At 34.2% G+C, this 72,089-nt stretch overlaps 1 protein-coding gene and 1 pseudogene across 5 annotated transcripts; one reads left to right on the forward strand and one right to left on the reverse strand.

The window, feature by feature from the left end:
- The first annotated feature begins 9,802 nt into the window (after window positions 1–9,802).
- Window positions 9,803–12,703, forward strand: LOC148266440 (small ribosomal subunit protein uS4y pseudogene; annotated as a pseudogene).
- Window positions 12,704–13,232: 529 nt separating this feature from the next.
- Window positions 13,233–31,142, reverse strand: LOC110812587 (methyl jasmonate esterase 1-like). 5 transcript variants are annotated; one of them, XM_088218034.1, is made up of 5 exons: window positions 30,551–31,142; window positions 23,301–30,361; window positions 14,669–15,054; window positions 14,027–14,158; window positions 13,233–13,673 (listed from the first exon to the last, which is right to left on the reverse strand). In XM_088218034.1, exons 2-5 carry the CDS (start codon window positions 23,365–23,367, stop codon window positions 13,389–13,391), a joined length of 870 nt encoding a protein of 289 aa, XP_088074160.1. In that variant the 5' UTR covers window positions 23,368–30,361; window positions 30,551–31,142; the 3' UTR covers window positions 13,233–13,388. The 5 variants fall into 5 exon arrangements, with proteins under 5 accessions (XP_088074160.1, XP_088074161.1, XP_021895097.1 ...); XM_088218035.1 differs by having other exon boundaries at window positions 23,301–23,354; window positions 27,079–30,711; XM_022039405.2 differs by having other exon boundaries at window positions 13,233–13,605; window positions 23,301–30,711.
- Window positions 31,143–72,089: the final 40,947 nt, after the last annotated feature.

Below are 72,089 nucleotides of genomic sequence, written 5' to 3' on the forward strand. Positions count from 1 at the left end.
CGGCCAAAAACAGCCAACCCGAGGCGACTCGCCGCCGCCAGCGGCGGCGCCGTCGCCGGAGCACGGCAGAGCCGCCGTGCCGGAGTTGCAATTTGGTCCGAAAGGGGCCCTGAGCCTAATTTGGATTTTTTTTGGAACACGTGCAGGTACTGTTAGTGTGTTTCAGTTCCCCGGGAAAAATTCAGGGAAAATTAGGGACGGCCTGCAGGCGCACTGTGAATCGTATTCGGATCCCGAAAATAAGTAAGGACCCGTCACCCTATTTCCTATCACGGTATTAAAGTTCAAAATGATAAAACGGTATTTCTTGAATTAACGCATGTGTGAAATTGCTTAAGGTTGCTAATGGAGCCCGAGTCTAGTGTGATTGATGATTTACTGTTATTTGGCCTGTTTTACAGCTTTAAATGCATTATGGGGTTTGATGTGTTCATTTTATAGTTTCGAGTGCATATATTACTGTTTTATTAATTATGGGTTGAATGACTGAAGAACTGATAATGTATGTTGTCTGTTCGGCATGAATTACGATTTGCTTGTTTAAATGTGAATTGATGATGCTTATTGAGGAAAAGGGAAATGAAACATTTTGTAGACTGATAATTGTATGATGGGGTCAGCCTGACTAGATATCCTGGGAGATGGTGGACGGACCGGGTCCGTAGGGAACCCTACCGGGATTGTGGTCTCACATGCCGGACGGGGTATGGAGATCTTATGGTTTTGGCACCCATATCGGACGGGGTATGGGGACGGCCCGTTTCACCCTCATACCGGACGGGGTATTGAGGTTTATGGTTTTGGCGCCCATACCGGACGGGGTATGGGGACGGCCCGTTTCACCCTCATACCGGACGGGGTATTGAGGTTCATGGTTTTGGCGCCCATACCGGACGGGGTATGGGGACGGCCCTGGAAACTGATTATGAATGTTAAAGGTTAACGGGTAGCGGAACCCCTATGGACCCCCACGGATACTAGTAGGCTGGTAAATGAGAAAAAGATATGTTGTACAATGATTGAATTACAAGAGGCGTGATAAGTGTTATGTTTTACAGCTTATATTATTCCATGATTATGATAATGTTATTATTTTTCTTATATTGTTTTCATAAATTCCACCGAGGTAAGTGGATGGTAAAGGTTTTCATGTTAATAAACGAGTTTATTGTAAATTATGCTCCATTGGTCTTTTTGTGTTTTTCTACCCACCTTTACCTCCGTGACGGTGAGATATCGTGATGTTCTTACTGGGCTAGTGTAGCTCACTCCTTATTTAACCATTTCAGATCAGGAAGACATGGTTCCCGAGCCCGTTCCGCAGGAGGACGACGAAGGGGATGCCTAGAGACTCTGTAGTCATACTCATAGTTTTATTTTCGAGTTTCTCTCTTAGTTAGTTTAATCTTTTATATTTTAAGTACGTTTTTGGTTTTTCGTGTAAGGGATGTTAACTGAAATTTTAATCTCGCTTCCGCATTTGATATATTTAAATACTCATTTCATTTTAATATTTCCGGGGCCGTTACAAAAACGCTCTAAACTCAATTATGAAATATTTGATTACAACTCTTGATGTCCACAAAGAAGAGTTCCTTTGGTATTTGTAGCCAAAGAAATTAATAATAAGTTACAATATAATAACTACAATTGTAACTCCCACAATAACTAGGCTAATTATGTGATAATTACAATTATAACTCCAACAATAACTAGACTAATTATAGGCATGTAATTGTTATGTAACTCCTTGTAACTCCAATCTTTTTAACCAACACCACTAATTGTTTGTGGCACCATATAGTTATGGGCTCATTCTTGTAATAACACTAAGACAAGACTTAAGTCCTAAATGAGTTACATTTGACTATATGGGCTTAATTAACTCAAACTAAAATAAAATAATTCAAAATACTTAAAACCACTCAACTAATCCAGCCCATACACAAAGCTTATTCACCCATTACCAATAAGACTGAAACAAGCCCAAATTATCCCAAATCACTTAAACCAAATTAAAGTTACGAATTTGGGTTATTTAAAAAGCTCATATTTGAACTTTTCACAATTGGCTAGCCCATCATCCATATGTTTTTGAGTGAAAACTTGGAGTAACTCTTTAAGCTTCTTTGTCTTTGATCTTATTACTTGTTTGTTGAAACATTTCAGGTTTGGAACTCTATTTGTGTTTACATCATTTGAAATTTGCTGCAAGTCACCTTTTTATACTTTTTGAGTATCTTGAGTGTTTTTAGTTTTTTTTGCATCATTCCCCCTCCCCTCAAAAGGATTCGTCCTCGAATCAATTCCTGCATTAATTTTAAAATGGGATAAATCAGATATGTTAACCGTAGTCGAAACACTATACTCACCTGGTAGGTCCACTCTGTAGGCATTTTCATTGATTTTGGCTATGATTTGAAATGGACCATCTCCACGAGCATCCAACTTAGATTTTCATTTTGATGGAAATCGTTCCTTGCGCATATGAACCCACACCCAATCTCTGGGTTCAAATGAAATCTTGCGCCTTCCTTTATTGACATGAGATGCTACTTGTTCATTTTTCTTTTCAATGTTTTGCCTTGCTTTTTCATGAATTGTTTTAACCATTTTTGCTTTCTTACGTCCATCCAAATTAGAAATGTCACTTATAGGGATAGGCAACAAATCAAGTGGATTTAAGGGATTAAAACTATACACAATTTCAAAAGGAGAAAATCCAGTAGAAGAATGTATACTCCAATTATAAGCAAATTCAACAAATGGTAGTATATCTTCCCAAGTTTTAACATTCCTTCCAATTAAGGCACGTAATAATGTACCAAGTGTTCTATTTACTACTTCAGTTTAACCATCCATTTGTGTATGTGAAGTAGTAGAAAATAAAAGTTTGGTCCCAAGTTTGGACCACAAAACTCGTCAAAAGTGGCTTAAAAACTTAACATCCCTATCGGACATAATGGTTTTAGGAATGCCATGCATTCTAACAACTTTGCAGAAAAATAAATTCGCTATGTGTATGGCATCATTTGTTTTGTGACATGATATAAAGTGTGTCATTTTGAAAAAATGATCAACAATAACAAATATTGAGTCTCGGCCTTTTCTAGTCCTAAGCAAACCCAACAAAAAGTCCTTAGAAATATCAACCCAAAGATGTGTGAGAATGGGCAATGGTATATATAATCCATATGGTTGAACTCTAAACTTAGCTTGCTTACATGAGATGCACTACGCACAAATTTTCTCAACATATTTACGCATATTAGGCCAAAAGAAATGTTCATGTAAAATGCTCAAAGTTTTATCAATCCCAAAATGTCCCATTAATCCACCACTATATGTTTCACGAACAAGCAACTCCCTAATAGAACTATTAGGCACACATAATTTTTTCTTTTTAAATAGAAAATCGTCATGCCTATAAAAGTCTTGAAATGCTGCATGTTCACAAGCCATATAAACATTTGAAAAATTACTATCATGCACATACAATTCTTGAAAATGCTCAAATCCCAACAACTTTGTAGAAATAGTAGAGATAAGACTGTACCTTCTTGGAGAGATTTTTAAAATATTGACACTCAAATGACGTAAACACAAATAGAGTTCCAAACCTGAAAAGTTTCAGCGGACCAGTAACATAATCAAAGGCAAAAAAGTTTAAAGAGTTGCTCCAAGTTTTCACTCAAAAACATGTGGATGATGGGCTGGCCAATTGTAGAAAGTTCAAATATGAGCTTTTTGAACAACCTAAATTCGTAACTTTAATTAGGTTTAAGTGATTTGAGATAATATGGGCTTGTTTGAGTCTTTTTGGTAATGGGTGAATAAGTCTTATATATGGGCTGGATTAGTTGAGTTGTTTGTTTTTTCTTTTAATGATGCGGAATCCCAAGACCTTTGCTTGAACCTTAGAACTCTTCAATCAGTTTAGAACAGAATTTAGATCACAAGTAAAAAGGAATCAAATTTGTTCAATCACCCAAATGGTAGAAATTAAATAGAACCCAAGAAAGATAAATGATATCCCTTGAACCCAATCCAAACAAGCACCAAGAACAATTGAAATAGAAAATCAAAATTGAAATACAAGTGATAACAATTGTATTCCAAATCAACATCTTGTGCATAAAGTAAAAAGAAAGTCAAAACGCTCTCAACTCAATTCTGAAATATTTGATTACAACTCCTGATCCCCAAACAAACCACTTATATTTTTTCATGATTTCAGTTAGATGGGTAGCAACAGTACTAAAATCTTTTACAAATCTCTTATAGAAACTTGCCAAACCATGAAAACTACGCACCTCACTTACACTTTTAAGTGTCGGCCACTCTTGAATAGCCTTTACTTTTTCACTATCTTCCTCGATTCCTTTTAAATTTTAAATGTATTGGAATGTACCTCTCTATGGTCGAATGCACCTCTCTTTCTTTTTTGCCTCCGATGAGGCCCTTCTCGTTCCCGTTCGATGTAATTTTTACACCACCATGACCACCGTCCTTTCCTCTACAGGTTGACCAGAGCAAAACACCAAATCGCAACTCGCGCCGGAGGAGTCACCGCACCCGAGAGCTCCGCCGCCGGTAAGTCTCAGTTTTTTGAGTTTTTTCGGCCCACCGAGGGCCTTACGTGTGTTTTATCACAGGAACCAATGCAAGTTTGGCCGAATTCGGCCGAAAACGACCAGAAACTGCCAACCCGAGGCAGATTGTCGCTGTAAGCGGCGGCGCCGTCGATGGAGCACGGCGGAGCTATCGTGCCAGAATTTCAAAATTGGTCGAGGAGGCCCTGGGTTTGATTTGGAGTTTTTTGGGGACATGTGCAGGTACTGGAAGTGTGTTTCAGTTCCCGGAAAAAAAATCAGGGAATCTAGGGACTGCCCGTAGGCACAGTGAAAAAAACTAATTTTAGACTTCGAATCAAGTAAGGATCTCTCACCCTATTTCCTATCACAGTATTAAAGTCTAATAAATGATAAAACGGTATTTTATGAATTCATGGATGTGTATAATTAATTAAAGTTGCTAGTGGAGCTCGAATCTGATATGTTTTTTGGTTAGTTCCTGTTTGATTTATTTTACAGTCTAAATGCAGTGTAGTATCTGATTTGTTTATTCTGTGATTTCGTATGCATGATTCACTGTTTAATTTATTATGATTTGATTATTGTGAATCCGATGTTATGTTTGCCTGGTTTGGTGTTCGTTACTAGTTTACGTATTCATGTTTGATTAGGTAATTGAGACTAAGAACAAATAGGAATGGGATTGAGTTGATAAATGGATAGGTTAACAGCCTCACTAGACATCATGGGAGATGGTGTACGGACCGAGTCCATAGGGGACCTTACCGGGAACGTTGTCTCTCATACTAGACGGGGTATGGAGACTTTAAATGTTTTGGCGCTCATATCGGACGGGGTATGGTGATGACCCGCTTCACCCTCATACTGGATGGGGTACTGAGGTTTATTATTTTGGCGCCCATACCAAACGGGGTATGGGAACGGTCTTGGAATTAAGTTGTTAAAATGAATGGTTCACGTGTGACATGAACCCCTATGGATCCCCATGGATACTGGTAGGTTGGTGAAAGAGGAAATTTATTGCTTGATGATTGAAATATTAAAAGTATGACATGTGTTATATTACAGAGTGCGTATGATTTCATGATATTATAATGTTGTTGTTTTCATGAATCTCACAGAGGTAAGTGGACAGTAAAAGGTTTTATTATTGATAAATGAATTTGTTATAAATTATGCTTCATTGGTCTTTTTGTTTTCTATCAACCTTTACTTCTGTGACAGTGAGATAGTGTGACATCTTTACTGGGATAGTGTAGCTCATTCCTTACTTAACCATTTCAGATCATGAGAACTTGGTTTCCGAGCCTGTTCCGCAGGAAGACGGTGAGTAAAATGCCTAAAGATTTTATAGTTTTCCTTATAGTATTCATTTTTAATATTTACTTTAGTTAGCTTATGCTTTCATATGTTTGATACGTTTTGGTTATTGTGTAAGGTATGTTAATCATAATATTTCATTTCGCTTCCGCACTTAGAATTTTATATATACGTTTCCTTTTAATTTCAGGGGCCGTTACATACGTATATAACATTCTATAATTATGTCAACATATATATGTTGTCATATGCACCAAGTTTATAAATTATATAACATAAACTATGTATGACAATTTCTCTATATTTATTTACACCCTTTAGTCAATTGTGGAGCTAAAATTTCATTTGTAAATTCTGGACCTATAAAAAGAATATCAATAGGGAAATCTATTAATGTATTCACATTTTTCTTAATATACATTTACATTAAGGTGCATGTATGCATTAAATTGGCACATGAAATTTAATGTGCATGTAAATAAAATTGTGTGGTTTACCATATGGATATATCTTTTCTTTTTTCTATATATATCTAAACTCTTTATTTTATTATGAACAAGATATATCAAGAAAAGTTAAATTTCTATTAATATTGTCTCCTTAAATTATTTATTAAAATAAATATTGACCCGAAAATACGATACTTTTTATGATGAAAAGCAACATGGTATTTTTATTATAAAAAGTAATGTGATTTTTTTAAGGCTAGAAAACAATTTTATTGTGTAAAACATATTTATTTATGAAATGTTAAAGGACAATAATATGAAACAAGAAATGCAAGCAGACAATAAGTCTACCCTCCATTTTTCCCTCCGGTAAAAAAAAAAATAATATATATATATATATATATATATATATATATATTCCACTCACATGAAATGAATGCTAAAGATAATTTATACCTAAAAAATAAAATAATAATTAACGTTTAAAATAATTTACAACTAAAAAAATAAAATATTATTAAGGCCGGCCATGAAGCCAGATCTTAATAATTAAAAAGGCGACAAGATCAACATAGCAATAATTGTACTGTGATTTTTATAATTTATATTGAGTCCCAGAAGCTTATATAATTTTTTATATTTTATTGTGAGGTTAAAAAAACCCAAGCAAAAATTCTGAATATCTTCCAATCATTTCAGTCAAAAGACAAAGCTATATATAATGCTCCGACTAATCTTGTCTGAGTATGCTATAGTTTCTTTCTTGAACCACATCCTCAAATGTCATGTTATTGGGATAGGGTGTTCTCTCTATGGTGATTGATGATATTTATGGGGACTTCATATGTAACGATCCTAAAAATTCAAAAGGAAATATATAATAATTTAAGTGCGGAAGTGAAATAAAAAATTAAAATTTACATCTCTTACATAATAATTTAAAAGTACTAAACAAACATTACGGAATGAATTCTCTGAAAGAAACACGAGAAATAAAAAAAGCAAAGAAAAATAGAAAGTATCTAGCATCTACTCGCAATCTTCTTGCGGATTGGACTTGAAAATCAAGTCCTCTTGATCTGAAATGGTTAAATAAGGAATGAGTTACAATAATCCAATAAGGATATCACACTATATCACCATCACATAAACAAAGGTTGGTAGAAAATCAAAACAACCAATGGATTAGTAGATTTAAACCAATACATTTATTTAAAATAAAACCATTTACCCTTTTACTTACTATTGGAAAATTTATGAAAACAAATTATAGAAGCAATAATATCATACAGATCATAATTTCATGCAAAATTAACCATCACAGTACATATTATAAATCCATATCCATTAACAATAGACGAACTCGTAACCGTTTTTTGTTTCACTAGCCTACTGGTATTCATAGGGATCCATAGAGGTGTCCCCACTACACGTGAACGCCTTTCTCTTAACAGTCTTAATTACATAGCCATTCCCATACCCTGTTCGATACGAGTGCCAAGACATTAAACCTCAATATCCCGTCCGGTATGAGACAACGTTCACGGTAGGGTTCTCTATGAACCCGGTCTGTCCACCATCTCCCAAAATATCTAGTGAGGCTGTCATCTTATCTATTTATCAGATCACACCCATTTCCTATTTTTTCTTAGTCTCCATTACCAAATCAAACATAAATACATAAACAAGTAAACATGCATCTGACAATACAATCATATCTTAGATTTCCAAAATCAAACAGTGGTCAAGTAAGGCAGTAATACATGCATTTAAACCATACAATATATAATCCAGATACCATCATGCTTTTAGACTGTAAAATAAATCAACAGAAATCGATAGAAAATAATGTCCGATTTGGGCTCCATTAGCAATATGTAATTAATCAAGCACTTCCATTTAATTTGTACAAAAGAACGTATTATTATTTATTTGAACTTCAATTCTATAATAGGAAATAGGGTGAGGGGTCCTTACTTGATTCGACATCGAAAACTAAGTGGTTACTGTGCCTACAAGCGGTCCCTAGGTTCCTTGAGTTTTTCTTCGGGAACTGAAATGCACTTATGGTACTTACAAATGTCCTAAATAAATCCAAAAATCAGTTCCAGGGCTTACTCGGCCAATTTAGAAAATCTGGCACGGCGGCTCCGCCGTGCTCCAGCGACGGCACCGCCGTCCGCGGCGGTGATCCACCTCAGATTGGCTGTTTTCGACCGTTTTCAGTCGAATTCAGCCAAATTTGCATCGGTTCATGCGAGAAAGCACACTTAGGGCCCTCGGTGGACCAAAAAACGTAGAAAACCGAAACTCACCGGCGGTGAGGCTCTCCGGTGCGGCGGCTCCTCTGGCTCACGTTGCGGTTCGGTGTTTTGCTCTGGTTAACCTGTAGAAAAGGAAACGGTGATCACAACGATGGAAAAATCACATCGAACGGGAATCGGGAAGGGCCTCATCGGAGGCATTTTTTGAAATACCCCGCGGCGGGGCCGCAGAGCTTCAGCGGCGTTTTTCGCCCAATTGGTCGATTCTTTCACTCTGATTTGTCTATGGGTGGGTTTGAAATTGAATTTCGTGTAAGAGAGGAAATTTTACCTCGTTTGGCGGTCGGAAATTGCTCCGTTGCGGCGGGGGGTTGCGGCGGTCGGCTCCCCGGCGGCTGGGCTGTCTTCTCCGGCGAGGGGCTCTGGCGGCTAGGGTTAGGGTTTGGGTGTGGATGAGATTATTTATACCCTTTCGCTTTTGATCTGGGTCATCCATTGCTTTTGATCTGAACCGTCCGATTACGATTAAATAGGGAGTGAATCTGGGTTGTCCGTGCGCGATTCAATCTGGACCGTCCGTGCGCGCGGAAACGGATCTTAGCCATTCGATCGCGCGCACATGGATCGCCTACGTGGTTCCCCCCTGCGTGGCCTCCTGCGTCAGCATCTCTACCACTTGGCGCGTCCTGGTTGGTTGGGGCTGCTGACTGGGCATCTGACGTGGCGTAATTTTTTTAAATTGTATTTTGACTCCATTTTCTGATTTTTCTTTCAAAAATACCCTTTCAACCCAAATTTTTACCCATTTTTCCCAAAATTGTTTTCAAATTAATCCTTAACAAATTTTACCATTTTTTTCTTCATTAAATTAAAATATATTAAATTAAAACAAAATAAATAAATATATTAAAAAACAAAAATAAAATTAAAAAATATTATTGGGTGTTACATCGTAATTATTTGTACTTTAATTTATAATATTTTTTATTATAATTCAGAAACTAAGCATTTCTATTTGTTTTAAAAACATTAACTTCGTTAAATTTAAATTAAAAAATAGAAAGAATAAGATAAGTTAAAGCTTATGTGTTATGGTAAAAAAGAAAACCAATGAAAATTTTTGTAAAAAAAATCAAATTTGTAATTCTTACCTTCTTCAACCTCATTAGCTAAGATGTTTAAGAAGCTCCCAAGTCCTTTTAGAAAAGAGCGTTTGGATACTAAGTTAGAGCTAGTAAAAAAGTATGTGTTGCATTGCAGACGAGGATTGTGGAGGTTTCATTATACTCTCAGTTGCATATGCAACATTGTGAAGGAGTTGCTCACCTTGTATGAGAAGAATCAGCACAAGAATTTTGAAGGTGAGGCTCTTCTATAGAGGATTAACTATTATGCACTTTTAGATAAAATCCAAAACAAACTTGATTATGCCTTGATATTAACTGTAGAGAACTTCTTTGAACATCATTTTATAGACCCTTTCTCAAGTCGGGTACGACAAAACCCATTAATCATGTCAGAGTGCTTATTAAGGAGAAGCACATCAAGGTCAGGAGACATGTTGCGATAATCCCCTCTTTCATGGTAAGGTTTGATTCATAAAGAGATATTGATTTCTTATTCGTAAGCCCCTTTCACGGTGGTCTTGGAAGAGGAAAAAGAAAGAACATAAGAGCTATTGCTAAGAAGAATAATGGTATTAATACCAAATCTTTGCCTTTGACATTAGGGATTTTCTTAGAGGTGAACACGCTAATGATGATGTGTATACTAATTTTAGTAATTGCATATAATAAATTACTAACACGAGGTTTGATAATTAAAATTATTATTGTCGATTTGAAAAGTACAAATTTGAATTTCACTTAAAATTAGTAGTACTAATATTTAAGAGTATTTTGAGTTGACATTGACCTACCTATAATATTTAACTCAATAAGGCCATGAGCATACCTAATCATCACTTAATTGTATCCATATATAGGGATAAGTGATTAATCAAATATACACCAATTTTACATTATATAATGAAGAGGTACATGCGACAATTTCATGCACTTCAATCCACATTTTTATCCACATTGCCTCTAAAATTTCATTTGTAAATCCTGAATACCAAAAGAATGTCAGTGAAGGAATGCAATGTTGACCTAGAAAGTCCTATGTTTGGGTCGTGGTTACAAATATATTCAATTATATAAAAGAAATAACTCTAGCCTGTAATTATTAACATAAAATCATTTTTAAGGTACTCGGCCATGGAAGCCAACCTTAATAATTGAGAAAGGAACAAAATCAAATTAAATATGTATATAGAATCAACAATAGGTAGGCGAAGGGCACCTCTGTGGCTATAAATATAGCAATTTATTTGAATATTATAAATTATATTTATCCAAATAGTTTATAGTCTGCAGTTTTAAAATGACAAAGTTTTTTCTTTTATATTTTACCATTGTTATCTTAATTTTTTTTTTTTTTTTTTTTTTTTTTGGGTATTGTTAAATTAAATTTAACTCAAATAGATTATATTCAACATTTATCCGCCACATAATCGAACAGTAAAATTCCAACTGAAATTACTTTTCTAAGTAAGAATTATTAATGGGTCAAGTAGGTACCAGTTTATTTTTATAAGTTGGAGATTGGAGATTGGAGATTGGACTTTTCATATTTTCAATTACTCTGTATCTCTTTTATTATAATTCATTAATTAAAAAGAGTTCAAAAAATTAAGAATTATCAATGAAAAACAAAAAATAAATAAATATATTACAATAAGTTTGATAATAAAATTGAAAAAAATATATATATAAAGTAATAGTAAGACTAAGAATAATAAAAAAAAATTAAACAAATCACCCAAGACTACGCCCACTGTGCCTTATATTAAATTCATTAATATATATTTACTAGGTATTTAATATGATATATTATTAATTTAATGATTGTGATATTATGATTAATATCGACAGAATTGCTTTAGAAATGAATAACTACAGTGGACCAATAGGAAATTAGGAGAAAACTTTTATTAAGTTTCATGGATACTATAATAGTCAACAAGACCTCAATTTGGTCATTCATAGATTTATTTAAATAATATTTCAGTTCAGAGATATATATTTGACTGACATCGTAAGGAAAATACTTCAACATTATATGACCAGCCAATGGAGGCATTAGAAATCAGATTTGAAGTGTAAGAGTTATGATCCATCGAAAACTATTTTGGATGACTAATTTTTCAATTTTAAAATATAAATTACTAATTTCTTCATAAGGGCATGAAATTAGAGAATAAATGGCTTCACAAGAATTATCAAGATGAAAAATAATAATGGAGCAATTCATAATCATGAAAAATTTTACCGAGCACAGTAAAATTTGAAAAGACACAATTTTAATGAATATATTGTAAGTAATTATTAATTTTTAAGAGAGTTATGTTAGTTTTATAATATTTTATGTATGCAAAGATGAAATAAAATTTATATAAATATAGCTTGAAATGTAGTAGATGATGATAAAGTTTGCATTTTATAGTTTATTTATTTGTAATTTTTGACATGCAAAAAATTTTTGATGGCCAAAGATGAATGAATTTAGCTTTTGTAAATTTTAATTATTTTAACTTGGGGTGTGGATAATTAGTTCAACTCAATCTTGAGGTGAAGAGCAAGTTTTTAAACTAAGTACATATTTAAATAGGTAATAAGATAAATATTAAATTTAGTTTTTGAAATTTTAATTATTTCTTGGCAAGCCAAAGACCAAGCAACAATTAGTAGGTCCTCCACCGAGAGTAAGCACAAAGTAAGTCCTAACACTAATGCTGAGGTTGTATAGATTCAATCACCACTAAACGAATTTGCCATTTTTCTAACATTGACTTTGGTTTTATAATGTGACCATGTTACCACTGTCTATCTTATCGCAAATCCAATATTTCATACCAGGACTAAGCATGTGAAGATTGAAGTACTACTTTAAGTAGCTTTCCTCAAATGAGTCCAATCTTAATTTATTCCTTTGGTTGATCAAATTGCAGATACCTTCACAAAGGCATTATTAAGAAAGAATTTTAAAAAATTTAGGGGCCCAAAATATAAGCCTCGAAAGCTTAGAGTTCATGCATCTAAAATGACATGAGGAGAGTCTTGATGCTTCAAACGGTGTCATGGTCCTCAAATTGAAAATGTGTGCTGCACACTTGTCTCTAGTTTTCGAAGCCTAATTTAGTTTTATTTCTAGCAATTAAAACTGATATAAAAATCTAGCTTCACCAAAACAATGTGTCCTACTCATTCCAACTTTTTATTTTGTTTAAATTAATTTTTCTTATTTGAATTAAATATTGAATATGTGTTACAATTAAATTCTAAAATTGTGCACTATAAGCATATATTTTTGTTGTTAAATGAGACAATAAAAGAAACTTTAATATTTAACACTTTTGTAAATAACACAAAAATTGACTAATCACCATTAGTAAAGTAGTTGATAGTTCCAATTCTCTTATAGAGAATTTGGATTCAGATAGTAAGCTTTATTTGATAAATAACAATATAAAGATAAAAACATTGTAGTCATTAAGAAAAGAGTTCACTAATTCCACTCTTTATTTAATTGTCTTTATATTTTACATAAAAATCCATAAATCTTCAAATAAACACCTTCAATATATCATGCATGAAACAAACATTCTTGAATTTTTTCTTTTTTCTTCCAACTTAATATCTTCAAGAGAATGCAATACATTAAGAATACTTATCTGAAATATGTTTGAGACAAGAACATAGTTCTTCAGGTTTAGAAAACATAACCATGTGATCAGAGCCAATGATCGACATTACTTCATCCATTGGATTTTTCTCAATCATCCACCTTTGAAAGTCTTCTTTTAGCACCTTATCGTTTTCACAAATGATGTGAACTCTGTGAACTGATCCAAATTTCTTCTTTGTGACTACTGCACTGCTTGTAAGTATTGGATCAAAAAACAGACGCGAAGGTCTCATCAATGTTGTTGCCAGCAACAAGTACTACCTCGGTCAAGATAACAAGAATCAACTAACTAGTAAGTTAAAAATTAATTAAAATATATCTAATTTTTGGGAAAAAAAAAAAGCTCACTTGTAGAAGTTATTACCCCTTTATCAACTTAAACCTAAACATAATAGTGTATACTCACCTTAGTAATAATGTCATGTGTCACTAGTTGAATTAAAGGTATTTAGCTCCTTAGTCCAAGGGCTTCTACTACTAAGGGCACCTTTTAGGCGGTATAACATGTAAGGATAATGTGTAATCTTTTCTATACTTATATCCAAGTAAAGAGTTATATTTTAAATTTTAAAAAAACTTGAAATAATAAAACTTTGTCAAATAATATTACCTCTGGAGGGGAGTGCTGGTAGAGCTTAGAAGATAAGAAATTGGGCCCAAATAGCATGCTTGTAGGAGGCTTATTGTTCCCATCATCAAACATGTATTGTATGTCCATATGATCATCCACTCTTCGAAAGCACTGCAAGCTCATGGTTATAGTTTCTTTTTTAAGAAAAATAGAAGAAACCACTCTAGTAAAAAGTTAAAAAATTGTTTTTGTTCCCTTATTTTAAATCATTACAAATTGTGTTTCGAGTTCAACAAAACAACTTAGGACTATTTATATGTCCAAAAAAGCTTTTAGAGTTTTAAGAATTAACAATCATATCATAAAACGTTTAATATGAAATTGAATATGAATTATTCAAATGAAAGTTATACCAAAAGATTTATTATATATTTATCCCTTACTGTAAAACTAGAACATTTTGTCGTTATTCAAGAAGTTTCTTTTTCTCTACCAATGAACTTATTTACAAGATTTTATATTATTCACTCACTCTAAAATTATGCTATAACATAAAGGATGATAAAAAGATTTTAATCCATTTACTCTAATTCACTTAAAGATCACAACAAACATAATTATATGGTGAAAAGATTTTAATCCATCTATGCTCCAAAGAGAGAGAGAGAGAGGGATCAATACCTCTTCCATTATTGTAGTTAAGCTTAGGTCAAAACTAGGTATTATAGCATTGACAAAGACAGCAACAGAGATTTTGTATGAGAACATTTCCATGGCAGCTGATATGCAAACCCCACCAGTACTATGACCAACAAGAACCACCTTCTCTTCTGGTAAAATTGAGGCCATGAACTGCATCAACGGGTCGATGTAGTCGGAAATAGTATGAATCTCATGCAGTTGCTTTGGGTGAACTCCAGAACCAGCCATGTCTAGGGTTGTAACTTTGTAGCCTGCTTCTTTTAATAGGCTCGCCACCTTATACCAACACCATGCTCCATGACATGGTCCATGAACCAACACAAAGTGTCTGTCATTTTTCTCCATCTTTTGTCTTTCCTCCAACTCTACTTGTAACAACAAAAGATATGTCACCTTGTGCAGCCTGAATTTATATAAAAAATAAAATTGAAGCTTACGTATGTACTTACGTACGTATATATCTATAATTATGTGCAAACATGTATATGTTGTCATATGCATTAAGTACATAAATATAACAATTTTTCTATATTTTATTTACACCCTTTTGTCAATGTTGGAGCAAAAATTTCATTTGTAAATTACGTATATCTTCTAATCATTTCAGTCAAAAGACAAAGTTGGGATTTTTATAATTTATATTGAGTCCCAAAAGCTTCTATAATTTAATTTATCGTTTAACCCTGAAATTAAAGTCAAAGCAAAATTAATTATCATTTAAGTTTTTGTCTCCCTAAATTAATACACAACAACTCTAGCCTCAACTAATAATGAAATTGTTAAAAATAGTATATAATTATTAATATAAAATCATTGTTAATGTACTCGGCCACGACCTTAATAATTGACAAAATCAAATTAAATATGTATAGAATCATCGATAACTTGGGAAGTACGCATTTATTGTGGCTATAGATATAGTAACTAACTTATTTGAATATTATAAATTATAATTATCCAGAAATTCATGTGAGTCAATGATCTCCAAATGAGAAATTTTTTTTTTCTTTATATTTTATTGTTATCTTAAATTAAATTATATTCAAACATTTATCAGCTACATAGTTGAACAGTGAAATTCCAACAATAATTATTGTGATGTATATTTAAGTCAGAAGACAAGGTGACGATTGCCTCTTCAATTTGTGTCAATAAATTCAATCTACAGTAACAAGTTTAGTTTTCCAATTAAGAATTATTAATGGGTCAAGTAGGTACGAATTTATTTTTACAAGTTGGAGACTGGAGATTGGACTTTTCATTTATTAAATTATTTTTTTTATTAGATTTAAATTAAAAAGATTTCAAAACAAATTAAGAATTATTAATGAAATACAAAAAATATATATATATTGTAATAAATTTAATAATAAGAATATAAATTAAACAATAATATATGCCACTGGCCTATATTAAATTCATAAGATATATTTACTTGTTATTAAATATGATACATATTAATTTAAAGATTTTGATATTATGATTTAGATAAACATTCGATACAAGGAGAAAACTTAATATTGAATGTATTAGATTTATCTGAAGGTGATCAAATTATTGTAGAACTGAATAACTACAATGGACCAATAGGGACTTTGGAGAAAACTTTATAAAGTTTCATAGGGAACAATATTCAAAAGATCTTAGTTTGTGCATATCAATGAAAGATTGCATGGACATCTGGGATGAAGCCACGTCCCCTGAAGATGTCGTTTGAAAGGTCAAGATCTGCTCCCCAAAAGCAAAGCCGCACACTTTGAATGGTCGTGATCGTTCGTGGCAGAGATCGGACACTCTATGTTCATACGTGGAAAAAGTTGAGATACGCACTACGGACGTTTGTGATCTTCTGTGACAGAGATTGAACAGTCCAAATGTGTGCACGAAAAAGTAGAGAGGCGAGGATCCTCGACCTAGATTGCGTGCGGGTTAGATCCAACAACTAGAATTTAAAACGCATGTGAATTGTCGATTTTACCTCTAAGATTAAATGAATCCGACGGCTAGAAAACATTGCATGGGAATGGACAGCCCATATAAAATTTTCCTCATTTTGCTTCTGTATACAAACGAGCCTTCTTCTTCCTTCGGCCATGAAGAGTGGCCGTGAGAGAGTGAAGAGAGCTTAGTCGAGGGAGATGGAGTGTGTGGGCTGTGGAAAACCTTTCCCACAAGGAAACATGCGAGAGACTGAATTGGTTGCCACCATGATTGTGGGTGGCATGCCTAAGATCAAAAGAGACCAGGAAAACCCAAGTAACTTGGGAAACCCGAAGAACTCCGTAGGGTCACTGTGTAACCTGATCACCCAAATTTGGTAAGGTTTTTCTTCATTCTTCAATGATGATTTCTAAATTTGTTAAATCATCACCAATAGAAGTTAACAATAGTTTGCAGGACTCATAAACTCCTCTCAAGCACGTCAAACCGAGATGAACAACCTCAACCCAATCACCCTCCGATATGTTCAAACCCGAGACTTCTAGGGTGCTTTAAATCCGTTTCTTGTTCTGTTTTAATTAATTAATTCGTCCTAGAAGTAGCTCATGCATAGTAGAATGCTTAGGTAACTTAAATAAAAAAAAGACAACCTATGCATGCAAGGAAATTGTATGAAAATCTTGGGTTCATCACTCACACGAGAAGGCTTGGTGTTGTGCAGGTTTTGTTTAAGTTTTTGGGACGATTTTTGGAGTCTAAATCGGAATCCTTTCACTCAAGAATATGTAAGTATACGTACTAACTAACTCAAAGCCTTCATATCATGTTCTCTTAAAGCTTTTTAATTGCATTTTATGAAATTATATGGGTTTGAACAAGTGAAGAAAACCTAGATTGAAAAATCAATTTTGTGCACTAGCCAAGCAGTTAGAACTGCAGAGATAGGTATAGAAAATAGAATTTTTGTATTTTCTACATTTTTCATACCCATTTTGCTTGCTGAATTGTTTGTGATTGTTTGTTTACATTGTTAAAATTCTGGATACATGAAATTAATTTGTAAACTAAAACAAATGGAAAATTAAAGTAAGTTATTAGATAAGAAAATAATTTTTTGAGCATGAAATTAATTTGTAGATTTAAGAGGAATTTGTTGATAATTAATTGGTATTTCAGTTAGAATCAAAATTAAATTAAGTAGTAAAATGATCACTAAAACAATTTTAAACAAATAGGAAAAATCTTAAGAATAGGAATAATTTGAATAAAATAAGTAATGCATTTAAATAATAATAATAATAATAAAAATAATTAGCCTGGAGGGTATGAGAATGATCATTTTGACTCCTGGAACCTTAACCTAATGCATGTAATTTTAAAAACAACCACCTTGTTAACCCCTCCCTCTACTTGAATGTACAACAAAAAATATGGCATGCAAAAATAAGGACTAAGAAACAAAAATTAGAAAAAAAAAGGCGTTACACACCCAATAAGTTGATCCAAACTCCTCAACTCAATAACACTTCAGAAAGCTCCCTAGTTTCGAAGAACTTGAAGAAGAACAATGAGCACTAACCTAATTAAAGAAAAGCTCAAAGCTTTAATTTATTAATTTTTAAAGTTGTGTGTACAAACTAAGAGTTTAAGCCTTTATATAGGCTTTATTTATTAATTCTAATCGGAATAGGATTGAAAATTCCTATCCAACTCTAGGAATTAATTTAATTATAAAACAAATACATAATGTAACACTCAAAATTCTTCTTTTATTTTATTTTAATTTTATTGGAATTTTGTCTCATTTTGTTTTATTTTAAAAATTAATTTATAAGGTTTTAATTTAATTAAATTAAATTTAATAGAAATAAAAATAATAATAATAATAAAATGGGGTAAAATTATTTTTGGGATTTAATTGAAATTGATTTTGGAAAAAAGGAATGAAAAATTGAATTATGGGGATATTTTTGAAAAGAAAATCGAAAACTGGGGGTCAAAACGCAATTTAAAAAAATAGTGCCACGTCAGCAGCCCGGTCAGCAGTCCCGACCAACCAGAACACGTCGCGTGGCAGGGACATTGATGCAGGAAGCCACGCGGGACGGAGACACGTGGACAATCTGCGTGCGCGCGATCGGACGGCCCAGATCCGTTCCTGCGCGCACAAACGGCCCAGATCAAAAGCACGCATGGACGACTCAGATCGCATCGCGATGGACGACCCAGATTTATTTCTAATTTAATCGCGATCGGATGGTCCAGATTAAATCATGATAGACGGCTCAAATTAAAAGGGGAAGGTTATAAATAATCGCATCCACACCCAACCCCAAACCCTAGCCGCCAGAACCCTCGCCGGAGAAGACGACTCAGCCACCAGAGGAACCGGCCGCCGCCACCCGCTGCCGCATTGGAGGATTTTTCGGCCGCCAAACGAGGTAAAATTTCTCCCCTTGGCTTGTTTTTCGATGTTGAACCTCTCTGTGGCCAAATCGGAGCCAAACCACCGGCCAATTGGCCAGAAAACACCGCCGAAGTCCAGCGGCACCGCCGCGGATTTTTTCAGTTTTTACCTCCGATGAGACTCTTTCCGGTTCTCGTTCGATGTAATTTTTATACCACTATGACCACCGTCCTTAACTCTACAGGTTGACCAAAGTAAAATAACAAATTGCAACTCGCACCGGAGGAGCCACCGCACCCGAGAGCTTCGCCGCCAGTAAGTCTCAATTTTCTGGAATTTTTTGGCCCACCGAGGGCCCTAGGGGTGTTTTATCATAGGAACCAATGCAAGTTTGGCAGAATTCGGCCGAAAACGGCCAACCCGAGGAGGATCGCTGTCGTGGGTGGCGGCGGCAGCGCTGGAGCACGGCGAAGCCGCCGTACCGGAATTTCGAAATTGGCCAAAAAGGCCCTAAGTCTGTTTCAGTTTCTGAAAAAAAATTCAAGGAATCTAGGGACTGCCCGTAGGCGCAGTGAGAACCCGATTTCAGACTCCGAAACAAGAAGGATCCCTCACCCTATTTCCTATAACGGCATTAAAACTTAATAAATGATAAAACAGTATTTTATGAATTAATAGATATGTATAATTAATTAAGACTGCTAATGGAGCCCGAATCTGATGTATTTTTGGGTCAGGTGTTGTTTAATTTATTTTGCAGTTTTGAATGCAGTATGGTACCTGATGTGTTTATTTTATAGTTTCGTATGCATGAATCACGATTTCATTTATTATGGTTTGAATTATTATGAACCCGATGTTGTGTTGCCTTGTTTGGTGTCCATTACTGATTTACATGTTTATGTTTGATTGGATAATTGAGATTAAGAAAAAAATGAAAAAAGGTATGTGAATTGATAAATAGATAATGTCGACAGCCTGACTAGATATCCTGAGAGATGGTGGACGGACCGGGTCCATAGAGAACCCTACTGGAAACGTGATCTCTCATATCGGACGGGGTATGGAGACTTTATGTGTTTTGGCGCCCATACCGGATGTGGTATGGGACGGCCCGTTTCACCCTCATACCAGACGGGGTATTGAGGTTTATGGTTTTGGCGCCCATACTGGACGGGGTATGAGGACGACCTTGAAATTAAGTTATTAATGTGAATGGTTCACGTATAGCGGGAACTCCCTATGGATCCCCATAGATATTAGTAGGCTGTTAAAAAATGAAATTTGTTGCCTGATGATTGAAATACAAAAGTATGATATGTGTTATGTTACAGAATGTGCATGATCTTATGATGTTTATGATGTTATTGTTTCTCATAAGTTGTTTTCATGAATCTCACCGAGGTAAGTGGACAGTAAAGGTTTTTATTATTGATAAATGAGTTTGTTATAAATTATACTCCATTGGTCATTTTTGTTTTCTACCAACCTTTACTTCTGTAACAGTGAGATAGTGTGATGTCTTTACTGGGTTAGTGTAGATCATTCCTTACTTAACCATTTCAGATCAGGAGAACTTTGTTCCCGAGCCCGTTCTGCAGGAAGGCGGCAAGTAGAAGCCTAAGAATATATTAGTTTTCCTTATAGTATTCATTCATAGTATTTCTTTTAGTTAGTTTATTCTTTCATATGTTTAATTCGTTTTGGTTGTTGTGTAAGGGATGTTAATCATAATCTATTTTATTTTGCTTCCGCACTTAAAATAAATTTATACATTTCCTTTTAATTTTCGGGGCCGTTATACATAAATAATTAAATATTTAAGTCCTTATCCTAATCCTAACATAATAATTAATTAATTTTATGGATAAGACTTAATATTAAAATATTAATAAAAATATTAATGAATACGATGTAAATCTCCTCCTTATCTCCATATTTTCCATGTGCTTTAATCTCTTTGTAGACTTCATGTTGATGAAGAATTCCCCTTGGAAAATTTTTCATAAATTTCACATGTGAAAATAGAATCAAAAAGTCTCTTTTTCATATTACACTTGTTGCCTGCATGCTTTTTTTATGCTAAATTTGTATTCAATTCGAATACGAATCAGCATGTGAATCAGTTTGGAAAAAAGAGATGAAGTAAGAGACCAAATTGGACTTAAAACATGTTGTCCAGGTTGTCTGCGCATGCAGGCTTGCTGCTACATGCGTGTGGCACGCGTTGGAGGCCCTTTCGTTTACCCGCGCATGTGACATTGGCTATCCGCACAAGCACGCCCCTGTGCGGGTTCTAATGTGGGTAGGAGCTGTTTTCCCACACCCTTCGCATGCGACATAATCCCGCATGTGCAATTTTTCCCAAGGCACGACATGGGCTGACCTTCTTCCTTTGGGCACGATCTTTTTGGGTCATGGCCCACTTTGGTTGTATGGCCTTGAAGCCATCTCGAGTTAGGCCAAAAATAGGCCTTTCTTCTTGCCTTGTAATTTCTTCAAGTCCATTAAACATTACTTGGGGTTTAAGCTCCCTTTAGGTAAACTTGTCCCATTCCTTCAAATAATCCCATTTAAGAAAATAGTCAGAGATTAAATTACTTTTATGTTTAGGGCCTTCCACTTTAGGAAACAAACAAATTTTAGATATGCTTGCCTGTTTGGGACAAGGCCTATGGAATTGCATCATTGGAACTAATTTTGGGTCGTTTAGGATACGTCTCCCCCTTCTTAAAAAAACGATTTATCCTTGAATCTTGACCTTCATCAAAAGGGAAATGATTAGTGATAACAATAAAAAACCCACTATACTTGTCTGACTTGTTGACTCCACCATTAATGTAGTTCATGACTGAAATCATACTTTCTCCTAGATCATGCAAGATGTCATCACTGAAAACAAAAGAACTAGCAACTAAACATGGCTCATCTTGGTGGCCAGCTTTTTTTATTTTTTTATTTTTGTATATACCGTGATGGGGTGTTCGACCTTTGTGGGAGATTGAATTTCATCTTGCATAGGAAGGTTCTCTGTCACATCATGATATAGTCAGGCCATCTTGTCCCTTAATTTTTCTCGCACTAAGTCCTTCTATTCATCAAATAGATATTAGAATTTTTGCATGTCGCATCATAGTTCGGCGAACTCTTCACAAAAACTCATTGTGAAATATTTATACAAGGAAAGGTCAGTGAAAACAAATACACTCTCCCTCAACTTCGCTCGTATTTACCTCATAATCTCTCACTCTACAGCTTCTTCTATCGACTTGAGCATTTAAAATTGGATTAGTTTAGATCATGATCTGTACATTAGTCTCTTTAACACACAAAAAATCCTAGGGGAATCTAATTTCTACAAAAAGCTCATAAACAAGTACACAGAAGGAGTCGTGTGCTTTTATTTATATGTTAAGCAATTAGGAATGAGTAGTCTTATATATATAATGGAACAAAACTACAAGAAAATAATATAAATGTTGATCATCAAAAAAACAAAATGAACTTTACAACGTAGGGATATGATCAATCCTGATAGACATAACTGGAGGGTGTATCTTAATTATACTACCCAATATCGGCTACGATCTATGAATGATCAAATTTCCTTATGTAACATTAAGTCAAAATTTTGGGATGCAAAATAGAAATTAAACGTGAAGCAAAAAAGATTTAGTCTCGTAATGGGTAAGTTAATCTTCCTTTTTGCTTTTTGCAAATGAATGAGAACCATAAGTTTTCACGTGCACCTAGTAGGTGATGTACTCTTCCTTTGACTCTTCATAGGTTTTCTAGTCACATTATTAAGCGGTTACTGTTCTTTTAAATGCAAGAATGCAAACAGCAAAGCAATTGCTTTATGGTAAGCAATTAGGATATTTTTGAATTTTTTGATTTTTGTATTTTTTGTTGAATAATGATAGAAACACGAACCACTTAAATTAAACAGATAATTATGAGTTCGAGTAGGATGTAATATGAATTAACAATTCAAAATAAATTTGAATGTTAATTAATTCACAATAATGTTAAAGCAATTAAAGATAATTAGGTTCGTTAAGAGCTTAAGCTTTAATACCACCTGACGTGGGAGGGTATGAGAAGGATCGTTTTGACTCCTAGAACTTCAACCTAACGCATGTAATTTTAGAAACTTAACTGCCTAATACTGTCCCTCTACTTGAATCTACAACTAAAAATATGACATGCAAAAACAAAAACTAAAGAATAAAAATGAAGAAAAAAAAAACATCGCATACTTACCCAATAAGTCGATCCCAACTCTTCGGCTCAACAAAACTTCAGAAAGCTCCTTAACTTCAAATAACATGAAGAAGAAAAATTAGCACTAAGTTAATTTAAAAAAAAGATCAAAGCTTTATTTTATTAATTCTCAAAGTTGGGTGTATAAACTAAGAGCTTAATGAAGGTTGTATTCAAAATTCCTATTGAAGAACCTCTTACTTCCTAAATTTATTTTTGTAAATAATAATATATGATATTCCATATTTAAACAATATAATAAATTGAATCAAATAACCAAAGTAACATTTGTAAAACTAATGTGATAGGAAAGAATCACAAAGTGATTACTCTATAGGAGATACCAATGGTTTGAAAATTTCATGATGTTTTTCTTGAAGACCTACCAGGGTTACCATCAGATTGTGAGATTAAATTCTCTATTGATCTTTTGCTTGACACTCAGCCCATTTCTATCACCCCGTATGGAATGGGAAAAACTGATTTAGAGGAACTATAGAAATAATTGCAAGAACTCTTGGAGAAATGATTTATTTTCCCTAGTATTTCTCCTTGGTGTGCACCTGTCTTGTTTGCAAAAAAGAAGGATGAGACTCAATGGTTATGTATTGACTCCAGCTAAGTTACCGTCAAGAATAAATATTCTTTACCGAGAATTGTTGATCTCTTTGACCAATTATAGGGTTCCAACATGTTGTTTGTGAAAAAGAAGGATGAGACTCAACGGTTATATACTGACTACAGAGAACTCAACTAAGTTACTGTCAAAAACAAGTATCCTTTACCGAGATTTGATGATCTTTTTAATCAATTACAAGGTGTTAGCATGTTTTCTAAAATTGACCTAAGGTCCGACTATCATCAAATTAAGATCAAAGCAGAAGATATTCCAAAAACTGCATTCAAAATAAGGTATGGCTACTATGAATTCCAAGTCTCATCTTTGAACTAACTAATGCACCAACGATATTTATGGATCTCATGAACCAAGTTTTCAGGCCCTATCTAGTCAAATTCATCATCATGTTTATCAACAACATCATGATTTATTCCATGAGTAAGTATGAACATGTTGAACATTTGAGATGTGTATTAGGGATCCTCATAAGAGAGAAACTGAGCAAGTGTGAATTCTGGCTCGCGCGAATCTTCTTCCTTGGTCATGTGGTCCTTAAAATTAGGATAATAGTGGAATCTTCCAAAATTAAAACCATAGTGAACTGGAAACGACCCACCACTATTTTAGAGATTCACCATTTCCTAAGATTGATAGGTTATTACCATAAGTCCATTAAGGAGTTTTCAAAAATTGCAGCCCTTTTTACTAAGCTTACTAGAAAAAATGTTAAATTTGAATGGACTGATGATTGTAAAAGACAATTTTAAAGAACTTAAGAACTAACTTGTCACTGCTCCAGTGTTGACTCTACTTACTGGTTCTAGGGGTTATGCAGTACATACTAATGCTTCAAAATTGGATTTGAGATGTGTTTTGAAGCATAATAGCAAGGTCATTGCTTATGGATTAAAGAAACTGAAGAACTATGAGCATAATTATCCGAACCATGACTTAGAATTCCCTGCTAATGTGTTTGCCCTCGAGCTTTGGCGTCATTATCTGTATCAAGAAAATTTGAGATTTTCACATAGCATAAGAGTCTTAAATACCTCTTTAACCATAAAGAACTATATATGCACCAACAAAATAGGATGGATCTCCTAAAGGATTATGATTGTAACATCTCCTATAATCCAGGTAAGGAAAAAGTAGTCGCCAACGCCATGAATAGGAAAAATTTCTGCATGATGAAAAAAGTAATGGTCTCTAAATGAAAAAACTTGGAAGATATTTAAGAACTTTAGTAGGGAACTCAGAGACAGGGTGTGTATGTGGCCAACCTAAAAATTCAACTTGCAGTGGTTAAAAAAATTAAAGATGCTCAAATGGCCAACTATGTGATACAAACTTTGAGGAAAGAAACAGAATAAGGTTTAAAGGCTAACTTCAGGGTTCATAATGATGGCTTACTCAAATTTAAAGGTAGATTGTGTATTCTCCATGATAAGAATATGAATAAACTCATTTTAGAAGAGGCACACAATTTCAGAATAATTTTTCATCTGAGTAGCATAAAAATGTATCAGAATTTGACATACTAGTTCTAGTGGATAAGATTGAAGAAATACATAAATTTGTTAGCAAATGTTAGAGAATTAAGGTTGAACACTAGAAACCAAATGGTTTGCTTCAACCCTTACCTATCCCGTAATATAAATGGGAGCATATGACTACAGATTTTATAATGAGATTACCTATAACCAGGTCAAACCATGATGCCATATGGGTTATTATAGATAGTATAACAAATCAGCACATTTCCTGCTTATGAAGACTACAGATCCACTTGATAAGCTTGCCAAGTTGTAGATTAAGGAGGTATTTAGACTCCATGGCATTCCTATATAAGTTATCTCATATTGAGACTCTTGATTTACTTCCAGATTTTGGAAAAGTCTCTAGCAAATTCTAGTCACTACACTGTTAAATATTTCACCCTCAAATGAATTAACAATCTAAAAGAACCATCCAGACTTTGGAAGATCTTTTTCGAGCTTATGTCTTAAAGATGGGAGGAAATTAGGATTATCACATGCCATTCATAGAGTTTGCTTATAATAGTAGCTTTTAATCTAGTATTGGTATGGAAAACCTTATAGATCTCCAGTATGTTGGGAAAATTTTAGAGATTGGAGATTGATTGGACCATAATTGGTCAAAGAAACCAATGCTAGAGTTGCTTTAATCAAGAAGAATCTCAAGACAGTTCAAGGCAAACAAAAGAGTTATGTAGACAACTGCAAAATAGATTTGGAACTCAAAGTTGGTGATCATGTATTTTTGAAAGTATCACTGCTTAAGGGCATCATGAGATTTGGAAAGAAAGAAAAGTTGAGCCCTTGCTTCATTGGACTTTTTAAAATTTTAGCTAGGATGAGGTTCTCTATGTACCAGCTAACACTACCACATGAATTAACAAAAGTGCATAATTCCAAGTTTCTATGTTATGCAAATACCAACCGGGCCTATCGAATGTGCTGCACTACAAGAAACTCCCAATTAAAGAAAACTTCACTTACGAAGAAGTGCTAGTGGCCATGTTGGAAGAGCAAGACCCAATACTCAAGAACAAGACTATTACAATGGTGAAGAACTTTAGCAACATCACTCCCAAAATGAAGTTACTTGGGAAAGTGAAGACTTAATGCGGAAAATGTACCCTCATCTACTTTAAATTATGTATCAATTTGGGGGACTAAATTCATTTGGGGGTGAGAATTTGTAAAACACAGCATCTGTAAATCAACTATCGAATTAATTAAACCTCTATTTAAAAATTAATAAGTATTTTTATTCTTTAAATGCATAATTAGAGCTGTAGAAAATTTAGAAATTAAAATTTCCCCTTTAAAACATAAAATTAAGAAGGCTTGGGACTTAAATAATTAAAATTGAACTTTTTAGGGGTCTTTTTCAAATTAATATGAAGTCAGAGACCCAAGTGAAGGAAATTTCAACACTTTAGAGCCAAACCGTAGCTTCCTGAAGGTAGTACATGTAAGGTCGACATGTCCAAATGACCAATCAAAGCATGCCTCATGGAGGCCATGTGAACGTGTGTCAGTGAGATGGATAATGTGGACAGTTGGTATGAAGCCATGTCTACTGAAAATGTTACTTGAACAACTAAGATCTACTCACAAAAGCAAAGACGTGCACCTTGAATGGTCGTAATTGTCTATGGTAGAGATCGGATAGTTCGTGTTCATGCGAGGGAAAAGCTGAGATGCACACTATGGATGGCTGCAATCTTCTATAACAAAAATTAGATGGCCTAGATGCATGCACGGAAAGCAGGGAGGCAAAGAATCATTAGCCCAGATCACGTGTAGGTTAGATCCAATGGTTGGAACTTAAAACACATGCGAATTGTCGATTTTGCCCATAAGATGAAATAAATCTGATGGGCAAGAAACTTTGCATGGCAATGGATAGCCTAGATCAATTTTCCCTCATTTTTCCCTTATATAGAAATGAGCTTTCTTCTTCCTTCAAACATGAATACTAAACCGAGAGAGTGAAGAGAGATTAGTCGAGGGAGAGGCACTGTGTGGACCATCGGAAACCTTTCCTGCCAGGAAATATGGGAGGAAGTGAGCTGGTTGCTTGTGGGTGTCAAAAATAAAATTTTAATTATCTAATAAAATTAAATCATAGTAATGGTAAGAATGGTCAAATCCACAAGGAATTGAAGATTTATTTTTCTCTCTAAACCAATGAATGAAAAACAACAATGAGGGTTTCTGTAGGATTCAATAGTAATATAACTTATACAAAAATATAAAGTAAAAATAGAGTGGAATAATCACAAGCTGTAAATTAGAAAGTGAATCAATTATAAGAAGGATTTCTAGTTAATGAAATAACTAGCTCTAGTAATATAATTGATCATAAATACATAGATTTATTTTTATTGAAATATAGCAAACCAGTTATAATTGTCAAAAATGTTCTGACCACCAATTCTTCCTTATTCCTAACCAACTAAGAAATGTTCGTTAGTTGTTTCTTCATTGACAAACAGTCTTGGAAATGTCCATAGGATTTAATCTGTCAATGACCTTAAGAGCTAGAAGAACCTGACTTAGATTGTCGGATTCATCAGTGTGAACCGATCAACCAAATCATTTACCTCCTCAATGCGACACTGATTGCTACTAGGTGCTGGAACCAATCAAACACTTATAGATTTGAGTGGTTCAGCTAGCTATTTGTAGCTTCTACATGCGTTCAATGGGAATTGTTAAAATAGATTTAAAACATCTTATATATGTAGATGTAGGAAGTAAATAAATACCAATATTAAAATAAAATATAGGCTAAAGCAATTTGATCTCATAAGTACATCCCTCAAGTTTACTAAATCTGTCAACTAAAAAAAGAAAGCTAGTTAGCCACTCATGGTGGACTTTAATACAAAAGATTTCCTTAAATGGTTTAGAAAGGAAGAAGAAAGGTGAAGGGAATGTGCGAAATCTGCAGAGGCAGCCGTCAGTGGTGTTAGGAAGAAGAGGAAGATGATTCTGTTCAGCAGCCACGATTTATATAGCAAAAGGGGGCTAAGGTTTCTTCTTTTTGTTGATTGGATCATTTTCCTTTATTTTGGCACATCTCTAGCTTTGGCTCTCCTAGCCCAAATCATTATGTCACAACTCACATGTTACACCTCAACCCTGAAGTTGCAAAAATAACCATCAACTAATAATTTATAGTTTTGAGTTTCAAGGAACCACATTAATGAATAACCCCTTTGACTAGTATCCAAACATGACATGAGAAAAAATTATAAATTTTATCAAACAAAAAGTTTCATTGAGAGGAACAATCGTCAAACTTGTCCAAAAATAAGGGTTTCATGTAATGGGTTAATGCTAAAAACAGAAAATTTATTTATGGCTGATTGTTTTGCTTGAAATGTCACTAATCTTTTGATGCGATGATAAAAATTTATGATGAATGCACCTTGTTACTCAGTTAGTAGCAATTTCAACTATTGTGAGTGCTTTTACTCTCCCTCTCACACTTTCACCCCAAACATGTTTCCAATAATGAGTGTGTTTTACGCTCGATCTCACCCATCACATGTTAATTGATTTGTTATATGCATCCAAACCTTAGTTTTTTTTTTGTAATATGTGTAGTCCTAGAAATGACCCATAGAATTCTAGACACACAAATCTAGACGAGTTTTAGTAGAATTCTTTTTATATATTGATATTCACTCAAAAATGACAGAAAATTAATTTTTTTTAATAGGTAATTCCCACACAAGTCATGCTTAAAATAAACAATCAAAAATAACTATTCAAGGTGTGAAAAGATGAAAAATAAGTTCCAATTCCAAGGAGATGGTGATAAGTACAATTTGATTTTTGAAACATCCCATTTGAGTTGCTTAGAAAATAATAGAGATTAGTGTGAAGGTTAGAGTAAAAAATTATTGGAGGTGCATATGTAATGTAACAAACATTGAGCAAGGTCAATATACTTAGAATGATATGGCAAAAAGGAAAACTAACTACTTATTATGCATAATGTAGAATGTAGGATGCCACTTCCCCACTCTTAAACTATACATTATCGTCAATGTGATGCTAGTTAAGGAAACAATAATGAATGAACAGAAAACAAAAAAAAGAGCAAAGTAACAGTAAAACGAAAGCAGAAGTAAAGTAAAGAGGATGGATAGGAGACTCCCCTGGTGTTTATCTATGGCGGGTCGTGTGGTTGAGTGCTCGGTTTGGGTGATCAATTATGTTAAGGCCTCAATCTTCTCATTCAGTTCGCGGAAGGAATGCTCCGTGGAGTGCAGGGTGTCATCAATCATGTATTTGTGCAACAGGGTGTGGTCCATGAATTCCTAGAAGTTGGGCAGTGGAGGAGCTAGGGTGGCTTGTGTTTGGTGCTCACACTGCTTGCTATAAATTCTTTTATCTTGAGGCACTAATAGTGGTGGGGCAAAGCAAGGGAGGCCATCCTTCAGTTCCAGGAGACCCATGTCACCTAGGGACTAAAGATCCAAAGGTTTTTGAGGGCATCCAATGTGTAGTTCTGTCTCATCAACGTCAAACCGTGGGGTAAAGAAAGCAATTCTGGTGATGATCAAGCCTAGGATCAACGACCGCTGAAATGAGAGAACATTGGCAAATTGCAATGTTAACCAGTACCCTAAGTTCACCCAACATCACTGTAACATGCACCACAAGAAGTACAAGTCTATTTTGGAGATGATACTCGGTGCGTCTTTGTGGCTCAAAAAGAATAAGCCAAAAATCGATGAATATGTTTCAGGCAAGGGTCACATGAGAGATTAAAAGTGGTGTTCGAGATGAAGCTTGGACTTGTTGGAGTCGTATGCAGCGGAGTGGTTGACACAAAGTTCATCATAAATAATGGCTGGGTCGAAGACTTCATAAAAATCACAATACGGGTGTTCGACTTCCTGTTCAGAGAATCCCAAGGCATCATTAAACTGAGCACTAGAGAGATTAAAATACCTACTTTGAAGACGGTAAGAGATGAGATTTAGGGTGTGAAGGTCGAACTTAGTGGGTTTATAAAAATGGAAGGTGGTGTAAAACTCCCTAACCAATTCCACGTAAGCAGACACATCCACAACGAAGAAATTTACCTAGTCGATGGCATAAATCAGGTTCATAACACTTGTTTTGATGTTGAGAGTGTCAAGAGTGGGGTCATGAGTAGATTTACTTGGAATAATGGGTATCTTGTGGATTTCTTCATATCATTCCTTCTTTAAATAATCTTTGAAAATGAGATGCCCACAGAGGTCTGTTTCAGTAAGTTGGTGGATAGGTTGGCCTTGTCAGACTCGGGCTCTCTTTGGTGCTCATTTTGGTGTTTCCTCCTCTTCGGCAGCCTCACTAGTAATAGGTGGAGGAGAGTCTCGATTTTCAATCATTCGTTTCAGTTCGACATCTAGATTGGTGGTACAGTGTGGGGGAGAGTCGGAAATGTCTATTACAGGGCTTCGAGTTGTAGAGCTGGGGATAATGGAGCTGCTCGTGTTGGTTGGTGAAGTAGAAGTGGCTAGTGGGTCTGGGGCTATTGTCCCCTAAGTGTTGCAATGCACGAAGGGCTGAAGGCTATTGGACTTTTTCGCAGATCGTTTGTGCCTCATTGTTGCAAGTGGTTGAGGGTTAGGGATGCAGGATTTGTGGAGGAAGTGGAGAAGGAGTGGGAATGGAAGTTAGGGTTTGAAGAGGGAAAAAAATTGGGAGTTAAAAGAAAAGTGGGGAGTTTAGGGTTTGGTTTCAAGTTTGTGTTTGAATTTCAAATTGGGTGCCCGGTGGCGGTAGCTTAGGGTAAGGGAAGTTAGGGTTTGCTGATAGTTTTTTTTTTTTTTTTTTTTTTTTTTTGTAGCCTTTGGCATGGCTAGTACGACTTTTGCTATTTGGAGGGTAGCTTAGGGCAAGGTTAATAAAGAGTGTAGGGTTTAGGGGTAAGTTGTAAGCCTTGGGCGAGGCTTTTATGTGATCGAATGGGGATCCTTTGGTAAGGCTTGCTTAACATTGTTGTGACTTTAAAGGCCTTCACAACATTTGGGCAAGGGTAATGTAAGGTTTTTGGGCAAAGTGTTGCGGGCTCAGCATAAGCCTTGGGCAAGGCTTATTCGGCAGTTCCAGTATTGTGCTCTGATATTCGTTACCTTAATCCACTGTTCCTATTCCAAAGTCATCAAAGAAACTCTTGTTAACTTTATGAAAATATTGTATTTTTTGATGAAAGTACTTAAATTAAAAAAAAGGAGAGAAAGAAAAATGGATGGGAAATCTCTCATCAAGTGCCCGTGTTTATTGTCCAAGGCCAAACTAGATGGCTTGTTGTTAAGTGCATGCCTCAGATGACTCTAAGGTGATTTCTTCAATGTCTTATGTGGAAAATCACCCATAAAAATGTTTAAGATGGTGTCCGTTCACTTTGAAGATTTTATGGGTGTCAAGACTTTTGATTTCAACAGCACCATAAGGGAAGATGTTGGTGACGACAAAGGGACCTATCCATCTTGACCTTAGTTTCTCAAGAAACAACTTAAGTCGAGAATCATAAAGGAGGACTTTTTGCCTAATTGAGAATTGCTTCTTGGAAAATATTGGTCATGGAATGCTTTTGTCTTCTCCTTGTAAATTATAGAATTTTTGCATGCCTCATTCTGTATTTTTCAAACTCTTGCAGTTGCAACTTCTGATGCTCACCAGCTTCTTCCATCTTCATGTTGCAACTTTTGATGGCCCAATATGCTCTATGTTCTAGCTCAACTGGTAAGTGGCATGAATTTTTGAAAACCATTCAGTATGGGAACATCCCAATTGGTGTCTTGAATACTGTCTGGTATGCCCATAAAGCATCGTCTAGCCTTAGACTACAATCCTTTATGTTTGGTTTAATCATTTTCTCTAGAATGGATATAATTTCTTAGTTAGAAACCTCTGCTTGTTCATTAGTTTGTGGGTGGTAGGTGGTGGATGTGCAGTGGGTGACATGATACTTTCTAAAAAGAGCATCCACTATCTTATTGTAGACGTGTATCCCACAATCACTTATTAGAGCTTCAGGGACTCCAAACCTCACAAAATTGTATGTTTTCAATAAGTTTATGATAATTTTAGCATCATTGGCTCTTACAGGATTCGTTTTAGCTCATTTAGAGACGTAGTCCACTGCCAATAATATGTAAGTATTATTGAAAGAAGATGGGAATGGTCCTATGAAATTGATGCCTGACACATCGAACATTTTGCACATTAAGATATGTGTTAGTGACATGATCTTTACGACTCATGTTCCTTGTGTGCTGGCAATTTTCACATGCTTTATAATATGTGTAAGTGTCACGGAATAAGGAAGGCCAGAATAGGCCACACTTCAGCACTTTTTGGCCTGTTCGTTTGGGTCTAAAATGTCCCCTACAAGCATGAGAATGGCAGAAGTTGAGGACAAAGGGCATTTCAAATTCTAAAATGTATCGCCTAATTATTTGGTATGTACAATGTCTCTATAAATACGGGTAATCTCATATGTACTACCTTGCTTCTCTCTTAATTTTTTTTATAGGTAACTCAGCTGGTAGTACATGGGCAACCAGATAATTGTCAATATCTGTATACCAAGGAGCTGCTTGCTATACTGAGAATAGATGTTTATCCGAAAATTCATCATTTAATGGAGAAGGCTCCTTACTCAATGGCAATTAGCTGAGGTGTTCTGCTACTAGGTTTTCCATACCTTTCTTATCCCTTATTTCTAGATCAAATTCTTGCAAGAGAAGTATCCATCTTATCAGCCTTGATTTTGTTTTTTTTTTCTTGAGAAAATATTTTAATGCTGCGTGATCCAAAAACACAATTACCTTTGTCTCCAACTAGTACAAATGAAACTTTTCTAAGCAAATACAGCAGCCAACAATTCTTTCTTAGTGGTTGAATAATTCAAATGGGCATTATCAAGAGTTCGAGACGCGTAGTAGATAACATGCAGATCTTTTCCCATTCTTTGTTCGAGTACTGTAACCATTACTTGGTTACTTGCATCACACATTATTTCAAATGATAGATCCCAATTTGATAGCTATATGATGGTTGCTGTGACTAACATTTTTTTAAGTGCTTCAAATGCTTTTCTACAGGACTCATCAAAAGTGAACTTTACTTCTTTTTGTAGCAGCCGACACAATGGTTGAGTGATTTTGGAGAAGTCTTTGATGAACCTCCTGTAAAAATTGACATGCCAAAGGAATGAACGTACCTCCTGTATGTTTTTGGGTTAAGGTAGCAATTTGATGACATCCATCTGTGGTTTATCAACTCCTATTCCTTTTGAGGACACCATAAGTCCCAAGATCAGTCATTCATTCACAATGAAGTGACATTTTTTGTAATTTAGAACAAGATTGAATTCAAGGCATTGTTTAAGCACCTTTGTGAGGTTGTCAAGGCACTCATCAAATGAATCTCCATAAACTGTGAAGTCATCCACGAAACCTCTATGCTTCTTTCCACAAAGTCAGAAAAGATAGTGACCATGCACCTCTAGAAGGTGGCTGGTGCATTGCAAAGGCTGAATGGCATTCATTGGTCTCAAAGGGCATATAAAAGTGGTATTTTCTTGATCTCTAGGGATGACCGAAATTTGGTAAAATCCAGAATACCTATCCAAACAGCAGTTATGGGTTCTCCCAACCAATCTTTCAAGCATTTGATGAATGAAAGGAAAAGAAAAGTGCTATTTTCTTGTGGAGGCATTCAACTCGCGGTAATCAATGAAAAATCTCCACCCATTCTGCACACTAGTTGAAATTTTCTCTCCTTTCTGATTTTCTATCACAGTGACCCCTATTTTCTTTGGCACAACCTGAACTGGACTCACCCATTTCACTGTCGAACTCCATAATGAAGGTCTTATCTTAGACGTCTATTTTTGTTTTAGTGGATATGAGGAATGGTCTACCCAGTAAGAGATCAAAGAAGTTTTGAGATTTATCATCCTCTAAATCCAGCACGTAGAAGTCCACCGAAGATATAAGGTTGTTCACTTGAACCAACACATCCTCCAAGACCCCTTCGGGGTAGACAATAGACTTGTCCACCAATTGAATGATGACCCCCATCTCTTTCAACTGTCCGGTGTTCAATTTTGAGTATATGGATATAAGTATCACGTTTATGGAGGTTCCAAGATCACACATGAATTTTCTTATGCCCAAAGTACTTATTTTACACAAAATGGCAAATATACGTTGGTCTTTACATTTGGGAGGTAATTTTCTTTGTATAATAGCCGAAACAATCTCCTCCAAACTCACTCTTTTATTACTGCTCAGTTTTCTTCTGTTAGTGTATACCTCTATCAAGAACTTGGCGTACTTGAGTATTTGTTCAATGGCCTCAAGTAGGGGAAGGTTCACTTCGACCTTGCTGAATTTTTCTAAAATCTCTTTGTCTTCCTTTTCTTTCTTTGTCTTGGCAAATCTTTCTTTATATTGGATGGGTGCTGCCATCTACTGTTGCCTAGGGAACCTTGCCCAAGGCTTCTGACTCTGTTTTTTTTTTTGTAATTCTTTCCCATTCTGTAATGTAATTGTACTGACATTTGGGAGTGGATTTACTTTTGTCTGTGAGGATAATTTGTCCTTGGACTCCAACTTACTCATGGATGTTGCTAGTTGACTGACTTATGTTTTCAAGTTATGTATGCTAGCTCTAATCTGTTACTGGAATTGTCAAGTTTCTTATTGGAGTTGCTGGGTGTTAATGGCCAGAGATTTAACTATATCTTCAAGGGACATACCTAGTTTAGAGGGTGTTGTTTGTTGCAGTAGAGGTGGCTTAGTCGGGTATTATTGGTAGTTTTATTAACGTGGCCCATAGCTAAAATTGGGATGGTCTCTATAACTAGGATTTTATGTGTTGGAAAAACGATCATATCTTCTTTATGGTTAGTTTGGGAGTCCACCCACAACATTGACATGTTGTTGGTCGTTATCTTGGAGTGTGGGACACCTATCTATGGGATGCCCTGAATAGGCACAAATCCCAAAAACTCTTGCTCGATTAGTGTTTTTTGAAGCCATATTTTGCACTAAATTGGTTAGTTTAGAAATTTGGAATTCAAGAAAAGAAATACTTACCTCATTCACCCTTCGAGGGGTGTCATGTGTGGCACTGAATTGTTGGAAAGTGGCTACCATGATAGATATCAACTCCCTCGCTTGCTGTGATGTTTTGTTCACGATCGGTCCTTCAGTATCTAGCATCCTTCTTTTTGAGAGAAGTAATCCTTCATATAAATAGTGTATCAAAGATTGCTCTGATATATCATGTTGTGGACAATTTGCATAATAGGTGTTTGAATCTCTCTCAGTAGTCATGGAGGCTCTCGGAATCCTTTTGCTGGACCCCACATATTTCTCTTCTAATGTCAGCTACTCGAGATTCTAGGAAGAAGCGATCTAGAAAGGGTTTTAGTATCTCAGCCCAAGTTGTGATTGATCCAGAAGATAGGTAAAATAGCCATTCTTTTACTGCTTCATCCAAGGAGAATAAGAATGCTTACAACTTGATTTGTTCTTTAGATAACCCTTGGGGTTTCATGCTTGAGCAAACTACATATAAATCTTTGAGATGTTTGTATGGGTTCTCATTTTCCATACCTCAAAATTTGGGTAGTAGATGGATCAAACAAGATTTTAGCTATAAAAAAAATCAAAATCTAGGCAAGTGATGTAAAGGGGCTACTGGTTGGTGGGTGGGGCTGCTAGCTCCCTTAATGTGCGTTCTTCTTCCATGTTTTCTATTTCAGATGCAGCAGATGAAGTGTTGTCTTGCTGAGTTTATCTTCTTTGTCTAGTTTGCTTCCTTAGACTCTTGGCGGTCTTCTCAATTTCAAGATTGTAAAGCAGTGACTCTCCACGATCAGTCCTAGTTATAAAAAGGAAAAACAATAAGTTAATCTCAATTCTTTGGCAACTACGCCAAAATTTGGTGGATGTCAAATCCACCAAAAATAAAATCCTAATTAACCAATAAAACTAAATCGTAGTAGTGGTAAGAAGGGTCGAATCTACAGGGAATTGGAAATTTATTTTTCTTCCTAGACCAACAAATGAAAAGCAACAATGGGGGGTTTTGTAGGATTTAATAGCAATATAACTTGCACAAAAATAAAGTAAAGATAGAGTAGAATAATCACAAGCTGTATATTAAAAAGTAGATCAATTATACGAAGGATTCCTACTTAATAAAATAGCTAGTTCCAATAACGTAATTGATCATAGATGGAAAGATTCATTATAATTAAAATATAGCAAACCAGTTATAATTGTCGAAAATGTTCTGACAACCAATTCTTCCTTATTCCTAAACCAACCAAGAAGCGTTTGTTAGTTGGTTCTTCATTGACAAACACTCCTGCAAATGTCCACATGATTTAATCTGCTAGTGGCCTTGAGAGCTAGAAGAACCTGATTCAGATTGCAGGATTCATCTTTGTGAATCGATCAACTAGATCACTTATCTCCTCAGTGTAACACTGATTGCTACTAGGTGCTAAACCGCTCAAATAATTAAAGATTTGAGTGGTTCAGTTAGCTGCTTGTAGCTTCTACACACGTTCAACGAGCCCTGTTCAAATGGATTCAAAATAGCAAATATATATAGATGCAAGAGGTGAATAAATACCGATATTCAAATAAAATATAGGTTAAAGAAATTTAATCTCACAAATACATCCCTAGAGTTTACTAAATCTGTCAACTAAAAAAAGAAAGCAAATTAGCCACTCATGGTAGAATTTAATACAAAATAGTTGCGTGAATGGTTAAGAAAAAAAGAAGAAGGGTGAAAGAAAGGTACACAATCTACAGAGGCAACCATCAGTGGTGTCCGGAAGAAGAGGATGATGATTCTACTTAGCAGCTGCGATTTACATAGTAAAAGGGGGTTAGGATTTTTTTTTTGTTGATTGGGATCTTTTTCCTTGATTTTAACACATCCTTAGCTTTCTAAAATAATCTCATCATGATTTTTGTCTCTTATATCTCGGTTGGGAGGATATCTTTTTCAAATTTTAAAAAGCCCACCTTTTTCTTTAAGTAGTATGCAGATCGCAACATAAGCCTTGGGCAAGGCTTGTTTCTGCTACGAGCAAGAGCCTTTGAACTTAAATGCTGCCTTAGCCTTGGTCAAGGCTTAGTTAAATATAATATTGGTTCCATGTTGCTCTCTTGACTGTGAGCTGTGCCCAAGGGTTAGTTGTGCTTATCCGTTCTTGTTGAGATGTAAGCTTTGGGCAAGGCTTGTGTGCATGGGGCCAAAGTCTGCTGTTGTTGTAGGGTCTAAGCCTTGCCTACAGCTTAGACCGTGTCAGATGATTGTTCCACAGTTTTTATTCCTTTTTTTGCTATTCTTCCATATTTAAGCTCCATCTCCTATCCTGCATCAAAATGGACAAAAAGACTCAATTAGGTAGCAAGCAATTCATTTTAAGCACACAAAAGTAGATGACATGGATGTTGTTTTTGCACACTATCAGTTGCCACTGTGATCGTGGGGACACACTTGAGACCAAGAGAGACAAAAAAAATCGAAGGAACAAAAGAAACCCAAAGAACTCTATCGCGTTAGCATACAACTCGATCACCCAAGTTTGGTAAGGTTTTCCTTCTTTAATGATGACTTTTAAATCTATTAAAGAGTTATTGATAGAAGTAAAGGGTGGTTTACAAGACTCATAAAGTCCTCTCAAGCTCGGCAAACTGAGACGATCAACCTCAACCCGATCACCCTCAAGTAAATTTAAACCTAAGACCTCTAGGGTGCTTTAAATTTGTTTCCTATTATGTTTAAATTAATTAATTCATCCTAGAAGTAGTTTACAAATAGTAAAATGCATAGGTAGCTTAAATAAATTGAAAGAAAACCTATGCATGCAAGAAAATTGCATGACACTCTCGGGTTCATCACTGATATGAGAAGGCTTAATGTTGTGCAAGTTCTGTTTAAGTTTTTAGGATGATCTTTGGAGCCTAAGTCAGAATCCTTTCACTCTGGGGTCTGTAAGTCTACATAGTAACTAACTTGAAGCCTTCATATCATGTTTTCTTAAAACTTTACAACTGCATTTTATGAAATTATATGGGTTTTAACAAGTGAAGAAAACATGGCTTGAAAAATAAGTTCTGCGCACTACCTAAGCAATTATAACTGTGGGGATAGGTATGGAAAATGGAATTTTTGTATTTTCTGCATTTTTCTTACCCGCTTTGCTTGTTGGATTATTTGTGATTGATTGGTGCATTGTTAAAATTCTGGATGCATGAAAAAGTTTGTGAAATGTGAACTAAAATGAATGGAAAATTAAAGTAAGTTATTAGAGAAGAAAATAAATTTTTGAGCATGAAAATAATTGTAGATTTAAGAGGAATTTGTAGGTAATTAATTGGTATTTCAATTAGAGTGTGAATTAAATTAAGTAATAAAATGATAATTGAAGCAATTTTAAACAAATAGAAAAAATTTAGGAATAGGAATCATTTGAATAAAATAAGTAATTCATTTAAATAATAATAACAACAAAAATAATATTAATATTAATAGTAATAATAATAATAATAATAACAATAATCACAATAATAATAATAATAACTGAAATGAATAAAGAGAAAGAAAAATTTAGATAAATGTGAGGAACGATAAATAAGTGGTGAATATGCAAAATAAGAAAGTAATCTGCAAAATTAATAGAGAAAAATTAATTTAACAAAATTTAATTTAATAAACTACTCTATAAATAAATAGGGTAAGTAAGAGCATAATTAAAATAGAATTAAACTGATAGTTTAATAAAATAATTAGGAAACAATCTAGTTTGATAGAGAAATAACAAATAGAAAATACATAATTAAATAAATAGATAAAATAATAATAAATTAAATTGGATGAGTGAGTTAAAAATTAAAGAAGATTTTAAGTTAAGAGAAAATTTGGAAAGAAAAAAACTGAGAAAAATCTTATAAAAATATATATGTGACATCTCAAATACTAATTAAGACATGAGAGTGTCAGATACATAAACAAATTACGAGTGTAAGATAAAAATTATATGCAGATAAGCAAATTAATTCAAATCCCTTACAAATATATGAGTTCTAATTATATATATATAACTGAGTTCAGAAGTTGCTGCAAAATATAATATCAAAATACAAAAGATGACTTCTATCATTATACTATTAGACTCATTAAAGTGTGAAAACAATCATGCACTCAAGGTTTGTGGATCCATAGGGTCCTCACATACTTTAATGGATAGGTTAGCTGATGGTTCCTCGCTATCTTCCTCATGTAGGGAGGGCATAAAAAGAGTGAGTTTCATATGCTCAGTAAGGAAAACAATATTTAGATAACATCATAAGGTTTTAAAAAGTGAATAATTATAACATAAACACTTGCCATTAGGTTAGGTCGTAGTCCCATCTTATCTTATGAAAATAATTTATTTATTTAAAGAAAAATATCACGTTATAGTCACAACTATCAAGATAAAACACACAACATACTTGACAACAGAGAAAATCAAATAAATCATGAAATGCTCAAATTTTTGTGTTATACTTGGTAAAGTCGTTACGACTTCCATCTCTGAGGGCAAATATAGATTTCTTACTACCTATGTGGAATGAGTAGATTAGATATAAATATCGACAATTTGCTCAAGTACATTTCCGGCTTGCCAAACCATGGTATGATCTATAACTACAGTCGTACCAACCATAGTGGTCCTATAAGATATTCTACAGTTACGACAGTATTTAGCCAAATGTGACGTCTTACAGATATTCATGTCACCACTCTCGTTAAAGGGTATGTCGTCATCCATAGGGAGCGGTCCTCTTACGTCTTTCCAAAATAGAGGGGGAAGAAAAAAACAGATACCCCGGATAGGGATAGGGGAACAGATACTCCTCAAAGATAAAAAGTCTAACGAGACACTTGATGCATTATGCATGTCAATATAGATACATGTTTCAGACTATTCATGCTTCATTCCACTTTTTTTTTTCTAGATAACCTTACCAGTTTCATATTATTTTATTTACATGCAAATCATTAAGTGTCTATAAATCACATAGCATGCTTAAAATCAAGGACAATTCAATTTATCAGACCTACCAGACATGGAACATGCAAATAGGGAAAATAATAGAATCATTAATTTAATTTTATCTAAAAATACTCCTTAAGACGTTTAAAGAAATGCTAAATTCCTTACCAAAATCTTGGTAATTTCTCCTACACCATTCTTCTTCTCCTCCTCTCCTTCTCTCTCTAAATCACTCTCTTTCTCTCTCTCTCTCTCTCTAACTCATGAAAGGTGGAAGAATGGAAGTGAGGATAAAATGGGAGGAAGGGCCCATATTTGTAGAAAATAGGGGCCGTTGGATTTACGCAAAGTGGTAGAATCTGGTGAAGACACAGTGTGTTGAAAAGTGAAAGATGTTCGATTTGATGCGGCACGAAAAACAGAGGAAAAAACCTCATCCACTGGTGGTGGCACCTCAAGCGATGGCACGCCGCCTAAGGTGGGTAGCGGCAAACTGCCCGAGGCGACAATGAGCCTCACCCGCCCGGCGCTCACTATAAGCCTAACTTACAAGCACCGAGTTACCCTATCGTGCGCAAGAACTGGCTTGTCGCGGCAGGGCTTAGGCATGCTGGGGCGCCTCGCATAGACCTACTATACGTAGGCCCCAAGAGCGCTGGCCTATCTGCAAAAGTCTGTTGCGCGGATGATATGCGCACAGTGTGCGACGCTTACCATGTCCGAGCATGATGTGACACGCGCAGACAGGCCTGCCTGTGCGCGACAAGACATGCACGCAGGTCTGACCTCCGCGCCGCGTGTGGATGGGACGTGCGTATTGTGTGCACGTCTTGCGTCTGTCGCAAGCGCACGTGCCGACAGCCCTTTCTCGCGGGATTTTCTCATGGGATTTTCCTCCTATTTGTCTGTTTTTTCCTGAAAATAGTTTGCTTTTAAAAAATTACAATTTAATAATAAAATCAAAATAAAATTAGATAAAATTAAATAAAATCAAAATTAAATAAAAATCAGCATAATTTATGAATTACAATAAGAAGCTGTGGAACAAAATAAATGAGTTTTGTGTGGCCTTAAGGCCCGAATAAATAGAAATTTTCAAATACAATTAAACACAGTGGTGAGAGAGGTGTTACAGTATCAGTTTACTGAAATGAAATAAAATAAAAGAAAAGAAAAACATCAACTTAGAAATAAAAAAAAAAATTAAAAAAATTCGTTTAACTAGTGTGGTTGAAATTTGGTGGCTGGTGAACCCTATCCATGGGTGGATGAAAGCTCAGGCATACGTGGATGGGATGTATGTTTTGATGTGGGTCACCTAGCAAAAAATTGATCTCCCGAAACACCTTAATACATAAAGACATTCATACTACCATGTACCTAACAAGTGTAAAAGTTAACGCCCAACTAGAAAAAAATGGGCAAGGACTGAAAGCCACTCGACTTAGTGGAGAGGAGAAAGATGGTACTTATCAATTGAGGACCAAAAGGAATTTCTATTGGAGACATGGTGAGGTGCTTATTCCTCCATAAAGTTCAGTTTTTAAAAGTCTAATTGTGTCTTAGTTGAGGGGAGATTGAGATAAAAAAATAGTGAAGGGCTGAAACCGCTTCCATCACCTCCGGAAGGAAGAGACTTGTTTTCCATCATAGAAAGAAGAAAATCTAAGTCAAGGTAAAGTGGTGTTTAACAATTGACATGCTTTCTCTCTTGTGTTGGATTCTTCTAGGCACTCAAGAACCTCAGACGATAGAGTAATGTACTAAAGGAGATTTTCTCTATTTAGGGACCTAATAATGTTGCTTCCATTTATACACATTTTTTCATCAAAAACATTATACGCCATTAATGAGCAATTCAATTTTGTAACATTTTTCTCATTAAAACTATAATGGAAATACTTAATTCTGTAACGATTTTCTCATTAAAAAACATAATGAAAATGCTTAATGAAGGATTTATATTTGAGTTATTATATAGCTAGATTAATACCACATGTAAAGATTGATGGAGAAAGCCTCCTAAACATTTTAATGTTGATTACATTGATCTCATATGGTATCGGAGTAGTTCGTGGTGGATCACGAGGAGGTAGTGCAGGAGGAGGTGGTGGTGGTAGTGCCTCCACGTTCCTACTAGCTACCATGTCTTCCATCAATGGAGGAGTTGATTAAGCTCCTCCATAGTGGGACCATCATGGGGAGGTCACCCAACTGGAGGTCTCCCTCGTCCCACATTGATCACTTGCATTTAGAAAAATACTATTTATAATTTTCAAACATAAGTATGATAATTATTTCTTTATTTTTTCATATCATAAATATCTATATTTAGACTCTAAAACCTCATGTACAATGGATGATCCTAGTGTTGTATTACTCTAATACCACGTGTGACAGCTTTATTGCCCCACCAAGGGGTTACATATGTCATCTACTCACTAATTCCAGTAATCAGTCATTGACAACACATACACATAATAAAAGGATAAAATTATTCATCATTTGAACATATTATAATAATATTTACAATAAACATGAACTCTAAAATATAGGGTCAAAGCAAGATATCACAATACCCATTCAATACAAAATATTAAAATGTTGCCTTAGCCACTACTACTCGTCTGTTACTGATCAGGTTCTAACTCTAGATCAGCTTGATTTGAAAAAGAGTTATAATATGATTGAGTGAGATTTCCACTTACTTAGTAAGTATAAATGGTAATCTATACCCTAGGCACGCAAACACACAATCATATAATCACTCAGAGATGTAAAATTTTTACACTACTCTTTTATTTTTTCTATTCTAACTTCTTAATCATATTATTTGGGTTGGCATTTTATTATCATTTGATTAAAATTTTATTTCTTTCTTACTTTGTTTTACTTTAAATTTTCTATTCTTCTTATCTCATTTATTCGTATTTTTTTCTTTTATTTTCTAAACGATTTGTCATGCAGTTCTATTTTTTACAAAAAGTACCATTGTGGGATTAGGATTCTCACTACCACATGGGTAGGAATACAAAACACATATGTAACTTTTGACCACGATGGGATAAATTTATTATATTGAGCATAATTAATCACAACAATGTCCATAGTTATCTTATGTGATCCTAAACATGATATGTAATTTTATTTAATCAAAGATGTTGTGGCCACTCTTTAGTTAAATACAATTATGTGGATCACTAGACATTAAATAAAAATTTAATTACTAATTTATTATGCAACTTATAACTTCTTTATGTGATCTCAAGCATAATATAATTTTATCTAATTAAAGGTACTGTAGTAATTAGACAAAATTATATTGATCACTATTCATGAATTTTATTTAAAATGATTTGCTAAATACATTATGCAATATCATGTATTAAATTATTTACTTTTAAGCACTTAAATATTTTTCATAAAATTGTATGCATAGAAAAATAGATAACTTTAAGCATGTAAACATGAATATTAACATAATTAAAATTTCTTAAATTTAAGATCACACTTTAGTGAAAATTTACACAAGATAACAAAATTTGTGAAATTTTCATAGAAGGTTAAATTCAATAAATACAAACAAATAATGGAAAATATTTTTCCAAAATTAGCCATAAAAAATGACATGTCATTTGGAATAGTCTTAAGCCAAAATGACTTGTCATTCAAATGTTGAGTTTGGTCCCTTGCGTAATAAAAATGACATATAGTTTTCCTTAATTCCATAAAAAAACGACATGTTGTTTTTAGCCTCAAGGAACGATAATAACTTCATTCCAATCGACATTTAACAAAAACTCTTAAAAAAGTTCAAACATAAACAAGATAAAGATTATATGTTGCTCTGATACCAAATATAAGTCATCTAAATATTTAACATATTTAAATGATAAAATAACTAAAGATTAGCATAAGCAAAAGATTGATAAATACCTCCCACCGTTGCTTAGTCGCAATGGGCTAGGATAGGGTCACAAAGGTATAACCAAATGATAAAGAAAATGAAAAGCAAAGTGGCTCCTCCTATTCTTTCTAAGTGACTCTCCTTAACGAGATTAGGATAAAATATTAGATAATTTTTCATAATCTACCCACATGAATTATGGATGAGAATTTAATAGTTTTATCATAAGGAATGGATAGAATATCAACTTATTTATGAAACAAAATTGATAATTCTACCATAAAGTACGAATCTAGCTGAATTAAAAATTTAGCTCACAAACAATTTTTATATCATTAGATTCATTATTTGTATGATTTGCATTGGTAAATTATAATTTGCGTTAATTAGCTTTAACTAATGATAAGCATGCATTTTTTTAGTTATGCAACCTACGAATTTCTCTGATATTAATATTGATATTCCCGAATTAAATGGTGAAAACTATAAGGTTTGGAAGGAAAGAATTCTCCTCCACTTAAGGTGCATGGACATCGACTACACTATTAGGAAAGACGAACCAATTATTTCTATAACTAGCATTCCAGTTGAAATTGTTCTTCATGAGCAGTGGGAGTGGTTTAATTGTCTCAGCATGATGCTATTAAGACAAAAATTTCTACTAGTATTCATGGTTCTATTGAACAGTATACCGATGTCAAGGCATTACTGAAGGCAATTGATGAACAATTTAAAACTTCAGATAAGGCACTTACTAGCACCTTAATTATGAAGTTTTCATGCCTAAGGCTCACCAGTGTGAAAGGTGTGTGTGAGCATGTCATGCATATGAGGGACATTGTTACTTAGCTAAAGAAACTTGAGGTTAAGATGTCTGATACTTTCCTTGTGTAGTACATTTTAAACACTCTTCTATAGCAATATGGACCCTTCAAAATCTCACACAGCACGTATAAAGATAAATGGTCAATTAATGAACTTTTGGCCATATGTGTCTAAGGAGAAGGGAGTTTGATAATGGAACAGGGAGAAAGTATTTTTACAGTAATACAAGGAAAGAAGAAGAATCAAGCCAATAATAAGGGGAAAAATAAAATTTCTCCAAATGCTAATATAAAGAAAGAATCCAAGTGTTTTTTCTGTAAACGAATGGGCATATGAAGAAGGATTGTACTAAATTTAAGAACTAGCTTGAGAAGAAAGGTAATCCAATCTCATTAGTTTGTTATGAGTTTAAATCATGTTGGTCATAACACATGGTGGATTGAATCTAGTTCTATAATCCATATTTCAAATTCCTTACAGGGTTTGCGAAACCTAAGGAAACTTGTGGCAAGTGAGCAATGCATCTATTCAGGCAGCAAAATACATTCATCTGTGGAGGTCATAGGAACATGCAATTTGGTTTTAAGTAGTGGTTTTATTTTGAAGTTAGATAAAGTATTTTATATTCCAATTTTCTCTAGAAATTTTATTTTAATTTCAAGACTTGTACCTTTTGGATATTCATTTAATTTTTAAGATACTCATTTTGATTTATTCTATAAATCTAAACTTGTTGAGATTAATAGATTATCTGATGGTCTTTTCTCTCTTGGTTTATAAAATGAAATCACTTATGATGTTATGCATGTTCAAACTAGTACTACATGAATGAGGCCTCCTTTATTTTGTGGCACTAGAGATTAGGGCACATCTCCATTGATAGAATTAAAAGATTATTAAAAGAGAAAGTACTTCAAACTTTGGATTTTACTAATTTTGGCACTTGTGTGTACTGCATTAAGGGCAAACAGACCAACAAGTCTAAGAAAAGTGCCAAGAGGAGCTCAAATATATTAGAAATCATACATTCAAATATCTATTGCCCAGACATGGACATATATGGTCAAAAATACTTCATCAAATTTATAGATGGAATACGATTCACTTTCAAAATGCCTTGGCGTGAAATGGTAGACATGCGAGACTCAAAATCTCGTGCTAAAGAGCGTGGAGGTTCGGGTCCTCTTTAAGGCATAATATTGAAATGCTCATTGAATTGGTATAACTTCGACAATGGATCACAAAATCTTGGTGATCTTCTCTTTCTCTACTTAATGAATGGGGAGTCTGCTTTGAAATCATCCACCCTATCCCCCCACCCCCTTTCCTGGCTCATAATACATGTATCTCTATATGCTTCATAATAAAGATGTAGTATTAGATGCCTTTAAAGTTTTCAAGGCTAAAGTAGAGAAATAATGCGATAAACAAATTAAGATCAGGAGAACTGATAGAGGTGGAGAGTATTATGGTAGACACACTAAAGATGGATAAGCACTCGGTCCACTTACAAAGTTTCTTAAGAAAAATGGGATGGTTGTTTAATACACTTTGCTTGGTTCTCTAGACCAGAATGGTGTAGCAGAAAGAAAGAACCGAACTTTAATAGACATGGTGCAAATATGCTTAGTAGCTCAAAGCTGCCTAATTCATTTTGGGTCAAATCTCTTAAGACGACAGTGTATGTATTAAACTAAGTTCCAACCATGGCTATCCCAAAGACACCATTTGAGTTATTCAAGGGTTAAAAATCGAGTTTGCAACATATACGCATATAGGGATGTCTAACTAAAGTAAAAGTTCACAATCCCAAAGAAAAGAAACTAGACCCGAGGACCATTGGTGGGTATTTTATTGGATATGCTGAAAGGTCCAAATGATATAGATTTTATTATCCATCTTATAGCACTAGAATTATGGAGTAAAAAAATATAAAGTTTCTTGAAAATGACTTAATTGGTGGTAGCGATCAATTTCAGAACATAGTTTCTATAAGAGATTAACCTTCCAGTTTAAAAGATAGATTGGTTATCATATACAACACCCTTGAAAAACAAACAGGAGTTGAGCAACTAATCATAGAAGTTCCACAAGATGTTGATAATATTTCAGTAAATCAAATTTTTTAAGAGATACCAGAAAACTCTAAACAAGTAGTTGAACAATAATATAATCCTCAAGATTCTGTTGTTGTAATATTAAGGAGATCTACTAAATAAAAAGTTAGTAATTTCTAGTGATTACGTTGTGTATCTACAAGAGTCTGACGATAACATTGGAGCAGAAAATGATCCTGAGGTTGAGAGTCAAAATTATAGTTCATTGCCATGGAGGATGAAATGAATTCTATTAAGAATAATGAGATATGGGATCTTGTTGAGTTGCTTGATGGTGCAAAAACCATTGACTGCAAATGGGTCTTCAAAACAAAGAAAGACCCATTAGGCAACATGAGAGATACAAGGCACGTCTTGTTGCAAAGGGATTCACTCAAAAGGAAGGAATTGACTACACAAAGACTTTTTTTCCTGTATCTTAGAAAGATTCTTTATGAATCATATTGGTATTGGTAGCTCATTTTGACTTAGAGCTACAACAAATGGATGTGAAAACAACATTCTTCAATGATGATTTAGAGGAAAAGGTTTACATGAAACAACCAGAAGGATTCTCCTCTAATGATGGTGAGCACTTAGTTTGCAAGTTAAAGAAATCTATATATGGATTGAAACAAGCCTCTTGTCAGTGGTATTTGAAATTCTATGATGTTATTTCTTCATTTGGTTTTGTAAAAAACATTGTGGATCAATGTATATACTAAAAGATCAGTCGGAATAAAATTTATTTTCTTGTCTTATATGTGGATGATGTTCTACTTGCAAGTAATGATAAGAGAATGTTGTATGAGGTGAAACAATTTTTCTTCAAAAATATTGATATGAAAGATATGGTGATGCATCCTATGTTATAAGCATTAAGATTGATAGAGATAAATATCGATATATTTTAAGTATGTTTGATGGGTGTCGAATCCACCAAAATAAATTCCTAATTAACTAATAAAACAATATTGTAGTAGTGGTAAGAAGGGTCGAATCCACAAGAAATTGAAAATCAATTTTCTTTCTTGAGCGATGAATAAAAAACAAACAAAAGGAAGGTTTATAGAATCCAATACGCAAAATATGAAATAAACACTGAGTAATATTAAACAAACTCTTGGCTGCAAATTAGAAACTAAAATAATTATAAAAATAATTTCTAGTTTATGAAATAGATACCTCAGTATTGTAATTGATCATAACTACAAGGACTCGTTTCACTCAAAATATGGTAAATCAGTTATAGTTGTCGAAAATGTTCTGACAACCAATCCTTCCTTATTCCTAAACCAACTAAGAAATGTTCGTTAGTTGGTTCTTCACTGCGAAACAGCCCTGGAAACGTCCATAGGATTTAACTTGTCAATGGCCTTGAGAGCTAGAAAGACATGATTCAAGTTGCCGGATTATCTACGTGAACCAATCAACTAGATTACTTACCTTCCTCAATGCATCACTGATCACTACTTAGTGCTGGAACTACTCAAACAATTACAAATTTAAGGAGTTCAGCTAACTACTTGTGGTTTCTTTTCTGGTATGACAGGCCTTGTTAAAACCGTTTCAAAACAAAAAATATATATAGAAGTAGGAAGTAAATAAATATCAGCTCTTAAATAAAACTCAAATTAATTTGGTTAGATCTCACAAACAAATTGCTGGAGTTTGCTAGATCTATCAACTAGGAAAAGAAAGTGAGTTAGCCACTGATGGTGGGCTTTTCAATACAAAAGAGTTCTTGGAGAGTAAAGAGATAAAGAAAGATAAAGATGAAAAATTGCAAAAGTCACAGAAGTTGCTGTGTGCGACCTCGGGCAAAAAGGAGATGATGATTTTGCTTGGCAACTACGATTTATGTAGTAAAAGGGGGGGCGTTAGGGTTTTTTTTGGTTTATCCTAAGCTTTCCAAAATAATTTTTTCCTTGATTTTCGGCCTCATATCTTAGCTGGAAGGATATAGATTTAAAAAGTGCACGTTTTAATTTAAATTTGCTAATATGCGCGACTCTTAACCTTGCCCAAGACTAAGTTGTATGTCTGCTAGATCAAGTCTTGCCCAAGGCTTATTTATGAGCTGATGACTCTTTTCACGAACTCTTCCTCTTTTCATGTTGTTTTTCCTCCTTTCGTCCTTACATCCTGTCTTGCAACAAAATATTAAAAATAGTTCGGATTAGATAGCATACCATCAAGTTTAACAACTCAAAAATGGGTGATAATGATGTTATTTTTAGGCACTATCAAACTCCCCCATACTTATCTTGTGCTTGCCCTCAAGCACTACACAATACACTCCATCAATCCCCATCTCTTCACGTTTAACTCACTTACTCCTAATCATTTCATCATAACCCACATGTTACATCTCAAACCTCAAGTTACATGAATAACCATCAACTAATAATTTATAGGCTTGATTTCATGGAACCACACCAATAAATAACCACTTTGACGACATCCAAAACGACATGAGAGAGTGTTGCAAATTTAGCACACAAAAATTTTATTAAGGGGAATAACCAATACCTAGTAGAACAACCACCAGACCTGTCTAGAAATAAGGATTCAAGCAATTGGTTCATGCCAAAAATAGAAAAACTTGAGCACCTTTGCTTGCTTGAAATGTCACCAACCTTTCAATGCCATGGCAAACATTTGTGATGAATGAACTCGGTTACTCAGTTGGTCACAATTTCAAGTGGCTATTAGCACTACTCATAGTTATTTGACTAGAGGAATAGATTATTATTCATGCTCTTTTTTTTTCATTGTGAGCGGATTTTACGCTCCATCTCACATTTTTACTCTAACTGTTTTTAAAAATGAGTATGTTTTACACTCTATCTCACTCATCCCATGATAGCTAATTTGATTTATTCATTTAAAGCACACAATTCTAGACAAGTTGTAGATGAATTCTTTCTAAGTATTGATATTCACCCAAAAATAAGAGAAAATTAATTAATTTTTTTTAATAGGCAACTTTCAAACAATTCATGTCCAATATGTAATCAAAGATAACCATTTATAGTGTGAAAAGATGAAAAACAAGCTACAATTCCTAGGAGATGATTATAAGTGCAATTTGACTTTTGAAATACCCCATTAGAGTTGTCTAAAAATAATAGAGATAGTTGTGAAGATTGGAGGAAAAAAAAATTTCTTGGAAGTGTTTGTGTGGTGTGGCAAAAATTAGGTAAAGTCTGAATACCTAGAATGAGATGCTAAAAAGAAAAACTAGCTACCTAAGATGTAGAATGCAGAATGCCTCTCCCCCGCACTTAAACTATACATTGTTCCCAATGTGATGCAAATAATTAAAATTAAAAATGAAGTGACATATTAACTCCCTTGGTTACTTGGCTTGGAGGTGGGGTGCATTGGGAAACATCATATTTTGAGAACCACCAAATGTGTTGCCAGGTGATATAAACCTTGGGTAAGGCTTGTGTGGGGAATGACACACAACCATAATTTTCTTAAGATTCTGTTGATTTCTTTGTTGTAGACAAGACACGACCATGTCTCCCAAGCACACGGTCCTGTCTTATGGGCTTGCCACAAGCCTTGGGTAAGGCTTGTTCGACTATTCTAAAGTTTAGTCTTTTTTCGACTCCAGCACCTAAATTCCTTGTCCCTGCACTCTAATCATCATAGAACTCATGTTAAATAAGAGAAAAATGGTGTAAATAAATTGAAATCACTAATGCAAATAATGAAAATAGAATACAGAAAAATGGATGGGTTGTCTCCCATCAAGCGCCCTTGTATAATGTCCTAGACTAGATATTGTCAATTTTTAAGCACTCAAATCAGTTTGTCTTCTTATAGCTTGCATAACTTGTTAGAACCTATCATCGGAAGAGTCTTTTATCCTCCCAAGAACACATATTTCAAATGTTCAAGTGATGGTTTAGACTCCAGATTTGGTGCTTGCAAAATATAAGGTAGACATTTTGTGTCAGAAATACAAAGATCAACACAAAATACATTGCTCCTTTGAGGTTTAAGTGTCTCCAATTCAAACATCATATTTTGTGGATTCTCTTTAGTAATAAGATCATCTTCTAAAATTTTTGAGCCGTCCACATCAAAATCATTAGAAAGCATAATGTTCAGCTCATCATCATGGCTTGAATCAAAATATTTTTTACTTACAAGATCTATAGTATAAACACCATACACACAAGACACATCACTAGGATACATCATATCATCATAAACATTAAATTTTATAATTTCTCCATTAAATTCTATAGTGAGTGTACCATCCTGCACATCTATCTTCATTTTGGTCGTACTAAGAAAATGTCTTCCTAGCAAAATATTAGAAGAATTAGATGATTTATCATCTTCCAAGTCTAACACATAAAAATCAGTAGCTGAAGTATAACACGTGTTTCTTTTAATGGACCAGCATTTAACCTTGAATAAATGGACAAAGGCATGACATTTACTGATGCTCCTAAATCACACATGGCTTTCTTTATTTTTAAAGTGCATATCTTTTAAGAAATAGCAAACATATCTTGGTCCTTGCATCTAGGGGGTAGTTTTCTCTCAATTATAGCTAAAACATTTCCCCCACACTTACCTGTTCATTGCAGCTTAGTTTTTTCTTGTTGGTGCACAGCTTCTTTAAAAACTTGGCATATCGAGGTACTTGCTTAATTACGTTGAGTAAATAAAGGTTTACCTTGACTTTATAAAAAGTTTCTAGGATCTTTTTCTCATTTTTTTCCTTCCTTAATTGTGTAAACCTCTGTGAAAATAATGGAAGAATTATAAACAATGTTGGCTAGTATGAATTCGGGTTTATTTTATGTGTCTTGCCATCAACTACAGCTTCTGGTTTTGTGTTTTTCTATAAGACTTGGTCAAGGATAGAATTTTCCAACAGTTCTTTACTATTTTTTAATGTCATAGCACTTATATTTTGCCTTGGATTAACCTCGGTTTGAGATGGTAATTTGTCTTGGGATTCCAGCCTACTCATAGATGTTGCTAATTGGCTGACTTGAGTCTCTAAATTTTGAATGCTTGCTCTTGTTTCCTATTGAATTGTTGGGTGTTAGTAACAAGTGATTTAATAATTTTTTCAAGAAACATACTTTGTTTTAGAGGTACTGGTTGTTGTTGTAGAGGTGATCTTGGGTAATAATGTTAGAAATTTTATTTCCTTGCTCCATAGCCAAAGTTAGGATGATCCCTTTATCCCGGATTATAAGTGTTAGAAAATTAGTCATATCTCCTTTGCGGCTGGTTGGAGAGTCCTCTGATCATATTAACTTGTTGTTGGTCATCATCTTAATGTGTAGAACACATGTAGGATGTGCAGGATACGCACAATTTTCATAAACCCTTGCCCGATGGTTATTCCCTATAGCCATATTTTTTTACCAAATGAGTTAGTTCAGAAATTTGGGATTCAAGAGAATAGATACTTACCTTATTCACCCTCTTTTAGGTGTCTCATGCTGCTCCGAATTGTTGTGAGGTGGCAGCCATGATTGCTATCAAATCTTTAGCTTCTCAAGGTGTTTTATTCATTATGGCACCGCCACTAGCTACATCTAACATTCTTTTTTCATAGGTAACAACCCTTCATAAAAGTAGTGAGTGAAAGATTGTTCGGAGATGTCATGTTGTGGGCATTTCGCACACAACCGCTTGAATCTTTTCCAATAATCATGAAGGCTCTTCAACTCTCTTTGTTTGATTCTACATATTTCTCTACTTATTCCAACAACTCTAGAGGCAGAAAAAAGTCTGTCTAAAAAAGTTTTTACCATATCAGTCTAAGTAGTAATCGAATTAAGAGTTAAATAAAATACTAATCTTTAGTTGCATTATCCAAAGAAAAGGGGAACACTCTTAATTTTATTTGCTCTTCAGACACTCCATACAGTTTCATACTTGAGCACACGACATGAAATTCTTTGAGGTGCTTGTTTGGGTTTTCATTCTCTAAACCTCTAAACTTGGGCAATAAATGAATTAAGCCAGATTTTAGCTTGAAAGCTACATCAGATCCAGACAAGTGATGCAGAGGGGCTGTTGGTTGGTAGGCGGTGCTGCCAGTTCTCTCAATGTCTGTTCCTTGGCCATCTGCTCTATTTCTGTTTCTATTTCGGTGGCTGCACTACTGCTTGCAAAAACCATGTCTTGCAGGCACATTCTTCTCTTTAGTTGAGTCTGTTTCCTTAAATTTTTTGCGGTCTTCTTAATTTCTAGATCGTAAAAAAAAGGTTCTTTACGATCAATCCTAGTCATAAAAAGGAAAAATAATTAGTTAATCTCAACTCTCAAGCAACAGCGCCAAATTTGATGGGTGTCAAATCCATCAAAAATAAATTCATAATTAACCAATAAATAATATTGTAGTAATGGTAAGAAAGGTCAAATCTATAAGGAATTGAAAACAAATTTTTTTCTTGACTGATGAATAAAAAAGCAAACAAAGAGAGGGTTTTAGAATCCAATATGTAAAATATGGAATAAACACTGAGTATAATAATATTAATCAAACTCTTGGCTGCAAATTAAAAACTAAAACAATTATAAGAAGAATTCTTAGTTTATGTATTAACTAGCTCCAGTATTGTAGTTGATCATATATGCAAGGATTCGTTTCACCCAAAATATGGCAAATCAATTATAGTTGTCGAAAACGTTCTGACAACCAATCCTTCCTTATTCATAAACCAACCAAGAAACGTTCATTAGTTGGTTATTTACTGCCAAGTAAACTTGGGAATGTCCACAGGATTTAACTTGTCAATAGCCTTGAGAGGTAGAAGGACCTAATTCAAGTTGTTGGATTCATCTGCGTGAACTGACCAACTAGATTATTTATCTTCATCAGTGCGTCACTAATCATTACTTGGTGTCAAAACCACTCAAACAATTATGGATTTGAGGAGTTCGATTAGCTGCTTGAGGTTTCTCTTCTCGTATGATGTGTCATATTCAAACGAATTCAAAACAACAAATATATATAGGTGCGGGAAGTAAATAAATACCAGCTTTGAAATAAAACTCAAATTAATTCGTTCACATCTCATAAATGCATTGCTAGAGTTTGCTAGATTATCAACTAGGAAAATAAAATGAGTTAGCCACTCATGGTGGGTTTTTCAATACAAAAGAGTTCTTGGAGAGTAAAGAGAAGAAGAAAGATAAAGACAAAAAATTACAGAAGCCACTGTGTGCGGCCTTGGGCAGAAGGGAGATGATGATTCTACTTGACATCTACTATTTATATAGTAAAAGGGGGCAAAGATTTTTTCTTTTGTTGATTAGGATCATTTTCCTTGATTTTTGGCTTATCTCAAGCTTTCTAAAATATTTTTTTCTTAAATTTTGGCCCTATATTTGAAAAGCGCACGTTTTAATTTAAATCTGTTGCTGTGCGCAACTCTTAGCCTTACCTAAGGTAAAGTTGTTTGTTTGCTATATCAAGCCTTGTCCAAGGCTTGTTTCTGGGCTGATGACTCTTTGCATATTGTTTTTTCTCTTTTCGTCCTTATATTTTGTCATGCAACAAAATATTAAAAATAGCTAAGATTAGATAGCATACCATCAAGTTTAACAACTTAAAAGTGGATGATAATGATGTCATTTTTAGGCACTATTAATGTTCTAAGAAACCTATATTAACAAAATTTTAGAGAAGTTTTCGATGAAAGATTGTTCACTAAGTATAGCTCCCATTGTGAAGGGTGACAAGTTCAATTTGAACCAATGCCTGAAAAACGATTTAGAGAGGGCACAAATGAAAAATATTCCATATGCTTCGATTGTTAAAAGCCTAATGTATGCTCATGTTTGCACAAGACCTGATATTACATTTACAGTTGGAATGTTAGGAATATATCAAACTAATCCAGATATTGATTACTAGAGAGCTATGAAGAAAGTTTTGAGATATCTTTAAGGACCAAAGGATTATATGTTTATGTATAGGCGAACTAGTAACTTGGAGGTGATTGGCTACTTTAATTCAAACTTAACTAGCTGCATTGATTCACAAAAATCAACATCATGATTGATTTTTATGTTTGTCAGTGGAGCTATTTCTTAAAGGAGTGCTAAGCAGACCATGACTGCTACTTCCACTATGGAGGCTATGTAACACCCAAATAATTTAATTTTTATCTTACTATTTTTATTTTTATTTATTTGAATTTTTTAGATTTTTAATTAATTTAATTTGATTTAATTTAATTTAATTTAATGAAAATAAAAATAATAATAATGATAAATTTGGGTAAAAATATTATTTGGATTTAATTGAAATTGATTTTGGAAAAAATGGGTGAAAATTTGGATTCTGTGGTGTTTTTGAAAAGAAAATCAGAAACTGAGGGTCAAAATGCAATTTAGAAAAGTTGTGCCACGTCAGCACCCACATCAGCAGCCACATCAGCGGCCCGGTCAAAAGCCCCGGCCAACCAGGACACGCCGCGTGGCAAGGAAACGCTGACCAGGGGATGGGCCACGTGGGCGATACGCGTGCGTGCGATCAGACGACCCAGATCCGTTCCCACGCGCACGGACAGTCCAGATTCACGCGTACGGACGACCTAGATTCAATCAGGCACGGACGGACCAAATTGCATCGCGATGGACGACCCAGATTTAATCCCAATTAAATCGCGATCGAACGGTTCAGATTTAATCTTGATGGACGGTTGAGATCAAAAGGCAAAGGGTATAAATAACCCCACCCACACCTGACCACAAAACTCTAGCCGCCAGTGCCTCGTCGGAGAAGAAGAACTAGAAGCTGGAGGAGCCGGCCACCGCCACCCGCCGCCGCACCGGGGAAGTTTCCGACCGCCGATCGAGGTAAATTTTCTCCTCCTGGCTCATTTTTCGATGCTGAGTCTGCTTATGGCCAAACCGGAGCCAAACCACCGGCCAAACGGCCAAAAAATCCAGCTGAAGTCCAGCGGCGCCGCCGCGCCCCCCCTCTGTTTTTACCTCCGATGAGGCCCTTCCCGGCCTCCGTTCGATACAAATTTTATACCACTGTGATCACCGTTCTTTTCTCTACAGGTTGATCGGAGCCAAACATCAAAACGCAACTCACGCCGGAGGAGCCACCGCACCCGAGAGCACCATCGCCGGTAAGTTTCGATTTTTCGTAATTTTTTGGCCCACCAATGGCTCTAGGGTTGTTTTATCGCAGGGACCGATGCAAGTGTGGCTGAATTCGGTCGAAAACAGCCAACCCGAGGCGAATCGTAGCGCTATCGCCAGAGCACGGCGGAGCCACCGTGTCGGAATTTTTGATATTGGCCGAAAGGGGCCCTAGGTCTAATTTGGGATTTTTTTTGGGACACGTGCAGGTATCGATAGTGCGTTTCAGTTTTTTGAAAAAAATTCAGAAAAATTAGGGACAACCTGTAGAGGCACTGTATAGTCGAATTCAGACCCCGAAACAAGTAAGGGCCCCTCACCTTATTTCCTATCACGGTATTAAAGCTAAATAAATAATTAAACTGTACTGTGTGACTTTATAGATGTATAATTGATTAAGGTTGCCAATGGAGCCCGAGTCTGATACATTGTTGGTCAGTTGTTATTTGATCTAATTTTCAGTATTAAATGCAGTATGATGTTTAATGTAATTATGTTATGGTCTCATATGCATGAATCATGATTTCTTTTATTATAGTTTGTATTATGGTGAACCTAATACTGTGTTGTCTTGTTTGGTATCAATTACTGGTTTACATGTTGTGTATGATTGGATTATTGAGATCAAGGAAAAAGGCAAAAAGGTTATGTGAATTAATGAGTGGATAATGTGGACAACCTGACTAGATATCATGGGAGATGGTGGACGGACCGGATCCGTAGGGAACCTTACCGGGAATGTGGTCTCTCATACCGGACGGGGTATGGAGACCTTATGTGTTTTGGCGCCCATACCGAACGGGGTATGGGGACGACCCGTTTCACCCTCATACCGGACGGGGTATTGAGGTTTATGGTTTTGGCGCCCATACTGGATAGGGTATTGAGGTTTATGATTTTGGCGCCCATACCGGACGGGGTATGGGGACGGTCCTAGAATCAGGTTATTAATGTTAATGGTTCACGGATAGCGGGGACCCCCTATGGATCCCCATGGATACTAGTAGGCTGGTAAAAAAGGAAAATATGTTGTTTAATGATTGAAATGCAAAGGCGTGGTAAGTGTTATGTTATAAAGTTTATATGATTTCATGATGATGATAATGTTATTGCTTTCATATATTGTTTTCAGGGATCTCACCGAGGTAAGTGGACAGTAAAGGTTTTTATGTTAATAAACGAGTTTGTTATAAGTTATGCTCCATTGGTCATTTTTGTTTTCTACCCACCTTTACTTCCATGGCGGTGAGATAGTGTGATGTCTTTACTGGGCTGGTGTAGCTCATTCCTTATTTAACCATTTCATATCAGGAAAACGTTGTTTCCGAGCCCGTTTCGCAGGAAGACGGCGAAGGGGACGCTTAAAGACTTCATAGTTATATTTATAGTTCTTATTTCGAGTATCTCTTTTAGTTAGTTTGTTCCTTCATGTTTTGAGTACGTTTTGGTTATTATGTAAAGGATGTTAATCAAAATTTTTATCACACTTTCGCATTTGAGGTTTTAATACATATATTTCATTTAAAATTTTGGGGACGTTACAGGCTAAGTTCGTTTCATGTTTTGAGGCTACCTCACAAGGATATATTGTGATAATTCAGCTGTCGTCTTCATGGCTAAAGACAACAAAAGTGATAGGCAAAATAAATACATCGACACTAAGTACATAGTCATAAAAGAACATGTTAAAGATAAGAAAGTGGTCACATAACACGTTAGAATAAAAGTGATGATAGTTGATCCTTTGACTAAAGGCATGTCACCATTGAAATTTAAGGATCATGTGATCAAAATCAGACTTGGTTCCACTATGTAAATTTTGTTATAAGAATGAATGTTAATGAAACTCTATTGTTTGTGATGTTTCTCATTTTGATACTCTTGTGTACATATTTATTTTTTTATTTTGAGAAACATCATGAAAATTTAGACTTAAAATAAACATAAGGTTATTCATTAAGTGTTAATAGGCAAAATTAAAGAAGTAAAATGCATGGTGATACATGGAAAACAATACTCGATTTTTAGAGGACTTATTGTCATGATTCATGTGTTTTCTTTCTTTTTCTGAGGAGAAAATATTCGTAAAATTTGAGTATTATCAATGAGATATACCGACCACATGGGAGAATGTGAGTTATTTTTCCTTTAATGGCACATATAATAACTCAAATATAAATCATTCATTAAGTATTTTCATTACCTTTTTAATGACAAAACCGTTACATAATTAAGTATTTATGTTATGTTTTTAATGAAGAAAAAATTACAAAATTGAATTATCCATTAATTGCACATAATATTTTTTTATGAAAAAACATCTATAAATAGAAGCAGCATTGTTGGGTCCCCCAATACAGAAAATATCTTTTAGTACATTATTCTATTATGTGAGATTTTTAAGTGCTTAGAAGAATCCAACAAGTCAACTGTTCAAATTAAGTAATGGCATGAGTTTATGTAAGTAATTATTAATTTTTGGATGAGTTTATGTTAGTTTTATAATGATTTTCTTGATAATTGTAACTATTTATTTATTAATAACATACATTATTTTTTAAAAAAAATATATCTCTTTTTTTCTTATCATAAAGTGTAACTTAATTGACAATATTAATAATAGTTTCTTGATTTTATGTTCAAATTTTTAGAATATTGTAGGGATTATTGGCTATGGAGCTCAAGTTGTACATTTTGGATTCTGAACTTTAAATTTTTGTAGAAATAGAATGAATTAATATTTTATGTACAACAAAGATAAAATAAAATTTATATGAATATAGCTTGTAATCAAACTTTTATAAGTTTATATGCGCAAAGTACTAGATGACGATTAAGTTTGCATTTTATAGTTATATATTTGAAAATTTTATATGCATAAAATTTTTATTGCCAAAATATCTAAGACAACCCAAAAGAGGACTGCATTTAGCTTTTAAAATTTTTTAATTATTTTAACTTGAGATAGGAATTAATGACATGTGTGGATAATTAGTTCAACTCAACAATGAGGTGATGTAAAAGCTTTTAAACTAAGTAGAGCTTAAATAGGTAATATGATGAATATTAAACTTAGTTTTTTGAAAAAATTTAATTATTTCTTAACAAGCCAAAAACCAAGCAAGAATTGATAGGTCCTCCACCAAGACTAAGTAAGTAGACAGGTGTTGCTAACACGGTTGTATGGATTCAATCACCACTAAAAGAATTTGCAATTTTCCTAACAATGACTCTGGTTTTATAGTGTGATGATTTTAGCACAGTTTATCTTATAGCAAATCCCATTATTTCATGCCAATACTAAGCATGTGAAGATTGACTACCTCACATGAGCCCAAATTTAAATTATTCTTTAGTTGATCAAATTGCGGATTACCTTCACAAAAGTTATTATTAAGAAACATTTAGAGACAAACTTACTGTTGCTCTAATGGGCCTCAATTTGAGGGGGTTAATCGATGATAAAGAAGATAAGCCCAACATTTTAAGCCTAAAAATCTAAGAGTTCGTGCATCTAGAAACCTGAATTTCTACTTCTAAATTGTGCATATAGAGTCGATACTTTAAAATTAATGTTCAAAATCTTGGCAACAAGAACCTAAACTGCACGCATGAGGAAAGCCTTGATGATTTAAACATTCAAGATAGTCCCCAAATTGAAAATGAGTGTTGCACACTTATCTCTAGTTTTCAAAGCCTAATTGAGCTTTAATTCGAATAATTGAAACATTTAGGATTGTAATATATTATAAAAAATATAAAATAATTCAATATGATTTATTTGTACTTCAAAAATTATATTACATGTTAAAAATTAAATTTAAAATAAATCTAACAGCGGGTTTTCAAATTAAAATTAGTCCAAAATATAAATATTCACACCGAAATTGACATTTTTTAATAAATTCTTTAATCGACGGAACACGCGAATAAATTCAATAATATTTGTATTAAAATTTTTTTACAAAATTTTAATAGAAAAAAATTCACTGAATTTTTTTCTCTTTCCTTCTGCTGTGTGGCTAGGTTTTTCTCCACTTATATATATATATATATATATATATATATATCACACATATATATAGGTGGCATGAGTAGTTATTAATTCCTATTTTAACTTTTTCCTGTACAAATCCAAACTAATTCAGACTTTTCCTTTTTTTTTTCAGCACCCAATTACATATATATATATCCTACACAAAAAATTCAAAGTCTAATTTCCTGTACTGTCCAAACCAATTTGGACTCCCTTTTTTTTTTTTTTCTTTTTTAACACCCAATTATATATATATATATCTTATATATATATATATATGTTGCCTTTTTTATTATTATTATTTAATAAATAATTTTATAAATCAATTCAATTTCAAATTAAATTTTATAATAATGTTTATTATTATAATAGTAACACCTATTATATTATTATACTAATAATATAATAATAAAAAATATTAATATTAATTTTTTATTTTTAAAATAGAAAATTCAATTTGTCTTTAAGTGCTAGTAAAGAATATAATAATATTCTATTTACATTAAAAAAAAATTATTTATTTGATTAAATTAAATTTTTTAATTTAATTATCAAATATTTAAAATAACCAATTCATTTAGCAAAAGTAGAACACTTATTTTTGTGTGCAATCTCATAGGTTCAATATTAAACTGGTAGCAAATTAGTTACATCAATTTACTAATAAAGGTTGGCGTCTAACAGCACTTCTTAACAACCGGATAGCATGAAGCGTACAATTACTGTTAAGAACCTATTAAAAAATGATGTAATATTTCATTCTGTCATTATTGCTCTAGGTTAACTTTAAGATATGGTTTAACTGTCAAATCCTATTAGGTAACTAACCATGTTTCATATTAATGATAACTGACTAATGAATATCATAAAAAACTCTTTTTTTCTTTCATTCAATTGCCTTGATCATGTCTTAATTTAGTTATTATAATAAATAACAACATAAAAGTTAAATTTATTACCGAAGTCTTGATCAATTACTATTTCTATAAGTATTTAACCATACTCAATATCATTTTAACTATAGTTCTATGACTATAGATGTCTAGAATAAAAATATGATAAATGACTTGTTAATTACTATAATCTCAGGTCAAAAAAAATTCTTACATCTCATTATTTTAAGAGTATTCTATTGACAGTTTAAGGTAATATTAACCATTAGAAATTTTCATTTTAGTCAGTTTAATGATCATATCTCCATATACATCATCTATATATGTCATTTAGTTCATGAGATCAACTAATCTTTGTGTAATGACCCTGAAAACTCCAAATGTGATAAATTATAAATTTAATGCGTAAGTAAAATAATAAATTAGGGTTTACATTTCTTACACAATAACTGAAAGTACCAAATAGGGCTTAAGGGAATAACTCTTCTAAAAGAATAACTAATAACCAAAGAAATAAATTAAAAGTAAACAAACTAAATGTACTATTCACAACTCTCTTGTGGATCAGGCACTGGATCCTGATCCTCTTGATCTGAAATAGTTAATGAAAGAGTGAGCTACACTAGCTCAGTAAGAATATCACACTACTCACCGACATAGAAACAAAGGTTGGTAGAAATAATAAAAACAACTAATGGAGCTCTTAATTTAAGTAAATTCGTTTTTCATAAATAAAATCATTTACCGCATACGTACCATAGCAAGATTACAAAAAATAACCTATAGAGTCAATAACATAACACATATCACAATTTCATATACGATCAGTTAGAACAACAACCTTTCCTTTTATTAGCCTAATGGTATTCATCGGGGTCCATAGGAATGTCCCCACTACGCGTGAACCCTCCTTTTTACATTTTCAATTAACAGGTCGTCTCCATATCCCGTCCGGTATGAGCGCCAAAAGATACCATCCCTCAATATCTCATCCGATATGAGGGTGAAACAAGTTGTCCCCATACCCAGTCCGGTATGAGGCAACGTTCACGGTAAGTTTCCTTATATACCCGGTCCGTCCACCATCTATTAGAATATCTAATAAGGCTGCTGTTTCATCCATCTACTTAATCAAATAATTTTTCGTATACCTTTAATTTTTAGTTTTCCAATTCAACTGTAGTCACACAAAACAAGCAAAACATGCCTCAAAGGAATACAAATGCATCATCATACAAATTTCAGTCTATTATCATGCACTCGAAAATTGTAAAATCAAGCAATCGGTTAAATATAACAAACAATAGTAAATAACTGGTTCCGGCTTCATGAGTAACCTGTAATTAATTATGAATATTTTTTAAGTTTCAAAAAATACTATATTATTTAAAATTAAACTTCAATTTTATAACAGAGAATAAGATGAGGGATTCTTACTCAAATTGATGTCCGAAATGCTAAACTTTTGACTGCGTCTACTGGCGGTCCCTGGGTTCCCTAATTTTTTCTTCAGGGATTAAAACGCACTTTAAGTACCTAGAAATATCCCAAAAAATTCAAAATTAGTGTTAGGAACCTTTTTTGGCCAATTCTGGAGTTTCGAGGGCTCCGGCGACAGCACCACTGCCCGCGGCGGTAATTTGCCTCAGATTGGTTGTTTTCAGCTATTTTCGGGCGATTTTGTACCAATCCCTGCGAGAAAACACGTTAAGGGACCTCGGTTGATCGAAAAAAGTCAAAAAACTAAAACTTACCGGCGGTGGGGTTCTCTAGTGCGACGGCTCCACCGGTTCACCTTCGCAGTTGGGTATTTTGCTTCTGTCAACATGTTAAAAAAGAAATGGTGATTACAGTGGTGGAAAAATTACACAAAACGGGAATCAGGAAGGGCTCATCGAAGGTAGTTTTTATTTCTTCTTGCGGCGCCGCTGCCAGGCTTTGCCTGCTATTTTTTGCCAATCCGTCGATCATTTTGCTCCGATTTGACCATGGGGGTGTTTAAAATTAAATTTTGAACAAAGTGGAAACTTTTTACCTCTTTTGGTGGTCAGAAGTGGCTTCGGCGCAGCAAAAGCAACGGTCAGCTTCCCTCCCAACAACTAGGTCTTTTTCTCTAGTAAGGGAGGTATGGCAGCTAGGGTTAGGGCTTGGTGTGAAAAAGGTTATTTATATCAGTCTCCTTTTAATATGAACTGTCCATCGTATTTGATCTTGACCGTCCGATTGCGTTTAAATAAGAAGTGAATTTGGACTGTTCATCATGATTTGATCTAGACCGTTTGATCGCGTTTAAATAGGAAGTGGATTTGGACCGTTTATAGCGTTTAATCGTGATTGTTCGATCGCGTCTGAGGAGGGAACGGATCCGGACCGCCTATGTGCGCAGGAACGAATCTGGACCGTCCGATCGTGGACATGTGGATCGCCAGCGTGGCCTCCCGCGTGGCACTGCATCAGCGTCCCTTGCCATGCGGCACGCTCTAGTTCGTCAGGGCTGCTGACTGGGCTTCCTACGTGGCACCATTTTTTTAAATTGTATTTTGACCCCCATTTTTCGATTTTTCTTTCAAAAATACTCCCATAATCTATTTCCAAACTTGTTTTCAATTTCATCATCCATATAATTTTCTTCATTTTTACATTAAATAAGAATTAAAAATTAAAAAATTATATTTATATACTAATTTTAATTACATTAAAATTAATTAATCAAAGGTATTACATTTTATCTTATATAAACTATTACATATATATTAGTCTTACCGGATCATTAATGTCCTACTTTGATGATCCAATGGCTAAGAACATGTAATATTCGAGCTCGAAAAGCGGCCTAGAATAAATTTTTCTTATGAAATTATTTAATTAAAAAAATTAATTTATTTATTTTAGTTTTATTTTATTGAATTTTTTAGAAAAAATGAATTAGAGACGAGATTCAAAATAATTTTGGAGAAAAGGTGTCAAAATTTGAGTTCGGGAGATTTTTTGAAAGAAAAATTACAAATAGGGGGTCAAAGTGCAAAAAACAAAAATTGGTCATATGAGACGGCTCAGTTAGTAGTCCCAACAAATGGGAGCACGCCGCGTGTCAAAACACGTTAACATCAACGCCATGCGGAAGGCCACACGGGAGAACCACGTGCACAGCGATCTAACGACCCAGGTTTGACCCCGTGCACATAAATAGCTCAGATTCGTTTCTTCCTTAGCCGTGATCGGATAGACGAAATTAATCACGATGAACGGTCTAAATTTGTTTCCTTCTTAGGCGCGATCAGACGGACGAGATCAATCGCGATGAATGACCCAGATTGACGCAGGATGGGTATAAATACCTCGCATCACAGGGGAACACCCTAGCTGCCAATCCCCACTGGAAAAGAAGAACTAGGCGCGGGAGAAAAAGGCAGATCACCGACCATCGTCGCACCGAAGTCATTGTCGACCGCCAAAAAGGTGAAATTTTCCCCTACCCGCTCAGAATTCGATTTGGAGCATCCCTGTGGCAATATCAGAGCAAGTGGGATGGTGGGTGAGCCAAAAACAGCGGGTAAAATCTGGCGGAGCTGCCACAGTCAAAACCAAAAAATTCCTCCGATGAGCCCCTTCCCACTTCCCGTTTCACACAATGTTTTGATCATTGTGTTCACCGTTCTTTTCTATGCAGGTTAGCCAAAGAATGAGCCCCAGCCGCGAAGGAAAACTGGCAGAGCTACCACACCTAGAAACCCTCTCGCTGGTGGGTTCGGATTTTTGTGATTTTCGGCCAACCAAGGCCTCATAACGTGTTTTTCTACAGGGATACATGTAAAACCTGCCAAAATCGGCCAAAACCGGCTAGGTTGAGGCAAACCACCATTGTGAGCAACAAAGCCAGTGCCAGAGCACGGCGGCGGCGCCGTGCCGGAATCCCAAAATTGGCCTTAGAGAGTTTTGGACACCGAGTTTAGATTTTTTGGGTATTTTTAGGTATATGATGAGTGTTTTTGATTTTGTAGAGAAAATTCAGGAAATCTAGTACCCGTTAAGAGGCGTAGTAGACAGCACAATGTCTCGAAACACTAACTCGGGTAATGATCCCTCATCTTATTCTTCGTTACGGTAAATTGAGGCTTAACGATGTATAATTTTGTATTTTTATAAAAATTTAGAAAATCCTAAAAATAATTATAAGTCACTATTGGAGGCGAAACCGGTTAGTTCACAATTATCTTAATTTTTTGTTTATTTTTCTATATTGTCCTACTTGCTTGTTATTGTATTGTGTATGTTCTTAATTTATAGTTTCAATGGTCTTATCGATTTATCTTATTTATTCGGCTATCTGGTTACTCGATCTCTTGTGATGATAAGCTATATCCTCTGCATAAATGTCATCTGATTAATCTGTAAATATAATATGAGATATTGGTATTCGTTGTTGGTTGTTTTGCTTGATGAGAATCTTTATGTGAAAGACTTACTAGATACCCAAGAAAAGGGTGGACGGGCTCAGTACATAGGGAACCCTACCGTGAATATCACCTCAGTCAGACAGGGCTGAGAAGTCCTGTATCAGAAAAGTTTGGGAGATATGGTTCACCGTCATACCGGACGGGGTATCGAGGTGATGGAATATTTGGCACCCATTACCGGACGAGGTATGGGGACTGTTGGTTAATTATTAAAATTAGATATTGAGTTCACGAGTAGGAAGACATCCCGATGGACCCCCAGGGGTACCAGTAAGCAAGTAAGAAAGGAAAATTGTCGTCTCTTGTTCTCTTATGTGTAAAAATGTCTAGTGGTATGGATATGGGTCTTCATAGGTTGTTTTTTGAAAACTCATAATGGTATGTATCAAACAAAGGTCTTTATGTTAAATATATTTAATTAAAGTAAAAGCTCTATTAGTTGTTTTTTCTTATTTTTTTTAATTTTCAGTTTTTTATATCTGTGATTAGTGTGATATTCTTACTAAGATAGTGTAGCTCACCATTTCATTAACTATTTCAGATCAAGAAAACGAACATCCGAATCCCAATCAGCAAGAGGGTTGTGAGTAGTTCACCACCCGAACCCTCTTCAAGTGCTAGTGAATGTTGTCCTAAAATACTTATTTATTCATTTTTTTAAATTACCGTTTAAATTTTAGAATGGACATTCTCGTAGCCCTGTTGGGCATTCTAAAATATTGTATAAGAAATGTAAACCCTAATTCTATCATTCACTTCTTTATTTAAATTATAAATTTATTTCCTTTAAGGTTTCGAGCTTTTACAGTTGGTATTAGAGCCGCGTTCCTCGAAACCATTCTTATACAAAGACTTAAAAACACCTAATGCGAATTATCACTCAAATATTCCTTGTGAAATGTAGGTACAAAAATATGAGGAGAGGAAGGCCCCCACTAAACTGAGCAGCCTGGGATGGTTCGCTTCAAAAGGATATTGACCGACTCTTTGAGATGCTGGATGAGATTCATCTCTACCCAGCAGGCCTAGGAGGAAAGGAGGGAGCTGCCTGCCCCCCTCCCCCCCCCCCCCCACAGCCACAGTTTGAGCCACCTTTGCAGCAGGAAGATCCGAAGCCACCCCAGTACAACTCGGCACAGTATAATCTGGTGCCTTCACTTGCAAATATATATTCTGCTTCAGTCACTAAATTAGTATATCTAATAAGGTTCGATTTCTTCTTTCAGACACACCGTTGTGTTGTGGTGTTCCAAGAGGGATCCATTGTGCGAGAATCCCATTCTTTTTAAGATATCTAATAAAATTATTACTAAGATATTCTCCTCCTCTATCAAACCTTAGCACTTTAATGCTTTTTTCAGTCTGTTTCTCAACTCCACCATAGAATTTTTTGAACATTTCAAAAGACTCAAATTTTTGTTTCATAAGATACACAAATCTATATCTTAACATATCATCAGTGAAGGTGATAAAGTAAGAATATCCTCATCTGGCTCAAATTTTCATGGAGCCACAAACATCAGTATGAATTAGTCCCAATAATTCAGAAGCTCTTTCTCCATTTAAATGGAGATTTGGTCATTTTTCCTTTGAGACAAAATTCACAAGTTGGATATGATTCATAATTATATTTATCAAGGTAACCTTCCTTGTACAACTTGTTTATTCTTTTCTCTCCAATATAACAAAATCTACAATGCTACAGATATGTATGATTTACTTGATCATCTCTTTTTCTCTTAAGACTAAAAACATGAAAAATTGAATTTTCATTCATATAAGGTAAGAAATAAATACCATGTTGGAGATAACCATTTGCATATAAATCATCATCATGATACATATAGAAAATCTCATTATTCAAAACAATGAGAAAACCATGTTGATCCAAAAAAGATATTGACATTATGTTCAAAACAAATTTAGGAACATAATAATAATCTTCCAACAAAAGTATTTTATCCGTAGGCATCCTAAAAGAAATTAATCTTATAGCTAGGGCTGCAACTTTTGCACCATTCTCAACTTGAAGATTAATTTCTCATTTCTTCAATCTTCTATTAATTTGTAGTGCAACATATTGCAAATATTAAAATGTCTACCGGTATCTAATACCCATATAGAAGGATTAATAGAAATTAAAAAAAATCATGAAAATACTTTTTATTGAGGTCTCACCTTGTTTCTTATCTTTCAGAGATATAAGATACTCATTGTGATTTCTCTTTCAATGCCTTTTCTTCTTGTAGAAGAAACATTCAACATCAGATTGGTCAGTTTTTACCTTAACTTTAAGTTTGATCACATCACTCTTAGGTGTAGTGGGTTTCTTCTTAGGTTTCTTCTTACCCTTACCCTTCTTATTAGAAGAGTTGCCAACCAACATGATAGTTCATTTTTTCTTCTCATATGCAATTTAATTCTCATAATCAATCAACATATTGAGCATCTCATGAAGATCACTATCCATTTTATTCATGTTGAAATTAATAATGAATTATAAAAAGGACTCAGGTAACGATTGCAAGATCAAATCTTGAGAAAGCTCTTTACCGAGTGTGCATCCTAATTTTTTAAGTTCTTCAATAAAACCAATCATATAAAAAACTTAGGGGCCAACTGGAGAGTTAGCAGTCAACTTAGATCCAAACAAAGATTTAGATAACTGTTATCTAGCTATCTTGCTTTGTGCACCATACATCTTATCAAAATGATCGATGATTGCACAGGATCCATACCCTCATGTTTCTTTTGGAGTTTAAAACTCATAGAAGCAAAAATAATGCATTTGGCAATAAGACAATTTGTCCAGTATTTCTGAAATTCTTTCACTACCTCATAATCATCCTCAGGTGGGGTCTCTCTGGTAAGCTTATCAATCATATCAATAAGTTTTTCATGCATGAGAACAATTCTCAGGTTTCAGTACCACTTATCAAAATTTGGTCCAACCAATTTGTTGGCATCAAGTATGTCACGCAGTGATATGACAGACATATTGAGAAATCTGAAATTAAGAAAAAAAAATGAAACAACATAAGAACATATTTACATATATAAAAAAGCACTTTTATCTAAATGATATTTCCACTAAATAAATCAAACAATTTTTAAGAAGTTTATATTTCAATTTAGTGGAATAAATAAATTCTCTAACAATATGAATGAGCTCCTTGGTAATCAAGTCGATTCTCACACATATTTTAAAGGTAGCTACTCTTACTAATTATATCCCTATACAACTTCCATAAATTGTTATATACCAAATAGTTCCATGTTTGTCAAGTCGTTCCTATTAGTATAATTGAGTTCAACCATCATAATGACAAATAATTAATAAAATTTCATATTTCACGGGTAATTCAGCCAATTAATATAAAATTAAAATAATTATTTCTATATATACATCTTATGCAGCAAATAACTTTATTTTATTCTCGACTACAAGTCTCCTAATTGTCAAGCCGTTCTTTGTAAACAAGAAATAAATAAAATTATTTGTTTTAATGACAAGTTATATAATAAAATATCTTATATTTTATTATTATGAATTTAATTTTAAATTAGAGAATATAATTATCGAAATAATTATTAAAAATATAATGATAAAATCACTATTATAAAATTAATTTTATTTAAATTATCTACATACAATTAGTGATAATAAATTTACATCACATATAACATTTAATTTAAAATTACACAAAGGACAAATATATATGTTGTAATTAAATAAAAATTAAATATGTTAATGATATATATTTACAATTATTAAAATATAAAAAATATTCCAAAATTATTGTAAATATATGAACTAAATATTCCAAAAAGTTTTCCACCAACACATTATATATACATATCTCATATTTATATATACAAATAAGTTGGTGGCAGAGGCTACAATCCCCTTTTTGTTGTTTTTTTTTTCTTTTTGTTTTTTTACCATTCAAATTATATATATACATATATATATATATAAGACTGGGCACAGGGGCTACAGCCCCAATTTGAATTTTTTTTTGACACATTATATATATATCATCTATATATATATATATATTGGTGGAGAGGGTATAGCCCCAGTTTGTCCTTCTTTTTTACTATCCAAATTATATATATATTTTATATATACATATATATATATATGGGTGGCAGGGCGACATAGCTATAGCATAAGTTTTTTTCACATATTATATATATATATATATATATGTGTGTGTAAATTAGTCCTGAGGCTACAGCCCAAATTTATACTTTACCTTTTCTTTGTTTTTTTCCACACTATATATACATATATCTTATATATATATATTTATTGTGCCCTAATTTTTAAAGAGCCCTAAAAAATTATATATATATATATATATATATATCTTATGTACATATATTCCAGCAACCCTAATTTTTCAGCAGCCACCAAAATTATGTATATATATACATATATGTCATATATATTGCTGTTTGCAGCAACCTAATTTAATATATATATATATATATCTCATATATATATATATATAATACTGACGGCAATTAAACCCTTTTTATTTCTTTTTAATTCATCATATGAATAAAAAAATATTCAAACAAAATTAAAATAACAAAATAATAATTCTCATATTTAAATTCTTCAAATATATAAGACATAATATTAAAAATTAAAATTTAGTAATATAATTTAAACACAAAACAACTTAGCTCTGATAACACTGAAGGATTGTAATATATTCATAACAAGCAATAGAAGATATATAACAATTCAATATAATCTATTTGTGTTTCAAAAATTATATTGCAAATTAAAAATCAAATCTAAATCATACTTGATTACGGGTTCTCAAATTAAAATTATTCGAAAATACAAATACTCTATGTATATCCACACTGAAACCAATTTTTACTAATCAACTCTTTGATTGACGGAACAAGTGAATAAATTGAATAATATTTGTGTTAAAATTTTCTCACAAAATTTTAACAGAAAAAGAAATTCACTTAATTCTTTTTCTTTTCTTTTGGTATGTGTGCAGCTAGGTTTTTTTTTCTTCTCTTCTCTTAATTTTGCAATTCCGACTCATATATATAGGTGGCATGTGTAATACCCGGGCTCAGAAGATTGGTCCGGAAAAAATTTTGTTAATTTAGAAATGTATAAAAAATAAAATAAAATATATTTTATAAATTAATTTAATGAAATTTTTGTTTTATTTGGGAAAAAATAAATTAAGGATGAGATTGAAATAATTTGGTAAAAATGAGTGAAAAATTGGGTTCATGGGATATTTTTGAAAAAAAAATAAGAAACTGGAGGTCAAAACGTAATTTTTAAAAATTTTGCCACGTAAAACTGCCTAGTCAGCAGTCTCGACGAACGGAGCGCATTGCATGACAAGGTAGGCTAACTCAGTGCCACGCGGGAAGCCACACTGGTGATCCGCGTGTCCCGCGATCAGACGACCAAGAAGCCTTCCCACCCGTGTGGACAGTTCGGATCTGTTCCCTCATACACGATTGAACAGTTACAATCAAACGCGATGAACGGTTCAAATTTATTTTTTTCTTAGGCATGATTAGACAATCGAGATCAAACGTGATGAACGGTTCAGATTTATTTTCTCTTTAGACATGATCAGACGGTCGAGATCAAATACGATGAATGATCCAGATTAGTTTCCTCCTTAGGCACGATCGAACGATCGAGATTAAACGCGATGAACAGTCCAGATTAACGCAAGATGAGTATAATATTTCGTATTGTACTGAACTCAAATCCTAGCCGCCAGCTCTCTGCTGGAGAAGAAGAACCAGTTGCTGGAGAAGGGAGCCAATCGCTCCGACCACCAAAAAAAGGTAAAACTTTTCCTACCCGTTCGAAATTCGATTTCGAACACCCTTTTCTGTTTCTCATTTCATGCGATTTTTTCATTGTTGTGTTCACCGTTCTGTTTTTTACAGGTTTGCTAAAGAAAAACGAATAGGAAGATGAGTCGACGGAGCCGTGCAACGAAAAATCCCACCATCGGTAAGTTTCTATTTTTTTATTTTTTTCGGTCAACTGAAACCCTCTTGCGTTTGCTCATAAGGATGGGTATAAAACCGATCAAAACTTACCAAAATAGGCCGAGGCAAACTGCCGCCGCGGGCGTCGGTGCCATCGTGCCGAAACCGTGAATGGGCCAAAAAAATATT

Source organism: Carica papaya, chromosome 4 (assembly GCF_054855325.1).
Source record: "Carica papaya isolate Zhongbai chromosome 4, ASM5485532v1, whole genome shotgun sequence".
Classification (NCBI taxonomy): Eukaryota; Viridiplantae; Streptophyta; class Magnoliopsida; order Brassicales; family Caricaceae; genus Carica; species Carica papaya.

Coding starts and splice junctions, on each gene's coding strand:
- LOC110812587 (XM_088218034.1), bottom strand. CDS start 23,367: ATGTTATTTGAAGTTAAGGAGCTTTCTGAAGTTTTGTTGAGCCGAAGA. Junction 14,159..14,668: donor TAACTACAATAATGGAAGAG/GTATTGATCCCT, acceptor ATGAGCTTGCAG/TGCTTTCGAAGAGTGGATGA. Junction 13,674..14,026: donor ACCAGCACTCCCCTCCAGAG/GTAATATTATTT, acceptor TGACCGAGGTAG/TACTTGTTGCTGGCAACAAC.